General features: G+C 41.0%; 3 protein-coding genes, 4 long non-coding RNA genes and 2 other non-coding genes across 9 annotated transcripts; 2 read left to right on the forward strand and 7 right to left on the reverse strand.

Annotated features, from left to right (window-relative positions):
* Positions 1-5313: 5313 nt before the first annotated feature.
* LOC132144340 (uncharacterized) lies at positions 5314-19933 on the reverse strand. Its single transcript, XM_059555117.1, has 35 exons — positions 19901-19933; positions 19734-19755; positions 19604-19631; positions 19405-19489; positions 19176-19322; positions 18845-19053; positions 18516-18619; positions 18322-18434; positions 18094-18249; positions 17156-17364; positions 16929-17014; positions 16726-16853; positions 16307-16432; positions 15913-16106; positions 15354-15442; positions 15125-15258; positions 14893-15011; positions 13769-13886; positions 13401-13616; positions 12824-12994; positions 12600-12749; positions 12359-12408; positions 12131-12260; positions 11554-11636; positions 11329-11458; positions 10189-10379; positions 10018-10108; positions 9781-9913; positions 9045-9232; positions 8809-8964; positions 8451-8587; positions 7765-7913; positions 7588-7682; positions 6485-6722; positions 5314-5706 (listed from the first exon to the last, which is right to left on the reverse strand). The coding sequence occupies exons 1-35, from the start codon at positions 19931-19933 to the stop codon at positions 5618-5620; spliced, it is 4497 nt and encodes a 1498-aa protein (XP_059411100.1). The 3' UTR covers positions 5314-5617.
* A 368-nt stretch (positions 19934-20301) lies between these two features.
* On the reverse strand, positions 20302-26569 carry LOC132144341 (uncharacterized). Its single transcript, XM_059555118.1, has 21 exons — positions 26529-26569; positions 26364-26439; positions 26054-26212; positions 25754-25965; positions 25579-25667; positions 25377-25495; positions 25076-25249; positions 24021-24052; positions 23837-23934; positions 23726-23754; positions 23618-23639; positions 23460-23487; positions 23307-23379; positions 23059-23205; positions 22108-22304; positions 21808-21902; positions 21588-21700; positions 20802-20978; positions 20686-20717; positions 20505-20602; positions 20302-20366 (listed from the first exon to the last, which is right to left on the reverse strand). Exons 1-21 carry the CDS (start codon positions 26567-26569, stop codon positions 20302-20304), a joined length of 2076 nt encoding a protein of 691 aa, XP_059411101.1.
* A 756-nt stretch (positions 26570-27325) lies between these two features.
* On the reverse strand, positions 27326-27843 carry LOC132143229 (uncharacterized). Its single transcript, XR_009434228.1, has 3 exons — positions 27720-27843; positions 27505-27536; positions 27326-27423 (listed from the first exon to the last, which is right to left on the reverse strand). It is a non-coding gene; the product is annotated as an uncharacterized LOC132143229 (long non-coding RNA).
* A 7347-nt stretch (positions 27844-35190) lies between these two features.
* Positions 35191-35700, reverse strand: LOC132143230 (uncharacterized). The gene is made up of 3 exons (XR_009434229.1): positions 35585-35700; positions 35370-35401; positions 35191-35288 (listed from the first exon to the last, which is right to left on the reverse strand). It is a non-coding gene; the product is annotated as an uncharacterized LOC132143230 (long non-coding RNA).
* A 1971-nt stretch (positions 35701-37671) lies between these two features.
* Positions 37672-38034, reverse strand: LOC132143231 (uncharacterized). The gene is made up of 3 exons (XR_009434230.1): positions 38002-38034; positions 37823-37920; positions 37672-37715 (listed from the first exon to the last, which is right to left on the reverse strand). It is a non-coding gene; the product is annotated as an uncharacterized LOC132143231 (long non-coding RNA).
* A 188-nt stretch (positions 38035-38222) lies between these two features.
* LOC132144343 (uncharacterized) lies at positions 38223-40775 on the reverse strand. The gene is made up of 9 exons (XM_059555120.1): positions 40748-40775; positions 40611-40642; positions 40432-40522; positions 40098-40119; positions 39491-39566; positions 39181-39339; positions 38881-39092; positions 38706-38794; positions 38223-38622 (listed from the first exon to the last, which is right to left on the reverse strand). The coding sequence occupies exons 1-9, from the start codon at positions 40773-40775 to the stop codon at positions 38456-38458; spliced, it is 876 nt and encodes a 291-aa protein (XP_059411103.1). The 3' UTR covers positions 38223-38455.
* Positions 40776-42874: 2099 nt separating this feature from the next.
* On the reverse strand, positions 42875-43650 carry LOC132143232 (uncharacterized). The gene is made up of 4 exons (XR_009434231.1): positions 43420-43650; positions 43205-43236; positions 43026-43123; positions 42875-42918 (listed from the first exon to the last, which is right to left on the reverse strand). It is a non-coding gene; the product is annotated as an uncharacterized LOC132143232 (long non-coding RNA).
* Positions 43651-64380: 20730 nt separating this feature from the next.
* trnae-uuc (transfer RNA glutamic acid (anticodon UUC)) lies at positions 64381-64452 on the forward strand. The gene has a single exon. It is a non-coding gene; the product is annotated as a tRNA-Glu (tRNA).
* A 13-nt stretch (positions 64453-64465) lies between these two features.
* On the forward strand, positions 64466-64536 carry trnag-gcc (transfer RNA glycine (anticodon GCC)). Its single transcript has one exon. It is a non-coding gene; the product is annotated as a tRNA-Gly (tRNA).
* The last annotated feature ends 7166 nt before the right edge of the window (positions 64537-71702 follow it).

Here is a 71702-nt window from a genome sequence, read left to right on the forward strand (position 1 = left end):
CCCGGGGAGCAGTTGGGGGTTCAGTGTCTTGCTCAAGGGCTCCTCAGTCGTGTTATCACTGGCCCGAGATTCAAACCCACAACCCTAGGGTTAGGAGTCAAACTCTCTAACCACTAGGCCACAACTTTATATTGTTCAAATAGTCTAAATAAATACAAGACCATAACACGGGTCAAATAACTTTTTTATTATTTTTGAAAGTTTGTGTCCAAAGCACAGTGTATGTGAAATACACTAGTATTTTTTTACAGTAACGTTGAATTTAACTTGTAGTTTATTTTACAACAATATTTTGTAATTTCACTAAAGTACAGTATTTACCTAGCAAAAAAGTTGCCAATAAAATCCTGTAAATACCCCTAAATACAATATGATGTTGTAATAATTTAACAATGAAACTGCTTTAAAGAATAATTTTAACAGTAAACTATAAAATATGTATATAAATGCATTATCATGAGCTCTATCTTAATATATTTACAAATAAATAAAAATGAATAAAGTCAATGATGTTGCAAATAAGTATTTATTAAAACTGGCAGAAAGACATTGAAAGGCTTTTACTGGTAAAATAAAAATGTCAGTCTTTCAACAGTTAAAATCTTATCATAAAAATAACATAGCATCACAAATAACTACAAATACATGTTAAAAAAATAAGCCATACTCAGAGTAGAACATTAACTTTCTATAAAAATGAAGGTCAATCAACAGAATTTGTATATTTAAAAAAAAAATGTTTTAAAGAAAATTATTAAAATAAAATGCTGGAATCAACATTAAATCACAAATTCTGTTGTTTGAGCTTATGTTCTATTAAATTAAGAATATTCCTGCAAGAGACAGTTTAATAAATACATACTGAAAGTCCATCATCTTTCTAATATGAGCACACACATGAGGTTTGTCCCTCTTCTCTGAGACTTATCCACTTGTTTAGCTTCTATGTGTCCGTCTTGTATCCAGTGAGTGTTGTGATTCCAAGAAAACATCTGCACATAAAAACAAGCAAAAGCATCAGGATAATGTTATGTATCAAATGAAACTAGCTCAATAAAATAAATGTCAAAATGCCACTTACAATACAATCAGCATTTACCAGTACTTAAAAGGTTACTCCACCCCAAAACGAAAATCTTGCCATTAATCACTTACCTGCATGTCGTTCCAAACCTGTAAAAGCTTCGTTCGTCTTCAGAACACAATTTAAGATATTCTGGATGAAAACTGGGAGTTTATGTGTGCGGTTAAGCTTGTTTTGATGTTGAATGAAACGTTAATATAATCAGAATCAGTCTTGCGTTTCGATGCTTCCTCAGGCTTTTTTTTTCTGTTTTTTTTTCTTTTTTTTAAATCAGGCTAACTTGTCCAGTCGGGCATACAAAGATGTCTTTTACTTATTATAGTAAGGCGTCATGTCAATATGGGACAGTTGAACACATATAAACAAATGAAATTTCAAATATTTTGCTCTTTATTTCGACAGATAGTATTTACTATGACATTCGTTCGCATTGGGCTTCATGATAAAAGTTAGGTAAACACTACTTTAAATCCTCGCAATAAGAAAATGTAACTTCCAAAAATCGAAAATTTCATACTCTGAGTGTGGACTCATATAAACACTGAAGCAGTGTTAAAAATAACACTGAAGCAGAGTTGAAGTTAATGAGATAATTAAGCAGTTAATTGAGTTATGATTGACCATTATTGAAGACACCTGATGTTAACAAGCAGAATCACCAAACGAGAAAATCACAATTTGTGTGTCACCATTATAGTGTTCAGTGTTTGCTTTAGTTGGGATCTTGACACTTCAGTTATTAACTTCAGATTTTGTGTGGCTGTGGTAACTGAGTTATAACATACAGACCAGAGCAAAGACAATCTTGTGGACTTGATTGTGGTTTGGACTGATTGTCATGAAGGGACCTGAATGCCTGAGTTCAGGTTTCTTTACTGTGTACATAAATTAGGTGGATAAAAAAGTGATCCAGCATTTCTGGCATAATATGACATGTTTTTAAAAGTTAGTTCTACATAAAGAAAGAGTTCTTTAGTTTAGACACACAGACATCAAGAATCAGCGTGAGCATCACAACAACGGTGACCATCAAAAAAGCATGTTGTAGCCAATAAAAACTCATCCATGGCTCCCATCATGCATTGCGGCATGAATAAATTATGAGCTTTTTTAGTATATAGTTTTGTGATGTTCAGAGTAGATCCGTTTATCTGAATATGCTGTTTGTCACCCGATGATTTTTGCTCTTGGCTTGACACACAAATCTGAAAATTAAGAAGTTACAAGCCAAGATCCCAACTAAAGCAAACACTGATCACTATAATGGTGACACACAAATTGTGATTTTCTCGTTTGGTGATTCTGCTTGTTAACATCAGGTGTCTTCAATTATGCTCAATCTTAACTCAAATAACTTCTTAATTATCTCATTAACTTCAACTCTGCTTCAGTGTTACTTTTAACACTGCTTCAGTGTTTATATGAGTCCACAGACTCCACACTCAGAGTGTTAAATTAACACTGGGGATTTTGCTGTGTATAGAGGTGGGTAATCCAGGAGCCAAAGAGTAAAAGTCCTGCCATATTTTTGTTCCACCCATGAAGTCAGCTGCCGATTTCATCAGAGGAGGAAACAAGTCATTCCTTTCAAGTCACAAACGAGTCTTGAGTCAAATCCCAAGTCCTCAAAGAGTTAAAGTCAATGAGATAATTAAGTAACTAATTAAATCATGATTGTGCATTAATGATTAACACCTGCTGTAATTAAGAACTACAGAGAATCAGATGTTGATGTTTTATTGGTTAAAATGATGCCACCATCATGGAGATCAGTGTTTGGTTTAGTTGTGCACTTGACCCTTGACTTGTTGTGTCAGATCTCTCTGTGTATGTGATGTTGTGGACAAAAGAGATATGTGCTATATGAAGAACATATAGTCACAATGAACTGGTTTACTTATATCTCAAATAATGTTTAGGTTTTGTATAGTCACAGTGAAACCACAGCATACACAAAAAAGCATTGTACTAATATTTACAGGCAGTGAATTTTAAACATGTGTAACAAATATAGAAGTTTGAACTCCAGTACTTGCTTTTTAGACACACACAGATATCAAGAACCAGCATATGAATCTCTACAATGGTGACAATCAACAACATGCTTCATGTTGCAATACATGAAAGACTCCCATAATGCACTGCAGTATGAATAATTATTTTTTACCACTGTTGAGGATCATATAATAAATGGTCATGGCTGAATGCCTAATCCTAAACGGGTTTTTTTATTCATTAATATTGAAGCATTATGGTGGCATTTATGTAATGAGATTTCTCTCTTTTTTGTGAAAGTGACATACAGTTAAGTATGGTGACCCAAACCCATCCAAAGTGCACACACAGAGCAGTGAACAGACAGCAGTCCTCTCTAAACACTAAGCTACAAACTCTTTTATTGAAAATTATAATCAAGAAATTTAAATCGAGATCATACAGTCATCAAAATCATAACTTACCTGCTAGATCAAGATTTGTATCAGCATTGCACAAATGTTTGTTGTAAAAACAATAATGCAATTGCTTCAAAGCAAATTCATAGAAACTGCTTAAAGGCTCAAGAGCACGACTGAATCAAATACTCACCACAATTATGGTGGCACAGTTTTTTTTTTCTTTCAATTGATTTCATCCAAGGCTGTGCTTAAAGTCAGTTGTAGTTCTTGTGTTTCTCTTTTCTTTAGTGATGTTGGTTGTTAACAGCAGGTGTTAATCATTAATGCACATCTTAATTTAATTAGTCACTCAATTATCTCATTAACTTTAACTCTTTGAGGACTTGGGATTTGACTCAAGACTAGTTTGTGACTTGGAAGGAATGACTTGTGTCCTCCTCTGCTGCTGAGTTCATGGGTGGAGCCAAAATATGGCAGGACTTTTACTCTTTGGACCCTGGATTAACCACCTCTGGCTGTGTAACTATGCTATGATAGCAATTCCCAGTTTACTGCACAGAAGTTACCAAGGCCACTTGTCTAAATGTCAGGATAGGAGGCTATTGTGACATGATATCACTTATACATTATAAGTATATACTCAAATAAATATAAAAAGGATATATTTCTCAAGTATAATTAAGTGAATTTACCAGGAATTATGAATAAAGCCTCTAATCTTCAATCGTTCTCACGCTGCTCCAGTCGGCTGGGTTTCTGATTTGAATGATGCGCGCGCAATCCCATAATGCCACACTACAGTAAGTTAGTGTAAAAAGCAGGAACTACAGTGACAACACCTGCTTCTTGTAAAGGAATTACAGTTGATGTGGAAATATACTGTTAACAACTGTAAAACCTTATTTGACCCATAATGCATTGCGAATTACAGCTGCATCTTGTAAAATGTTTATACAGTAAAATTCTGTAAAAATTTGCTGTAGAAACTATAGCAATTTTTTACAGTGCAGAGATGAATTCATCAGGAACAATATTCAGAAATCTAAGTGAGTGTAAGCCGTCAGGACGCATGAGAGAGATCTGTCATTGTGTGTAAACCCAGAGAATCAGAATCAGAATGAGCTTTATTGCCACGTGTGTTCACACACACCAGGAATTTGTTTTCGTGACAGAAGCTCCGCAGTGCAACATAACAGCGACAGAACAAAAAACACAATAAGGAATAAAAAATACAAAAAAATACAAATAGGTAGGTAAGGAAGCTGTGAAAGAGAAGCTCTTCCACTTTTACACATCGGTCTGATTCTACAACATCTTTAAAACAGCAGCTCATCATCTCCATGATAGAAGAAGAAAAAATGCTTTATCAGAATATACTTGGTCTGCAATGACAAAACAGAAGTCTTTCAAATTATTAATTGATATACAACATTTTTATTATTTGTGATGTTTCTGTGTAAGATGTTCTTCATGGCAGGTAAATCAGTTCACTGTTAAAGCAGATTTAGAGCAAGATTTATATTTGTCTAATTGTGTAGTTCATTCTTGTACATGCTTTTATACATCAGCAATTCATTCAGGGATATTTCATATTATATTTTGATATATATTTTTAGGGGTATTTAGATTCAATTTCGGTTAAAGATGAACTAAATGAAATGAGAAAGGAACTGAATTTAGGTTATATTTTATTTCACTTAACTCATCACACTGAACTCTACTGAGGCCATAACGAATAGGAAAGAATGCACAGAGGAGGAAATACAGCTCATCTAGTCATAACAAGACAGAATGAGAATATTTTAATATAGAATTAAATATGAAACTGACAACCAGGATAACAAGCATGCATTTATTTATCTTACGCTTTAAATCAACACAGTTTTATATCACATTGGTTACAGTTTGGAGTCTCTCACGTGTGCAAACAGAACCCCTTGTATTTATTACTATTAATTACTGAGATGTTTGTGAGATTTAGCATTTCATTGTTGAATATTTAACGTCATAAGAACAAGTCAGATGTGACCACAGCCATCCTGAGTGATTCAGACAGAAAGAGCTCTTGAGAAGTGAAAGTGCAGAAAGTCTTGAAACACGAGACGAGCGAGAGACAGGAAGTGCAGAGATGATGATGTCAACAGTGCAGCAGCTGCAGCGTCGTCGTGGTAACAGCCAATAGGAGCAGCTGCAGACAGACATGTGACCAGACTCTGGATCCAGCAGCTGCAGAGACACACAGATGTGGAGATGTGAGTTTATTTGGATGATCCACTTTAGACATTCTACTAACTATAGGTAACACCGTAACTACATGTCTTCTTACTCTCAGAGTAGACTGTTAGGTTTAGGGCTAGTAGAATAAGTTAATAATCAGTGTGTTGTGGATCCATCAAAATAAAGTGTTAGCAGATATTAAGCAGACAGTCTACTAATACTCTACTAACTGCTAGTTGACATGTAGTTACAAAGTTACTTACTGTTAGTAACATGTCTAAAGTAAAGTATTGCCATAAATATCAATAAAATATAAATAAATATCAGTAAAAATAAATTGTTTTTTTTTTAGTAAGTAAACAATTTCAGGTAATTTCGCATTTTCATTTAGTTTAACTGTACAAAACTAACTAAAATGAATAAATTTAGAAGAACTTTGCTGATATGATAGTAAAATAACACAGATTTATAATGAACACTGATTTAACAGGACGTTTCTGAAAATATCTGTTTGAAGCAAGTGATGTAAGTTTAAATGTATTATCCAATGTATTCTTAATATTTGTTGTCAAAATAATGGCTCTATATTTTTGCTGTTTTGTGCTCTATGATTGTGATACTGTTTTAGTTTTTTTGCTGAAAGCGCACAGTTTTTCTACAGTTTTCTACTGTTCTACAGTCTACGGTTTCTACTGTCATTTTCTACAGAGAAAGGGACTTGGCTGGAGGGATCACTGTGACCCCGTGTCTCCTGTCCTGATGTGTCTGAAGCGGTGTGTGTCTGTACCTGTGGTGCCGGTCTGGGCTGACGGTGCTTTAGTGCTGCTGCTGGATGTAGTGCTGCTGCTGACGGTGGTCTGTGTGACGCTGGAGTTCCTGCCCCCCGTCAGATCGAGCTGCAGCGAGTCCAGATCCACCTGCAGCTGGAGCCTGATCCACTCCTGAATCTGTGCTGCGCTCTCATACCTCTTCAGATCGGCCACATTCACACCCAGCAGACTCTTGACCTCAGGCACCAGCAGCACCTGCACACACACACACACACACAGAGAGACAGACACACACACACACACACACACACACACACACACACACACACAGAGACAGACACACACACACACACACACACACACACACACACACAGAGACAGACACACACACACACACACACATAGACAGACACACACACACACACACACACACATAGACAGACACACACACACACACACACACACACACAGAGACAGACACACACACACACACACACAGAGACAGACACACACACACACACACACACACACAGAGACAGACACACACACACACACACACACACACACACACAGACACACACACACAGAGACACACACACACACACACAGAGACAGACACACACAGACACACACACACAGAGACACACACACACACAGAAACAGACACACACACACACACACACACACACACACACAGACACACACACACAGAGACACACACACACACACACACACACACAGAGACAGACACACACACACACACACACAGAGACAGACACACACACACACACACACACACACAGAGAGACAGACACACACACACACACACACACACAGAGACAGACACACACACACACACACACACACACACACACACACAGAGACAGACACACACACACACACACACACACACACACACACACACACACACAGAGACACACACACAAACACACAGAGACACACACACACACACAGACACACACACACAGAGACACACACACACACACAGAGACAGACACACGTACACACATATGACTCAGTGTTGTCTAAAGAACTGACCACTGATTGGCCGCAGAAGCAGACGGGAGTGTTTGAAGTGAATGATTGACAGGAGACTCACGTTAATGACGCTCTGCTTCAGACTCATGAATGTGAGCACGTCCATATTCACACTGGAGTTCACAAGAGTACGGATGAACGCCGCATCAGCACCGCCTGCACACACACACACACACACTCATTCAGCCTGACAGCAGCAGTGTGATGGGTGTGTGTGTGTGTGTGTGTGTGTGGTTACCGAGGTAGTTCTGCAGCAGCTGGTATGTCGTGATGCTGATGGGGTTTGCACTGCGTGTGTTTGATGCGTTGAATGCGCTCTGAGCGATACTGAACAGAATCGATGACTTCTCTGAGCTGCAGCTGGTCAAAGAGAGAGCAGACGCTCGCCTGCACACACACACACACAGATGATGACACAGGTATCACAAGGAGAGGGTGACTTATGAGGACATAACCCATGTCCCCATTTTTCAAAACGCTTATAAATTATACAGAATGAGTTTTTTTGAGAAAGTAAAAATGCACAAAGTTTCCTGTGAGGGTTAGGGTTAGGTGTAGGGTTGGTGTAGGGCCAGAGAATATACAGTTTGTACAGTATAAAAATGGGATGAACACACTTTACACAAAAACAAACGTGTGTGTGTGTGTGTGTGTGTGTATGTGTGTGTGTGTGTGTGTGTGTGTATGTGTGTGTGTGTGTATGTGTGTGTGTGTGTGTGTGTGTGTGTGTGTGTATGTGTGTGTGTGTGTGTGTGTGTGTGTGTGTGTGTGTGTGTGTGTGTGTGTGTGTGTGTATGTGTGTGTGTGTGTGTGTGTGTGTGTGTGTGTGTGTGTGTGTGTGTGTGTGTGTGTATGTGTGTGTGTGTGTATGTGTGTGTGTGTGTGTGTGTGTGTGTGTGTGTGTGTGTGTGAGAGTTTGCTCACTCCACGCTGGCGGCCGGGATGTTGTTCAGCACACTGGTGTTCAGTGCACACAGGTTCGTTCCTCCCAGAGCGTTCAGCTCGTTACTGCCGAGTGTGTTTCCATTCACACTCAGATACTTACTGACCAGCAGCTGGACCTGAGAGAGAGACACACACACACACACACACACACACATCAGCTGACTGAACAACACACTCCATGGTGCTTGGCTCTTCTGAAGGCCAGAGAATACTTCAGTTTTTATTAGTATACTAGCGGCTAGCCCATACACGTGAATAACATTATGAGTACTGTACACACACACACACACACACACACACACACACACACACACACACACACACACACACACAGTACCATTACTGAGTCCCAGTCCCCGTTGCGTTGGTTCATCAGAGACGAAAGCGTGTCGATCTTCGTCACGTTCCACTTTCTGACATCATCAGGTGTGGCCGTGCGGGAGGCGGAGCCTAAAACCTGCAGCACCTCGTCAGACAGTCCGCCCGGATACACCTGAGGGGCGGGACACACACGTCTCTATGGCAACACTGTGATTGACAGCAGGCACAGCAGTGTTCAGGTGACTGTTTTACCTGGTTGAGTTTGTCCAGGATGATCCTCTGGTAGCTCCTGTCGTAAACTCTGTCCGTCACAGCCTCCAGGTTGTCCTTCAGTGTTTGGACGCTCAAGCAGGCGTTAAACTGCATCACGTCGTACGCAAACGGAAACATATCGCTGTACACCTGAGCCTGCAGGATCTGTCCCACGGTGCATGCTGTTTCTACAGAAGACCAGAGAAAAACACACGAGAAGAAGAACGCTTTTACTTTCAACCGAGTAATCTATATGCTTAAATGTACTCGCACCTTAACTTTTCTGCTTTTATGATGCAAGATTAATAGAAACACAGCCCACTGAGAACTCTCTTGTAATTTACTTCAACCTTTTGGAACTTTATGAGTGATTATTAAGTGGTGTGTGTGTGTGTAAGGAACTGTTTCTAAAACACACACTGCTGTTTACAACTAAGCTCAGAACCGATGCAAGAGAGAATCACATGCTTTCTGAAAAAAGCAGATTCAGGAATAGATTTATCATGATACACCTACTGAAACATTGAAGTAATGCTGAAAATTCAGTTTGGATCACAGCAATCATTTACATTTTTGACAGATATTCACATAGAAACAGCTGTTTTACTGTTTTTGCTGTGTTTTGGATCAGTTAAATGCAGCCTTAGTGAGCTCTTTCAAAAGCATTAAAACATCTCCCCGACCCCAAAACATTGCTGTATCAGCAGTTCTGTGGTGTTTCTGCAGTGATTCTCACCAGCAGATCTCTTCATTTTGACTCGTGAAATTTTGTTGACCTCATTCATCATGTTGAGGATCTTCATCTCTGAAGCTTTATCATTCTTCCTCAGGTCACGAATGAAGGTCTTCAGAAACCTCTGCTTGATCACCTGACACACACACACACACACACAGAGAGAGAGAGTGTTATCACTGAAACACACACACACACACACACGTGTCCCCGTCGCTGGAGTGGTTCCTGTGGTCGCACCGGTGTGAATTTGCTCCAGATGTTGGTGGTGAGGTACAGTGGCAGGAGATCCAGGTTCTCCAGCGTGGTTCTGTTCCAGCTGTCTGAGGGTCTGAGAGGAAGATCTGGTGTCAGTCTGAGCTCGTATAACACACAGTAGATCAGTGTGTGTGTGTGTGTGTGTGTGTGTACCCGTAGCTGGTGTTTCCTCCCAGCAGGACGCTCTCCAGCGCAGAGATCTGCTCAGCTGATAGATCCACACACGGCTTGAGTTTCTCCAGCACATACGGGTCTGAGCTCTGGATGTACTCGCCGCTCAGAAAACAGCACATGTTCCCCAAAACATCCAGCTGATCCCGACTGATCCTGAAACCTGAGATCCCCTGAAACACAGACCAAACACCACAGCAGATGATTTATACACTTCAGCATAAATCAGAACTGTTTTATCTAATGAGAATTCTGAAATACACTCAAAAAGAAAAGAAACGGCAGAAAAGGCAGTCTCTTCACAACTATGTTCAAAATATCTGGGAGGATTTCCAGTCAGGATTTAGACCATATCATAGTACTGATCTAATTAGTTACAAATGACCTGCTCTTATCATCTGATCGTGGTTGTATCGCTCTGTCAGTGCTATATAGGGCCGATTCCAGGATTATCATTTTCATTCTATGTATTTTATATAGATAGATAGATGGATAGATAGATAGATTTAAATGAAAATGGCAACGTTGTTTTATAAAGTATATGCATTTATATGTGCTTCATTTTCACTGGAGAAAACCTGTGGTGTGATGATTTGTGTACAGTTCATGGAACTAATCACAAAATTTTAGGGGGCTGAGGAGTCATTTTAAGGGGGGCCTAGCGATGCCCATGGTGCTTTTGGATTTTAGCACTGGGTTCGACACTATCGACCACAGCAATCTTTTGGATAGACTAGAACATTTGTTGGCAGTAGAGGAAGTGTATTGGCATGGTTCAAATTGTACTTATCTGACAACCATCAATTCGTAGCAGTGCAGAGGTATCATATAGATCCCAAGTGCAGTATGGAGTACCTCAAGGCTCAGTACTAGTGAAAGTTGTGACATTTGCCAAGTATGGTAACCCCATACTGAGAACCGCATTTAACCCATCCAAGTGCAGACAGACAGACACCCGGAGCAGTGGGCAGCTATAGATCCAGCACCTACACTTTACATGTTACCCTTGGGAGAAATCCTCTAGAAACATGGTGTTAGCTTTCACTGTTATGCTTAGGGGTGCACGATATATATCACTGATGATGAATGCGCATCTTGTCAGTAAAGCGGTGTGTTCATTACCAGACAGTCCCTGGCATTGTTGAACAGCGTCTGCTTCTTTGAGGACAGTGTGCTGGACAGAACAGAGAAGTTGGCCGTGCCCAGAGATGAGAAATACGAGCGGCAAAGAGATCTGTCGACCATCGAGTAGCTGAAACACAGACAAACACACACATGATGATCTTCATGAACTCAGTGTGATTGAGTTTGACTGAGGATCTGAGGTGTCTGTGCTTTCTGACGTACTTGTAATAGATGAGCACTTCAGTGGGATACTGGGAGAAGGCAGTGAGATCGGCGCTCTTAATGTAGTGATACATGCAGGTCAGCTGAAACACACACACACACACACACACACCTGAATGATTCTCCTGCACATCTCAGCTCATCATCAAATCTGTCTCAATTACTGAATAAGATGTTAAACGCATTATATTCAAGATGCAAATCAGCCTAATGAATCTACTGAATTATATTTGACATGAATTTCTAGATCAACATGCTCAAACTTTGCATGATCAAACATGTTATCTGATAGTTTAGAGGGTTTTTTATCCAGTAAAAGCTCTTTTAGTATAATTGTACAAACATCCAGCTTCAGCTGCTGCTTCACGTGTCTTTCTGCTGTCAAATCCATCACTGTAAAATGATACTGGTCAATATTTTTCTTGTGTAAAAAATGTTGCTGGAGGGTTTGATGTAGACCAGGGCAGATTTATCAAAGGTTTCATGAGGTTCTGCAGAACATGAAGGAGCATCTGGATTGGAATGGCAATGGTTTGTAAAACATGAAAAGCCTTTGAATGATTGTGTGCTCGTTCACCTGTGACTCCTGCAGGACGAGCGTCTGATTGACTCGCCGTCTGCAGCCGCGGATCAGATTCATGACTTTACTAGAGCTGAAGCTCTGGATTCGTGAACAGGTGAAGCCCTGCAGCACCTGGAAAGACACGCTACACACACACACACACACACACACACACACGCATGTTAACATGGTCAAAACTAAAACACCCCTATCTAATCTGACTAATAAGAGCTCGTCACTTACTTATCCGGGTTGCTGAACTGCGCAGCGACGTTTTCAAAGATCAAAATGGCCTGAGAGGAGCAGAAATTAAATCGTGTCATTATTATTATTTACCATATGCATTTCATTGATCTCAACATACAAGTCATTAATCAAGTAGATAGACAGATAGATCAAATACAGTGATAGTAAAGCCTTTTTCTCTTATCTTTCTAACAGAAATCATGTTTTCACTGCATCAGGAGGCAGACGCCTGACACACCTGCTCCTGTTTCCATTTCTTCTGGTTGACCGTCTGCGCTGCCGCGGATGACTGTGACACATCCTGCAGGAAAACACGTGGGATTTCTGTGGCCAGGAGGTCAGGAACGTTTGTGATGACGGCGTCAGACGAGCTGTTGACCGTGATGATCTAAAGAGAGACAGAGAGATGTCAGGAGACGAGCTGAGCCGAACAAGAGATGTGTGAATGTGAGCGAGAGTCACCTGGCTGACGATGGTCTGCTGGACGATCACAGGTGCGCTGAGGACGTTGGTCACGAACAGTTCAGATTTCATTGCCTCAAGGAAGATATTTCCTGAGATTAGGTTAAAGATTGATGATTGAACACCGATGATCAGTGAACCCAAGTTCTGCAGGCTGGCTGCACTGTTTATCTGCCACAGACACACGGGTGTGTTAGTACATCTAGCATTATATAACAACAGACGAATAAGTGAATCAAACGATATAAATGAGTCAATTAATAACTGGTTTGTTCAACAATATTGATGCATTCAAGAATGAAATAAGTTACTGTCATTATATGCAAATGAATCATTGATTCAACTAATTTGTTCAACAACACGACAGTCTTTATGAATAAATCACTGATTCAACAACATTTTCAACAACACTAATACATTTCAGGAAAAAAAGGCTTTATGATTAAGCGAATCTTTAATTCAAACTATTTGATCAACAACACTGATTCACTCAGGAATGAAGCACCACTACTATGTGTTCCCGAGAGGCACATGTTGTGAGATTCGTTGTGCTTTGGGAGGTACTGGTGGTGTGTACCTGGTAAACTCCAGACGACAGCAGGGTTTGAATGATCCTCATGGCCTGATCGAGGTTCCAGCCCTGAACAAGTCTGAGCACAGAGAGTGCATTGAGCAGCACATTCCCTCCGGCGCCGCCGATCTGAGCTGTGCTCAAACCCGTGGACGACTGACCCAGAGCCGTGATGGTATCCACCGTCAGAACCGGCGCGTTACTGGCCAGAGCCGCCGACACCTGCGCACACACACACACACACACACACACACACACACACACACACACACACACACACACACACACACACACACACACACACACACACACACACGGGTTTAGCTCAGAGCTGATTTCAGCTGACATAAACACTCAGTCACTCCTGTATGTACTTCAGGTAGGATGTCGATGCAGTTCTGATGGACACTGGATGAGATGTTCTTCATCTGCTCCAGACTCAGCTGAAGGAAGGAGCTCGCAGGAGCCAAGCAGAGGAACTTCTGAGGAAGACTGTGAACACACAAACATGACCCAGCTTGGGTTGGTTTGTGGGTCTAAAATGATCTATAGTTTATATGGTCCAACAGACAAGTGGCTAAAACAGTTACACTTTATTTTGATAGTCCACTTTAATCAATCTACTAACAGTAAGTAACTTTGTAACTACATGTCAACTAGCAGTCATTAAAGTATTAGTCTGCTTAATATCTGCTAACACATTATTTTGATGGGTCCACAACATACAACACACTGACTATGAACTTATTCTACTAACCCTAAACCTAATCTACTAATCTCATCAGTCTACTCTGAGAGTTAGTAGACATGTAGTTACGGTGTTGTTGATAGTTAGTAGAATGTCTACCGTATTCTCCAGACTATAAATCACACTTTTTTTTCATAGTTTGTCTGGTCCTGCGACTTATAGTCAGGTGCGACTTATTTATCAAAATTAATTTGACATGAACCAAGAGAAAACATTACCGTCTCCAGCCGCGAGATGGCGCTCTACGCTGCTCAGTGCTGCTGTAGTCTACACTGAAGACATAGAGCGCCATCTCACGGCTGGAGACGGTAATGTTTTCTCTTGGTTCTTGGTTCTAAATAAATGCAACTTATAGTCCAGTGCGACTTATGTTGTTTTCCTCTTCATGACGTATTTTTGGACAGATGCGACTTATACTTAGGTGTGACTTATAGTCCGAAAAATACGGCAAAATGGACTATCTAAATAAAGCCTAACTGTTCAGAGAATGGCTCAGTAAATGATTAATGTACACTCATAAAAATAAAGGTTCTATATTGACGTCTCTGGTCCCATGAAGGACTTTTAACATCCAATGGAATCCTTCCATTGAACAAAAGATTCTGCATAACAGAAAAGTGTTGCCTGTGGGACTGCACTTCACACTAATTGTTCACTGAAAGGTTATTTGGGAAACCCAGATCGTTGTTCTAAATGAGAAATCCTCCATTTGGAACCTTCATTTTTAAGAGCGTTGATGGTGTCTCTCACTAGTAGGCACTGAAGGATGGATTCATCTCGAACAGCAGAGACACGTAGTATTCCAAGACTTCATCAGGAACGCTGGTCTCACCAAAGAGCTGCAGGTTCTCCAGGTTCACGAGGAACGGCTGAAAAAGATTTTTGAGTTTAAACATGATGACACAAGGGTGAGTAGATGATGATGGATACAAACAAAAGAAAATAGATCTTCCAGAGTTCTTCAAGGCTTGGGTAGGCACACCTGAATGGAGCCAAACTGGAGGAGGTCATCCAGTGTGACGAAGCTCAAGAAGACAGAGATGTAGTCTGCAAACCAGGCGGTGGAGTTGAGATCCGGGTTGGAGGTGTTATAGCATTTAGGAGTTGAACCTGAAGCTGAGAACACAAAGACAAACGCGGCTCACCGTTAGACAAGCCCTCATTATCAGTGGACATAAGAATCACTCACGCAGTCGATCAGAGGGACTCACAGGTGTTGAGGTAGACCAGGATGGTGTTGTAGATGTCACTCTGAGAAAACTCAGCTGAAGTGTAGTTGTATGTAGCCATCACTGAAACACTGAACAGAGGAACGCACAGAATCCATCATCGTTAGATGTCTTTTGAGGAAAATTGATTACACTGAGCAGCTCATGTTGAGGGCCAATATGAGCGAAATTTAAGAACAAGCTGACGAACAAAATCAGGCCAAAACTAAATTCAAGTTTGTTTCTGCAGTTTGAAGAACAAAGTCTTTACGCTACTGAACCACATAGAAGTAAAAGGTACAGTCACATTAACCAAAGCTCTGTGAAATCCATTCATTCTATTAGAAATCTGGGGGTTTATTGTGGGTCACTCAAAATGACTGAAAGCTGCTTGGTTGGAAAGGGACTTCTGGGTGAGCTGTGCATCATGCATTACCACACTACTGAGAATACACAATTGGCTTTTTATGTGCAAAATATTTCCAGCATTTCTCAAATGTGACTTGTAATTTAGGCCTGTATCTGTTGATTCACAATGTAATGTTGAAAACAAGCTACTCACAATTTCTTGAAGGAGAGACAGGAGGTGTTTAGCATGACGTCTGGAGCGATGAACTGTGAGGTGAGGAGAGGCAGGTACTGAACCAGTTGATGATCAAACCACTGATTGACCTCAGACTGGACGTCCAGCTTCAGAACCTGTGGCCAGACGCAGGACAACACCTGCCGGGCCAAACCCACGGGCAACAGCGGCTCCTGCGGGACACGCAGAGAGGGTTTCTTCATTTATGGATACCACGTCACAGTTAGGACGATGGATCTGTGCTGCTTTGGCCACTAGTATGTACAGAACTAAGTGAAGCGGCTAATATACGATTGTCAGAAGCAGATTTTATCAGATTTAAATCTAGATGGTCATTCCATTAGTTTGTAAGATGAGTGAAAGATGTTCTTACTGTCTGTAAGTACTGGGGTGTCTTTGGGTAATTTCTGAAAAGCTGGCAGATTTGGGTCACATCGTCCACAGCATTCGGCCGGTTGAGAAGACTGCTGACCTCCGCTGGAGACACTGACTCCATCAGCTGTGAGAAAACACACTCTTCAAACAACAGCAGGACTTACAATACGAAGAGTTAAAGGAGTGCACTTTGTGATCTGGTGCACGTTTGAAATGTTCTTCTCCAAAGCAACTGTTCTCAACCTGTTGACTCCCATTGCCCATAATAGCACTCAGAGGCTCCCCTTAAATCATCTTCCAGATCCCTGATTGAGATCCACTGATTTAAATAAATGACTAATCTTCAACTACTGACTCGTTCACAGACTCTATATTGCATCAGTAATTGGCAGATGGAGGCAGTCTGACGTCTCTGACCTCTGGTACACGGCCCGGCGGCATCAGAGACAGGAAGGTGGTCAGATCAGGGAACTGGAAACTCATGAAGGAGGAGGTCAGGAAAGCGTAGTAGCTCTGATTCACATAGCAGCGCAGAGGGGTGGGGCCTGTGGAGACAGAGGGGTGATGGGTGAGTGGATGGAGGGATGAATACATGAATGAATGGATGGATGGATGGATACCTGTGAGAGAGCCGAGGATCAGCTGGTAGATCTGATCTTGTGTCTCCGGCTGGAAGGTGGAGCTGGACGAGTTCAACAACTGCACCCTGGAAGAGAAAACATCAGTGAGCATGCAGACAGCTGTGTTTGTGTGTGTGTGTGTGTGTGTGTGTGTGTGTGTGTGTGAGAGAGAGAGAGAGAGAGAGAGAGAGAGAGAGAGAGAGAGAGAGAGAGAGAGAGAGACTTACCCCTGCTGGCTGATGGGACAGGGTCGCTGCTGGACGATGCTGAAGTAGGATGTCACGTGCTGGACGGTGATGTTGGCTATGAAGGACGGCAGTACGTTCAGGATCCAGATCTGCAGATCAGCATCTGGTAAGGTGGTCAGATTGGCCCTGTCAAACACCTGCTGCAGATACGCCTCCTGCACGGAGGACGGGAGAACCACGCCCTGCGTCTGACAGACACACACCACAGCCAATCAGAACTCCACAAATGGCCAATCCGAAAACAGACACATCTAAGACGGCAATTCAGAAACAGAGTATATATATATATATGTCTTTTTTAACATTCCCTTATTGTATAGTTGTATCTACATTTTATATTTTGATCTAGATTTTTAGGCTCTACTGTTAATGTTATCTGTGTGCACCGGGGGACTCGGTATGTACGGTATGTACGATTCTCTGTATGTATGTACTGTACATGTGGAAGAATAATAAACAATTGACAATAAAGCAGACTTAAACTTGAACTTGATTCTTTTTGAAATGATTAACTAGACACAATGAAATGATTGTTTCAGTCAATAATTAATCTATTCGGTAAAATTACAGATTTTACTTTGATTTATTGGTGAAAAAACATCCCATTTATGCACCACAAATTAATGATTATTTTGATAATTGATTAATCGACCAGGTGTCTCTGTGAATAATCTTTTGATTGGATAAAAAGGCAGATTTTATTTTCCATATTTAAAAAAATAAATAAATAAATAAATGTAATTAAAAAAAAGTTATTCCACATTCATACAACACAAATGGCTATTCAGAACTACTGTTTCTTTTTGATAATCAATTAATCAACCAATCAGAACACAGATACACCACATGCATCCAATCAGAGAGAACAGTTTCCATGTTGATGAATAGAATGTGTTAGGCATGTGTGTGTGTGTCACCTGTAGCGTAGCAGAGAGGGATGAGAAGAACGCAGTGATCTGAGCGTCCGGCACGTAGAGCAGTAGATTATTGACCGCAGCAGCGCTGGACAGGAATCCAGGAGAGCTGGACACCTCCACTAACTGCCTCAGGCTCAACAGACTCAGAGTGTCCAACTACACACACACAGAGAACACGTCAACACATGCATCTGTACACACTGTGTGTGTGTGTGTGTGTGTTCATACCACATTGAAGCTGGGGTTGAGTGTCTGCAGGTCAGTGACTGTGGTGAAAACAGAAAAACGTCCGAAGCTGCTGATCAGCCAATCAGAGCTGCTCTGAGAGACGTTCACACACCCTAAACACAGAGCAACACGTCACAACTGAGCGCTCACTACAGATCCCTGTGTGTGTGTGTGTGTGTGTGTTTGTGTTCAACCTGCAGTGCTGTTCTGAGAGAGGAAGACTTTGATGAAGTCAACATAGATGTTAGCTTGTGTATCAGTGGACATGACGTCAAAACTCTGACTGAAGCTCCTGACACTGTGAAAGAGACAAAACATATGAGTTGCATCAACATATGACGTGTGTGTGTTTGTGTGTGCGTGTGTGTGTGTAATTGTGAGAGAGTGAATGAGTGAGTGAGTGTGTGCGTGTGTGTGTGTGTGTGTGTGTGTGTGAGAGAGAGTGTGGGTGAGAGTGTGTGTGTGTGTGTGAGAGAGCATGGGTGAGAGTGTGTGTGTGTGAGTGTGTGTATGTGTAACTCACACACTCCTGTATGTGTCGCAGTTGAAGTCTCTGGTGGACAGACAGGACAGGAACGTCTCAGAGGCAAGGGGTAAAAATGGGCGGAGCCTGGAGTCAAACCAGCGCTGAACGAACGAATCATCTCTCAGATTGGTGGAGCTGAAGGAGCTCAGAGTGACTTCTCCAATCACATTCAAGAATGAGACTGCAGGGCGGGACTTATTCAGCCTCTGACAGAGACACACACAGTTCAGTGTTACTTTCTTTAACTTTGGTTTTAATAAAAAAAAATTATGTTGTTAATTTCTGTTGAATTAATGATGTTGATTTCTCTGAGTGTGTTGTTGTGTACCGTGTGTGTGAGCAGGTCGAGCGCTGGACCCAGCACAGGGTTGACCTTCTGCATGAAGAGCTTCCACGTCTCCTCGGACACACTCTCATTCCTGTTGAGACCGCATGACAACACCGTCGCCAGGTTCTGTGAGCTCAGATCTGTCAGCTGAACACACACACACAATAAACACATGCTTACAGAGACAGAGTGTGTATTCACGCATCTGTGTATGGTGTGTTTCACGTACCTGTGCACAAGCGTACTGTGTGATGCTGAATTCACAGAGCCGACTGCCATCATGAGACGAGCCGAGATACGCAGACACAACAGAGCTGGAACACACACACACACACACACATGAGTATGACAGAAACAGAAACAGCCAATCAGAGCACAAATAAAAAGGTGAACTTTGGTGAACAACTCATTGAAGTTGTTTGACACACCTGTTGGTGCTCCCACACACTGTCGTTTCTGAGAGAGAGAGAGAGAGAGAGAGAGAGAGAGAGTCAGCTCACATAGCACATGACTACAGACAGACAGAACCAAACTAATCAATCACAGATGATCACTAACCGTTCACTGGTGTGGCGCCGCACTGAAGGACACAGAAGAGACACACGTGAGCATCACATGAGCTTAAATCATCAGCATACTTTTAAAAAGAGTTCTGATTATGCAAACCATACAATTATAATAATATATTCAAGTGCAAAGAGAATGTAATATTTTCAGACACTTACCTGCAGGATTATTCCAGTTAAATAAAAATGCATTACAGTTTAAAATTCTATTGAATGCATTAGGTCAACTAAATACACTTTAATGTCATTTCTATTGTATAGCATGTATTTAAATATATTTGTAATTATGAATGTGCAACTAGTTAGATTAAAATCACGCAACAATTATAATCAAGTACTTAACATGTTAGTCAGCACATCAAAATAAGTGCACTTCTTTAAAGCATAACTGTATATTATTAAACCATAATGTTTTGAAATGCAAAACTTGCAGTTTGTTTACAAATTAAAAGTTTAAAAGCGTACTTAAGTGTGTCGAGAAATATATTCATGAAAGTGTCTCTCTTTAAGTACAGTTTTTTTAAGTTTTGAAGTAGACTACAACTGCACTAACAGTAAAGTTAAGCATTCGTCTTATTCCCCAGAGCATCTTCAACACTCACCTGTCTGCTGGAGCTCACACAACCTGAGACAGAGAGACACACTCATGAGTGTGTGTGTGTTTATAATGTCTGATACATACTAACACAGCAGGGAACCGAAATCAGGTGAACATGTGACTTAAACCAAACGTCTCATGATAGTGAAAGTGCTCTGGTCTCACCCTGCGGCACGTTCTGAAGAAGAGCTGATCTACTCCTCAGAATCACAGACTCCAGATCCACCGGCACACTGACCATCAGATGATCCAGACGGTGGAAGCTAGCGAACACACAGACAGATGCGTGAGCACGAGACCGTGAGGTTCAGCACACGAAACACATTCAGTATATGATGACACTCACATGATCTGATATGATGCACAGGAGATGTTCCTCTGTCAGAGAGAAACACATCCAGGTGTTAACAGTGCGACAGCAATGAGAAACAGATGCAGAAGTGCCCTGAGAAACTCTCTTACTGTCTTTGATGACTCCACCATGATGGGAAGCATGGAGACGATCCTCTCTGTCTGTGGAGATGCCATCAGGTGATCGAACACGGCATTGATGACCACACTTTTCTCTGGAAGACCAGGAACGTCGTCAAACATCAGCCCGACCAGCTGCTCTGGAGACAGATAGAGCAGGCTGCTCATCTGGAAACAGACAAGAAAAGGAGGAAATATCCAGTTAAAACTCTTACACGTTTAAAAAACAAGAGGAAGCTTGTTTTCCAGTAAAATACCATGAGAAGCCAAACTGTGGAAGATACTGTATCCTGAATCTTTAACTGAATTTCTTACTTTTGCTAAAGTTAGCACCCAAGGAAAATTCACCTCATTTTCTAAATACACATAATAGATCTTATTGTGAGCAATTCATCTGTACATACATTTCATTTATTAATATAAAATCTGAGAGACACACCCACATCAATGTATCAGTTTATGCTTCAAACGAGAAAAACACCTCAGTATCTTTCTCAGGTTTGCGTCTCAGGTAAAACTACCACGTTTTAGAGCAGTGGTTCCCAATCCTGGTCCTGGAGAACCCCAACACTGCACATTTGAGATGTCCCTCTATTCAAACACACCTGATTAGTGAAGACTCCAAGACCTCAAATGTGTGCGTCAGATTAGAGAGACACCAAAAGCATGCAGTATTGTGGGGGTTCTCCAGGACCAGGATTGGGAACCACTGTTTTAGAGTAAATCCTGATGAATGCAGTGACGGTTCGTGGTGTAAACGTGATTCAGTGACTGTACCGGGTTGAACTGTGGGTTGAGCGAGATCAGCTGATTCAGAGGAACGAGGGCAGAGAACTGGCCGAAGTTACTGATGAGCCACTGAGAGCTGTTGTTGGAGACACACGCCACACCTGAACACACACACACACACACACACACACACAGCAGTACAGTGTTACTGATGAGCTGATCTGACCCAGACAGATGAATGACACACAGAGGAGCGTCTGATCAGTACCTGCTCTCGAGAGGAACGGGACGATGAAGTGTGACACGACTGTTCGGCGCTGAACGTCATTCATATGGGAAAATCCTGCATCGAACGCTCCAACCCTTCATCACACACACACACACATACACACACACACACACACACACACACACACACACACACACACACACACACACACACGTCAATATGGCAAGACTCTAAACTGATTCACTGATACTCAGATCCATATTCACACACTGCTCACTCAGTGTGTTTGTCTGGTTTTAAATGTTTAATGAGTAAGTGAGGAGGATCTGGGCTGTTTACACTCTCTGGAAGCTCTGGCAGCTGAGGTTCTGGCTGCGCAGACACTGCAGGAACGTCCCGGACGCACTCGGCAGGAACGCTCGCAGGTGTTCATCGAGCCACAGCACAACAGCGCTCTCATCCGTCAGTCTGTCCAGACGCAGCTCCCACAGGACGTCCAGAGCCACCGAGGCAGAGCTGCTGCTCCACCACACCGACTACACACAGAAGATCATCAGCACCAGCTCAAGGACAGAAACACCGTTATACAACACGACTACTCCCAGTCTCTGCTAACGTTCATGATCCAGAATGGATTTAATGCAGGATTCGGTGATATTTGCGGTCACTTTGAGTCGCTCAAATCCTGTGTTCATAAAGCATTGAAGAAGCATTGTTTGTTATTATTATTTTAATGTTTAATACTGTAAAGCTGTTTGACAATCTGCATTTTAAAAAGCACTACATAAATAATTATGACTTGACTTGTTGTAGTGATTCTAAATCTCAGTTAGTTTTGGATAGACATTCTACTAACTATAAGCAACTTTGCAACTACATGTCAACTAATTCTCATTTATTAGTAACTACATGTCTCTCAGAGTAAAGTGTTAGGTTAGGTTTAGGGTAAGTAGAATAAGTTCATAGTCATTTGTTATGTCGTGGTCCCATCAAAATAAAGTGTTAGAATATATTAAGCAGACAGTCTAATACTTTAATGCAAAGCTACTTACTGTTAGTAGAATGTCTAAAGTGGACTTGAAATAAAGTGTTACCATATTTTATTTTATTTCAATTTTAGTTTTTAGTAACAAATACTGTAATAAATGTATTTCTCATTGTTAGTTAATGTTAGGTTATACGTGAACTACAGTTAACTAATCAGATCTTAGTGTAAAATTTTACCATGTTTGTGGTTTTATTTGTTCTGAATCAGAAGCTCTTACAGACAGGAGCGAGTCTGTCCTGTACCTGGTTGGAGAGCTGGAGGAGGGCGACGTCCAGCAGGTTTGAGACTCTGGTCAGGAAGAGTTTCCAGCTCTCAGCTGAGCTCATGTCATCCACAGACAGATGAGCGTTCAGTAGTGTGACCAGATAGTCCACGCTCACATTCAGCACCTGAACACACACGTGAACACACCACAACACGCCTGTTTACATCACCGTTTCACATCTGATTACAGAGCTGCATTCTGGGATATAGACTCATATATGATTACCTGGGCGCATGCATGTGCTGCAATACTGAAGCCACAAATCCGTCCTTCGTTCAAGCACTGCTGTGCTGCAGAACTGGACAGAGAGGACACAGTTAGTCAAAGCTGGGAAAAACAAAAAAGGACAATGAAGCAGTAATCAGAGCTCTATGCTACCTGTCCACTCCACTGCACACCCGAGTCTCTGAAACACACAAAGAGACACATTACTGCACTCTCACACATGATCATCAAATTATAGCAGCACTTTTGCTTTGGATAAAAGCGTCTGCTAAAAGTGTAAATGTTAATGTTAAACGGGAATCACTGAATACCGTTGAATGGAGTCACGGGACACTGCAGAAGAAAAGACAAATGCAGCGTCAAATGTACAGAACAGACGTAAAGAAAGTGTTTTTTAGGATTTGAAATAACAAACATACCTCATTCACGACTGGAAGAAGAGTGCAGTCTGTGAGAAAGTCAAAAACAGCATTAATAAGGAATGCGGGAGAAGGTAACGGCTGACAGAGAGACAGATGATACGCGCTGACCTGCAGGAGCCGTGCCGCTGAAGTTATAAAGGCTCTTCCAGATGACAGGCTCCAGGTCACCCGCTCCTGAGCTCAAGATCTGCTCCAGCCTCGTGAAGCTGATTCACAGCACAACAGAAGTGGTCATGAACATGGGGTCAGTAATGCAACTGAATCTTAAGCTTATTAATAAACTAACACTTACATTATCTGGTTGGTTTGACAGCTGAGTGGATTCTACAAAAGAAACCAGTAGAAGTTATTTATTTATTTCCATTCATTAGAAACAGATCTCTAAGCAGCAATAACAGGGTGAGCGCAGTAGAACATTTACATTTAGTCACTTAGCAGAAACTTTTATCCAAAGTGACTTACAAATGAGGACAATAGATGAAATCAAAATCAACAAAAGAGCAATGATAAACAAGTGCTATAACAAGTCTCAGTTAGCTTAACGCAGTACACGTAGCAAGTTTATATGTATTTTTTTATAGATAAAAAGAAAACAGAATAGAAAAAAAGAAAGAAAGCAATTGTTGGAGGCCTTTTTTGATCGTATTAATTGTATAATAAGTAAAAATAAAGTAAATAGATAGAATACAAAAGAATATAGAAGCTAGTGTTAGTTTTTTTTTTTTTAAGAAAACAAGCAGTACGTGAATAGAGTGCAAGTCTAAAAGGGACAATGTTTTTTTTATTATTGTTGTTTCTTTTGTTTTTGTTTTTGCACAGATTGGGCAGGTCATTCCACCAGGAAGAAACATTTAATTGTGCCTCTTTGGGATGAACAATAAAGTGACGTACACTTGGAAAATGCAAGCTTCTAGAGGCACATAAGTCTGAAGTAATGAATTTAGGTAAAGGGGTGCAGAACCAGTGGTGGTTTTGAAGGCAAACATTAATGCCTTGATAAACATGACTGAAAGCTTAATAGCACATGATAATACAATAGAATCAGTTACAGATGAACTGAAGAAATGTCAAAAATGAAATAAATAAAAAAAAAAAATAATAAAACTGAAATTTATATTACTCGTGTAATTTGATAGAGCATTGTGTTTCTACATCAGTGGAACAAAATATAAAATTAGTAACTTTGAACCGTTGTTTCCACTACTGAATTTGAGACACAGACCCCACATTTGACTAAATAAATATCAAAGATTAAGAAATTAGGAGGCCAAATTTCAACTCCCTAATATATACACAGTTCTAGAAATGGCCAAAGACCTCCAGCAATAACCCTTAAACACTTCTCACCCTTGTGGAGAAAATATACAGGAGCTCAAGAACATCTGGAAATCCTCGTTGCACAGGAGACACGAGCAGATGATCAAACACTGTATTGATGATGAAATTCTGTGGCACACCAGGCTGAGTATTAACAATTAGTCCAACCATCTGCTCTGGAGTGAGATTAGACAGGGTCTCGAGCTGAAGTCACAGAGAAAAGCAAATAACAATGAGTGGAAAATTTCTACGGATAAAACTGATGATGTTGGTATTGTACATGTATTTCTTTTCATCATCTCTGTTCTTTAAATAAGATGTGGAGACATACGGGATCAAAGAGTCTGTTGATGGAGAGCAGATCTGTGAGAGACACGAACTGAGAGAATGGGCCAAAGTTTTTCTGCAGCCACTCAACACTGTTGTTAGCAGTCGACACACAGCCCGCATCTGACACACACAACACACACAGTGAAATCACCTTCATGAACTCCAGAACCTTCATATGAAACATCTGTGAATCTCCACCTCACCTGTTGCGTTTCTTCTCAGGAAGGGCAGAATGAAGAAGTTCGCCATGTCTCTTCCTTGAGTCTCATTGACGAGTGGGACCTCTGAAAGTCTGAGAGATGATTGCAAATAATGTTGAACAAGCATCTTATCAGCTCATGACAGTCTTGAGCTATTGTTGGGGAAAACTTTTCTTACATGTGCTGGTAAGTTTGGCAGCTGAGGTTTTTGCTGCTGGTGCACAGCAGTAGGGATGGTGACGCAAATGGTAAAAACGGCTTCAGATATTGACCCAACAACATGCTGATGAAAGAGAGGTCTGTCCATTGGTCAGGACTGATGCGCTCCAGTCTCAACTCTCCAACCACATCCAGCACTTGGGACACGACATCACCTCTGATTGGCTGAGACTGATGATGTAATGAGGAGGAATTACTGTCAGATTCCCAGTCAGTCTAACAGTGCACACTAGAGGACAGATGTACAAGACTCATTTACCATATTTGCTGCTGCGCTGGAGAAGATGACGAGGGCTCCGTCCAGAACATCATTTGCTTTGGTGAAAAGCAGTTTCCAGATCTCCGTGGAGTAACTTCTGCTGCTGGAAAGTTGACACTTCAGGAGTCCAGCCAGGTTTCCAGCAGTGATGCCGGTGAGCTACAAACACAGATTTCAGCAGTGGACATCAACGTTCAGGAAATATTATGCTGATTCCAGAAACTGCTGCACATTTGGCGGGATGCAGATTCCTAGACGATCATCAACATCGGCTCATGTGAACTGAGTTTTCTGTTTATGGTCTTCTTACCGAAGAGCAAGCGTACTGCTGCAGGTCCACACTACAGGGGGCGCTCACGAGTGCAGCGGACAGGAGAGTCTCGTTACTGTGGAACACATCAGAATTTCATGAGCACTTCCTGTCCCACAGATCATGTCACAGTGTTAAAGTGGAGAAAAGAGTGTTTGCTCGTACCTGTTGACTCCTGAACAAACTCTGGTAGCTGTTAAATCCATCAGAAAACATTGATTAGTGTTACCGGATTTCATTTACATATCAGTACGACACCCGTAAATCACAATGTAATATCCAAAGAGGTTAAGAGAATGTAACAGATGTAGAAAATTGACCACCAAAACTTGTTCAGATTTGTGGAAAGATTCTATCTGTTTCTTGTTGGCTACATGGTTAGAGGAAGTCATTGGCATATTCCTAGGTCATATGTTCCCAGGTTTATATGGCAAAGTTAATAATTGAGTTTGGGGTAACATGGGAAGATATAGTGGATTTGGGTGAACATTAAAGCCTGGAAACATAGGAGGGAATGAAGATTCAGTTCATTGCAACATTCATCAAGGCTCATTTAGACACACTGATTAGTCTGATTTCAGAAACTAACATGTTCTACAAAAGCACTTACCATTCACAGGAGTGAACAGACACTAAAACAGATGAAAAAGAGAACAACGATAACATGTATAAATACATTTGTAAAAAGTTATGGTCAAAACAATGTGTGTTTTTATTTTAATGAAAAAATTTGAAACAATGAATCATAGTGAGGAGCTGTGTAGGACTGAACAAGATAGAGAAGGAACTGATGCTTAAAACAAACTCCTACTGTTGGAGGTTCAGGTAATGTTGGCGGTTCAGGAAGTGAACAGTCTGAAAGTAAGACAAACATTTATTGATTAATTCCATCTGAAGTACTTAGAAACATGCTGATCTTATAGAAGACTCAACAGCAAGAACTGAGGAAGATCAAGAATGACCTCTTGCTCCATTCTGCTTGAGTTCTCCAGTTGTTTGAAAGACCACAGTCTCTATCGCCGTCGGCAGGAAAGGTAACGCCTGAAACAGTCTCTGGAATCTGAGAAAGAACCACAGAATTACAGCAGATCTCAGTGCAAGAGATGCCAGAGAATCAATATCATGTACCAAATACACTTACATCAGTATGTAGGAGCTGCACGGAATAATGGTCTGCAGAAACACAAACAAGCATCAATGCTGTTGTCACGCATATGATTCATCAAACTCACTTATTTGACCATTGCAGATTTACTTTAAATATCATTTTAGACAAACCACATATAAAGACGAAACCAGGAGGCATCAGAGTAGTGTTTGATGGAGAGCCACTGAGAACAACTGTGTAAATTTTACCGTCTGTGAGATTGAGAGCAGGTTTTGAAGAACATCAGGAAGTCCTCGCTCCACAGGAGACACAAGCAGATGATCAAACACTGTATTGATGACGACTTTCTTCTCTGGGAGACCAGGTAGCTCTTCAACCAAAAGTCCAACGACCTGCTTTGGAGTGAGATTGTCCAGGGTCTGCAACTAAACACACACGGAAGAATAAGCGACTATCAGTGAAGGGTAAAGTGATGGTGGTGTTATTTTTATAAATTGTCTTTGATTAAATCACAGGTGCAGATGTGGAGACATACGGGATCAAAGAGTCTGTTGATGGAGAGCAGATCTGTGAGAGACACGAACTGAGAAAACGGGCCAAAGTTCTTCTGCAGCCACTCAACACTGTTGTTAGCAGTCGACACACAGCCCGCATCTGACACACACAACACACACAGTGAAATCACCTTCATGAACTCCAGAACCTTCATATGAAACATCTGTGAATCTCCACCTCACCTGTTGCGTTTCTTCTCAGGAAGGGCACAATGAAGAAGTTCGCCATGTCTCTTCCTTGAGTCTCATTGACGAGTGGGACCTCTGACAGTCTGAGAGATGATTGCAAATAATGTTGAACAAGCATCTAATCAGCTCATGACAGTCTTGAGCTATTGTTGGGGAAATCTTTTCTTACATGTGCTGGTAAGTTTGGCAGCTGAGGTTTTTGCTGCTGGTGCACAGCAGTAGGGATGGTGACGCAAATGGTAAAAACGGCTTCAGATATTGACCCAACAACATGCTGATAAAAGAGAGGTCTGTCCATTGGTCAGGACTGATGCGCTCCAGTCTCAACTCTCCAACCACATCCAGCACTTGGGACACGACATCACCTCTGATTGGCTGAGACTGATGATGTAATGAGGAGGAATTACTGTCAGATTCCCAGTCAGTCTAACAGTGCACACTAGAGGACAGATGTACAAGACTCATTTACCATATTTGCTGCTGCGCTGGAGAAGATGACGAGGGCTCCGTCCAGAACATCATTTGCTTTGGTGAAAAGCAGTTTCCAGATCTCCTTGGAGTAACTTCTGCTGCTGGAAAGTTGACACTTCAGGAGTCCAGCCAGGTTTCCAGCAGTGATGCCGGTGAACTACAAACACAGATTTCAGCAGTGGACATCAACGTTCAGGAAATATTGTGATGATTCCAGAAACTGCTGCACATTTGGAGGGATGCAGATTCCTAGACTATCATCAACATCGGCTCATGTGAACTGAGTTTTCTGTTTATGGTCTTCTTACCGAAGAGCAAGCGTACTGCTGCAGGTCCACACTACAGGGGGCGCTCACGGGTGCAGCGGACAGGAGAGTCTCGTTACTGTGGAACACATCAGAATTTCATGAGCACTTCCTGTCCCACAGATCATGTCACAGTGTTAAAGTGGAGAAAAGAGTGTTTGCTCGTACCTGTTGACTCCTGAACAAACTCTGGTAGCTGTTAAATCCATCAGAAAACATTGATTAGTGCTACCGGATTTCATTTACATCTCAGTACGACACCCGTAAATCACAATGTAATATCCAAAGAGGTTAAGAGAATGTAACAGATGTAGAAAATTGACCACCAAAACTTGTTCAGATTTGTAGACACATTCTTTCTGTTTCTTGTTGGCTACATGGGTAGAGGAAGTTATTGGCATATTCCCAGGTCATATGTTCCCCAGGTTTATATGGCAAAGTTTATGAATTAGTTTGGGGTAACAATGGAATATATAGCTAATTTGGGTGAACATTAAAGCCTGGAAACATAGGAGGGAATGAAGATTCACTTCATTGCAACATTCATCAAGGCTCATTTAGACACACTCGTAAGTTTGATTTCAGAAACTAACATGTTCTACAAAAGCACTTACCATTCGCAGGAGTGACCAGACACTGAAACAGATGAAAGAGAGAGAACAACGACAACATGTATAAAAACATTTGTAAAACATTATGGTCAAAACAATGTGTGTTTTTAGTTTAATGAAAAAGTTTTAAACATTGAATCATAGTGAGGAGCTGTGTAGGACTGAACAAGATAGAGAAGGAACTGATGCTTAAAACAAACTCTTACTGTTGGAGGTTCAGGTAGTGAACAGTCTGAAAGTAGGACACACAATTTATTAATTAATTCCATCTGAAGAAATTAGAAACATGCTGATCTTATAAGAGGACTCAACAGCAAGAAATGAGGAAGATCAAGAAAGACCTCTTGCTCCATTTTGCTTGAGTTCTCCAGTTGTTTGGAAAACCACAGTCTCTATCTCCGTCGGCAGGAAAGGTAACGCCTGAAACAGTCTCTGGAATCTGAGAAAGAACCACAGAATTACAGCAGCTCTCAGTGCAAGAGATGCCAGAGAATCAATATCATGTACCAAATACACTTACATCAGTATGTAGGAGCTGCACGGAATAATGGTCTGCAGAAACACAAACAAGCATCAATGCTGTTGTCACGCATATGATTCATCAAACTCACTTATTTGACCATTGCAGATTTACTTTAAATATTATTTAAGACAAACCACATATAAAGAAGAAACCAGGAGGCATCAGAGTAGTGTTTGATGGAGAGCCACTGAGAACAACTGTGTAAATTTTACCATCTGTGAGATTGAGAGCAGGTTTTGAAGAACCTCAGGAAGTCCTCTTTCTACAGGAGACACAAGCAGATGATCAAACACTGTATTGATGACGACTTCCTTCTCTGGGAGACCAGGTAGCTCTTCAACCAACAGTCCAGCTATCTGCTTTGGAGTGAGATTGTCCAGGGTCTGCAACTAAACACACACAGAAGAATAGGCGAATATAAGTGAAGGGTAAAGTGATGGTGGTGTTATTTTTATAAATCGTCTTTGATGAAATCACAGGTGCAGATGTGGAGACATACGGGATCAAAGAGTCTGTTGATGGAGAGCAGATCTGTGAGAGACACGAATTGAGAGAACGGGCCAAAGTTTTTCTGCAGCCACTCAACACTGTTGTTAGCAGTCGACACACAGCCCGCATCTGACACACACAACACACACAGTGAAATCACCTTCATGAACTCCAGAACCTTCATATGAAACATCTGTGAATCTCCATCTCACCTGTTGCGTTTTTTCTCAGGAAGGGCAGAATGAAGAAGTTCACCATTTCTCTTCCTTGAGTCTCATTGACGAGTGGGACCTCTGAAAGACTGAGAGATGATTGCAAATAATGTTGAACAAGCATCTAATCAGCTCATGACAGTCTTGAGCTATTGTTGGGGAAATCTTTTCTTACATGTGCTGGTAAGTTTGGCAGCTGAGGTTTTTGCTGCTGGTGCACAGCAGTAGGGATGGTGACGCAAATGGTAAAAATGGCTTCAGATATTGACCCAACAACATGCTGATGAAAGAGAGATCTGTCCATTGGTCAGGACTGATGCGCTCCAGTCTCAACTCTCCAACCACATCCAGCACTTGGGACACGACATCACCTCTGATTGGCTGAGACTGATGATGTAATGAGGAGGAATTACTGTCAGATTCCCAGTCAGTCTAAGAGTGAACACTAGAGGACAGATGTACAAGACTCATTTACCATATTTGCTGCTGCGCTGGAGAAGATGACGAGGGCTCCGTCCAGAAGATCATTTGCTTTGGTGAAAAGCAGTTTCCAGATCTCCTTGGAGTAACTTCTGCTGCTGGAAAGTTGACACTTCAGGAGTCCAGCCAGGTTTCCAGCAGTGATGCCGGTGAGCTACAAACACAGATTTCAGCAGTGGACATCAACGTTCAGGAAATATTATGCTGATTCCAGAAACTGCTGCACATTTGGAGGGATGCAGATTCCTAGACGATCATCAACATCGGCTCATGTGAACTGAGTTTTCTGTTCATGGTCTTCTTACCGAAGAGCAAGCGTACTGCTGCAGGTCCACACTACAGGGGGCGCTCACGAGTGCAGCGGATAGGAGAGTCTCGTTACTGTGGAACACATCAGAATTTCATGAGCACTTCCTGTCCCACAGATCATGTCACAGTGTTAAAGTGGAGAAAAGAGTGTTTGCTCATACCTGTTGACTCCTGAACAAACTCTGGTAGCTGTTAAATCCATCAGAAAACATTGATTAGTGCTACCGGATTTCATTTACATCTCAGTATGACACCCGTAAATCACAATGCAGTAGTCAAAGAGGTTAAGAGAATGTAACAGATGTAGAAAATTGACCTCCAAAACTTGTTCAGATTTGTGGAAAGATTCTATCTGTTTCTTGTTGGCTACATGGTTAGAAGAAGTCATTGGCATATTCCTAGGTCATATGTTCCCAGGTTTATATGGCAAAGTTTATAATTGAGTTTGGGGTAACATCGGAAGATATAGTGAATTTGGGTGAACATTAAAGCCTGGAAACATAGGAGGGAATGAAGATTCAGTTCATTGCAACATTCATCAAGGCTCATTTAGACACATTGATTAGTCTGATTTCAGAAACTAACATGTTCTACAAAAGCACTTACCATTCACAGGAGTGAACAGACACTAAAACAGATGAAAAAGAGAGAACAACGACAACATGTATAAATACATTTGTAAAAAGTTATGGTCAAAACAATGTGTGTTTTTATTTTAATGAAAAAATTTTAAACAGTGAATCATAGTGAGGAGCTGTGTGGGACTGAACAAGATAGAGAAGGAACTGATGCTTAAAACAAACTCTTACTGTTGGATGTTCAGGTACTGTTGGCGGTTCAGGAAGTGAACAGTCTGAAAGTAAAACAAACATTTATTGATTAATTCCATCTGAAGTAATTAGAAACATGCTGATCTTATAAGAGGACTCAACAGCAAGAACTGAGGAAGATCAAGAATGACCTCTTGCTCCATTCTGCTTGAGTTCTCCAGTTGTTTGGAAGACCACAGTCTCTATCGCCGTCGGCAGGAAAGGTAACGCCTGAAACAGTCTCTGGAATCTGAGAAAGAACCACAGAATTACAGCAGCTCTCAGTGCAAGAGATGCCAGAGAATCAATATCATGTACCAAATACACTTACATCAGTATGTAGGAGCTGCACGGAATAATGGTCTGCAGAAACACAAACAAGCATCAATGCTGTTGTCAGGCATATGATTCATCAAACTCACTTATTTGACCATTGCAGATTTACTTTAAATATCATTTTAGACAAACCACATATAAAGACGAAACCAGGAGGCATCAGAGTAGTGTTTGATGGAGAGCCACTGAGAACAACTGTGTAAATTTTACCATCTGTGAGATTGAGAGCAGGTTTTGAAGAACATCAGGAAGTCCTCGCTCCACAGGAGACACAAGCAGATGATCAAACACTGTATTGATGACGACTTTCTTCTCTGGGAGACCAGGTAGCTCTTCAACCAACAGTCCAACGACCTGCTTTGGAGTGAGATTGTCCAGGGTCTCCAACTAAACACACACGGAAGAATAAGCGACTATCAGTGAAGGGTAAAGTGATGGTGGTGTTATTTTTATAAATCGTCTTTGATTAAATCACAGGTGCAGATATGGAGACATACGGGATCAAAGAGTCTGTTGATGGAGAGCAGATCTGTGAGAGACACGAATTGAGAGAACGGGCCAAAGTTTTTCTGCAGCCATTCAACACTGTTGTTAGCAGTCGACACACAGCCCGCATCTGACACACACAACACACACAGTGAAATCACCTTCATGAACTCCAGAACCTTCATATGAAACATCTGTGAATCTCCATTTCACCTGTTGCGTTTTTTCTCAGGAAGGGCAGAATGAAGAAGTTCACCATGTCTCTTCCTTGAGTCTCATTGACGAGTGGGACCTCTGAAAGTCTGAGAGATGATTGCAAATAATGTTGAACAAGCATCTAATCAGCTCATGACAGTCTTGAGCCATTGTTGGGGAAATCTTTTCTTACATGTGCTGGTAAGTTTGGCAGCTGAGGTTTTTGCTGCTGGTACACAGCAGTAGGGATGGTGACGCAAATGGTACAAACGGCTTCAGATATTGACCCAACAACATGCTGATAAAAGAGAGGTCTGTCCATTGGTCAGGACTGACGCGCTCCAGTCTCAACTCTCCAACCACATCCAGCACTTGGGACACGACATCACCTCTGATTGGCTGAGACTGATAATGTAATGAGGAGGAATTACTGTCAGATTCCCAGTCAGTCTAACAGTGCACACTAGAGAACAGATGCACAAGACTCATTTACCATATTTGCTGCTGCGCTGGAGAAGATGACGAGGGCTCCGTCCAGAACATCATTTGCTTTGGTGAAAAGCAGTTTCCAGATCTCCTTGGAGTAACTTCTGCTGCTGGAAAGTTGACACTTCAGGAGTCCAGCCAGGTTTCCAGCAGTGATGCCGGTGAGCTACAAACACAGATTTCAGCAGTGGACATCAACGTTCAGGAAATATTATGCTGATTCCAGAAACTGCTGCACATTTGGAGGGATGCAGATTCCTAGACGATCATCAACATCGGCTCATGTGAACTGAGTTTTCTGTTTATGGTCTTCTTACCGAAGAGCAAGCGTACTGCTGCAGGTCCACACTACAGGGGGCGCTCACGAGTGCAGCGGACAGGAGAGTCTCGTTACTGTGGAACACATCAGAATTTCATGAGCACTTCCTGCCCCACAGATCATGTCACAATTTTAAAGTGGAGAAAAGAGTGTTTGCTCGTACCTGTTGACTCCTGAACAAACTCTGGTAGCTGTTAAATCCATCAGAAAACATTGATTAGTGCTACCGGATTTTATTTACATCTCAGTACGACACCCGTAAATCACAATGCAGTAGTCAAAGAGGTTAAGAGAATGTAACAGATGTAGAAAATTGACCACCAAAACTTGTTCAGATTTGTGGAAAGATTCTATCTGTTTCTTGTTGGCTACATGGTTAGAAGAAGTCATTGGCATATTCCTAGGTCATATGTTCCCAGGTTTATATGGCAAAGTTTATAATTGAGTTTGGGGTAACATGGGAAGATATAGTGAATTTGGGTGAACATTAAAGCCTGGAAACATAGGAGGGAATGAAGATTCAGTTCATTGCAACATTCATCAAGGCTCATTTAGACACATTGATTAGTCTGATTTCAGAAACTAACATGTTCTACAAAAGCACTTACCATTCACAGGAGTGAACAGGCACTAAAACAGATGAAAAAGAGAGAACAACGATAACATGTATAAATACATTTGTAAAAAGTTATGGTCAAAACAATGTGTGTTTTTATTTTAATGAAAAAATTTTAAACAGTGAATCATGGTGAGGAGCTGTGTAGGACTGAACAAGATAGAGAAGGAACTGATGCTTAAAACAAACTCTTACTGTTGGAGGTTCAGGAAGTGAACAGTCTGAAAGTAAGACAAACATTTCTTAATTAATTCCATCTGAAGTAATTAGAAACATGCTGATCTTATAAGAGGACTCAACAGCAAGAAATGAGGAAGATCAAGAAAGACCTCTTGCTCCATTTTGCTTGAGTTCTCCAGTTGTTTGGAAGACCACAGTCTCTATCGCCGTCGGCAGGAAAGGTAACGCCTGAAACAGTCTCTGGAATCTGAGAAAGAACCACAGAATTACAGCAGATCTCAGTGAAAGAGATGCCAGAGAATCAATATCATGTACCAAATACACTTACATCAGTATGTAGGAGCTGCACGGAATAATGGTCTGCAGAAACACAAACAAGCATCAATGCTGTTGTCAGGCATATGATTCATCAAACTCACTTATTTGACCATTGCAGATTTACTTTAAATATCATTTAAGACAAACCACATGTAAAGAAGAAACCAGGAGGCATCAGAGTAGTGTTTGATGGAGAGCCACTGAGAACAACTGTGTAAATTTTACCATCTGTGAGATTGAGAGCAGGTTTTGAAGAACATCAGGAAGTCCTCGCTCCACAGGAGACACAAGCAGATGATCAAACACTGTATTGATGACGACTTCCTTCTCTGGGAGACCAGGTAGCTCTTCAACCAACAGTCCAGCTACCTGCTTTGGAGTGAGATTGTCCAGGGTCTGCAACTAAACACACACAGAAGAATAGGCGAATATAAGTGAAGGGTAAAGTGATGGTGGTGTTATTTTTATAAATCGTCTTTGATGAAATCACAGGTGCAGATGTGGAGACATACCGGATCAAAGAGTCTGTTGATGGAGAGCAGATCTGTGAGAGACACGAACTGAGAGAACGGGCCAAAGTTTTTCTGCAGCCATTCAACACTGTTGTTAGCAGTCGACACACAGCCCGCATCTGACACACACAACACACACAGTGAAATCACCTTCATGAACTCCAGAACCTTCATATGAAACATCTGTGAATCTCCACCTCACCTGTTGCGTTTCTTCTCAGGAAGGGCAGAATGAAGAAGTTCACCATGTCTCTTCCTTGAGTCTCATTGACGAGTGGGACCTCTGAAAGTCTGAGAGATGATTGCAAATAATGTTGAACAAGCATCTAATCAGCTCATGACAGTCTTGAGCTATTGTTGGGGAAATCTTTTCTTACATGTGCTGGTAAGTTTGGCAGCTGAGGTTTTTGCTGCTGGTACACAGCAGTAGGGATGGTGACGCAAATGGTACAAACGGCTTCAGATATTGACCCAACAACATGCTGATAAAAGAGAGGTCTGTCCATTGGTCAGGACTGATGCGCTCCAGTCTCAACTCTCCAACCACATCCAGCACTTGGGACACGACATCACCTCTGATTGGCTGAGACTGATAATGTAATGAGGAGGAATTACAGTCAGATTCCCAGTCAGTCTAACAGTGCACACTAGAGAACAGATGCACAAGACTCATTTACCATATTTGCTGCTGCGCTGGAGATGATGACGAGGGCTCCGTCCAGAACATCATTTGCTTTGGTGAAAAGCAGTTTCCAGATCTCCTTGGAGTAACTTCTGCTGCTGGAAAGTTGACACTTCAGGAGTCCAGCCAGGTTTCCAGCAGTGATGCCGGTGAGCTACAAACACAGATTTCAGCAGTGGACATCAACGTTCAGGAAATATTATGCTGATTCCAGAAACTGCTGCACATTTGGAGGGATGCAGATTCCTAGACGATCATCAACATCGGCTCATGTGAACTGAGTTTTCTGTTCATGGTCTTCTTACCGAAGAGCAAGCGTACTGCTGCAGGTCCACACTACAGGGGGCGCTCACGAGTGCAGCGGACAGGAGAGTCTCGTTACTGTGGAACGCATCAGAATTTCATGAGCACTTCCTGCCCCACAGATCATGTCACAGTTTTAAAGTGGAGAAAAGAGTGTTTGCTCGTACCTGTTGACTCCTGAACAAACTCTGGTAGCTGTTAAATCCATCAGAAAACATTGATTAGTGCTACCGGATTTTATTTACATCTCAGTACGACACCCGTAAATCACAATGCAGTAGTCAAAGAGGTTAAGAGAATGTAACAGATGTAGAAAATTGACCACCAAAACTTGTTCAGATTTGTGGAAAGATTCTATCTGTTTCTTGTTGGCTACATGGTTAGAAGAAGTCATTGGCATATTCCTAGGTCATATGTTCCCAGGTTTATATGGCAAAGTTTATAATTGAGTTTGGGGTAACATGGGAAGATATAGTGAATTTGGGTGAACATTAAAGCCTGGAAACATAGGAGGGAATGAAGATTCAGTTCATTGCAACATTCATCAAGGCTCATTTAGACACACTGATTAGTCTGATTTCAGAAACTAACATGTTCTACAAAAGCACTTACCATTCACAGGAGTGAACAGACACTAAAACAGATGAAAAAGAGAGAACAACGATAACATGTATAAATACATTTGTAAAAAGTTATGGTCAAAACAATGTGTGTTTTTATTTTAATGAAAACATTTTAAACAGTGAATCATAGTGAGGAGCTGTGTAGGACTGAACAAGATAGAGAAGGAACTGATGCTTAAAACAAACTCTTACTGTTGGAGGTTCAGGTACTGTTGGCGGTTCAGGAAGTGAACAGTCTGAAAGTAAGACAAACATTTATTGATTAATTCCATCTGAAGTAATTAGAAACATGCTGATCTTATAGAAGACTCAACAGCAAGAACTGAGGAAGATCAAGAATGACCTCTTGCTCCATTCTGCTTGAGTTCTCCAGTTGTTTGGAAGACCACAGTCTCTATCTCCGTCGGCAGGTAAGGTAACGCCTGAAAAAGCCTCTGGAATCTGAGAAAGAACCACAGAATTACAGCAGCTCTCAGTGCAAGAGATGCCAGAAAATCAATATCATGTACCAAATACACTTACATCAGTATGTAGGAGCTGCACGGAATAATGGTCTGCAGAAACACAAACAAGCATCAATGCTGTTGTCACGCATATGATTCATCAAACTCACTTATTTGACCATTGCAGATTTACTTTAAATATCATTTTAGACAAACCACATATAAAGACGAAACCAGGAGGCATCAGAGTAGTGTTTGATGGAGAGCCACTGAGAACAACTGTGTAAATTTTACCGTCTGTGAGATTGAGAGCAGGTTTTGAAGAACATCAGGAAGTCCACGCTCCACAGGAGACACAAGCAGATGATCAAACACTGTATTGATGACGACTTTCTTCTCTGGGAGACCAGGTAGCTCTTCAACCAACAGTCCAACGACCTGCTTTGGAGTGAGATTGTCCAGGGTCTCCAACTAAACACACACGGAAGAATAAGCGACTATCAGTGAAGGGTAAAGTGATGGTGGTGTTATTTTTATAAATCGTCTTTGATTAAATCACAGGTGCAGATGTGGAGACATACGGGATCAAAGAGTCTGTTGATGGAGAGCAGATCTGTGAGAGACACGAACTGAGAAAACGGGCCAAAGTTCTTCTGCAGCCACTCAACACTGTTGTTAACAGTCGACACACAGCCCGCATCTTACACACACAACACACACAGTGAAATCACCTTCATGAACTCCAGAACCTTCATATGAAACATCTGTGAATCTCTACCTCACCTGTTGCGTTTCTTCTCAGGGAGGGCAGAATGAAGAAGTTCGCCATGTCTCTTCCTTGAGTCTCATTGACGAGTGGGACCTCTGACAGACTGAGAGATGATTGCAAATAATGTTGAACAAGCATCTTATCAGCTCATGACAGTCTTGAGCTATTGTTGGGGAAAACTTTTCTTACATGTGCTGGTAAGTTTGGCAGCTGAGGTTTTTGCTGCTGGTGCACAGCAGTAGGGATGGTGACGCAAATGGTAAAAACGGCTTCAGATATTGACCCAACAACATGCTGATGAAAGAGAAGTCTGTCCATTGGTCAGGACTGATGCGCTCCAGTCTCAGCTCTCCAACCACATCCAGCAATTGGGACACGACATCACCTCTGATTGGCTGAGACTGATGATGTAATGAGGAGGAATTACTGTCAGATTCCCAGTCAGTCTAACAGTGCACACTAGAGGACAGATGTACAAGACTCATTTACCATATTTGCTGCTGCGCTGGAGAAGATGACGAGGGCTCCGTCCAGAACATCATTTGCTTTGATGAAAAACAGTTTCCAGATCTCCTTGGAGTAACTTCTGCTGCTGGAAAGTTGACACTTCAGGAGTCCAGCCAGGTTTCCAGCAGTGAAGCCGGTGAACTACAAACACAGATTTCAGCAGTGGACATCAACGTTCAGGAAATATTGTGCTGATTCCAGAAACTGCTGCACATTTGGAGGGATGCAGATTCCTAGACGATCATCAACATTGGCTCATGTGAACTGAGTTTTCTGTTTATGGTCTTCTTACCGAAGAGCAAGCGTACTGCTGCAGGTCCACACTACAGGGGGCGCTCACGAGTGCAGCGGATAGGAGTGTCTCGTTACTGTGGAACACATCAGAATTTCATGAGCACTTCCTGTCCCACAGATCATTTCACAGTGTTAAAGTGGAGAAAAGAGCGTTTGCTCATACCTGTTGACTCCTGAACAAACTCTGGTAGCTGTTAAATCCATCAGAAAACATTGATTAGTGCTACCGGATTTCATTTACATCTCAGTACGACACCCGTAAATCACAATGTAATATCCAAAGAGGTTAAGAGAATGTAACAGATGTAGAAAATTGACCAACAAAACTTGTTCAGATTTGTGGACACATTCTTTCTGTTTCTTGTTGGCTACATGGATAGAGTTATTGGCATATTCCCAGGTCATATGTTCCCCAGGTTTATATGGCAAAGTTTATAAATTAGTTTGGGGTAACATGGGAATATATAGTTAATTTGGGTGAACATTAAAGCCTGGAAACATAGGAGGGAATGAAGATTCACTTCATTGCAACATTCATCAAGGCTCATTTAGACACACTGATAAGTTTGATTTCAGAAACTAACATGTTCTACAAAAGCACTTACCATTCGCAGGAGTGACCAGACACTGAAACAGATGAAAGAGAGAGAACAACGACAACATGTATAAAAACATTTGTAAAACGTTATGGTCAAGACAATGTGTGTTTTTGGTTTAATGAAAAAGTTTTAAACATCGAAAAGTGAGGAGCTGTGTAGGACTGAACAAGATAGAGAAGGAACTGATGCTTAAAAGAAACTCTTACTGTTGGAGGTTCAGGTAGTGAACAGTCTGAAAGTAAGACAAACATTTCTTAATTAATTCCATCTGAAGTAATTAGAAACGTGCTGATCTTATAAGAGGACTCAACAGCAAGAAATGAGGAAGATCAAGAAAGACCTCTTGCTCCATTTTGCTTGAGTTCTCCAGTTGTTTGGAAGACCACAGTCTCTATCGCCGTCGGCAGGAAAGGTAACGCCTGAAACAGTCTCTGGAATCTGAGAAAGAACCACAGAATTACAGCAGATCTCAGTGCAAGAGATGCCAGAGAATCAATATCATGTACCAAATACACTTACATCAGTATGTAGGAGCTGCACGGAATAATGGTCTGCAGAAACACAAACAAGCATCAATGCTGTTGTCACGCATATGATTCGTCAAACTCACTTATTTGACCATTGCAGATTTACTTTAAATATCATTTAATACAAACCACATGTGAAGAAGAAACCAGGAGGCATCAAAGTAGTGTTTGATGGAGAGCCACTGAGAACAACTTTGTAAATTTTACCATCTGTGAGATTGAGAGCAGGTTTTGAAGAACATCAGGAAGTCCTCGCTCCACAGGAGACACAAGCAGATGATCAAACACTGTATTGATGACGACTTCCTTCTCTGGGAGACCAGGTAGCTCTTCAACCAACAGTCCAGCTACCTGCTTTGGAGTGAGATTGTCCAGGGTCTGCAACTAAACACACACAGAAGAATAGGCGAATATAAGTGAAGGGTAAAGTGATGGTGGTGTTATTTTTATAAATCGTCTTTGATGAAATCACAGGTGCAGATGTGGAGACATACGGGATCAAAGAGTCTGTTGATGGAGAGCAGATCTGTGAGAGACACGAACTGAGAGAACGGGCCAAAGTTTTTCTGCAGCCACTCAACACTGTTGTTAGCAGTCGACACACAGCCCGCATCTGACACACACAACACACACAGTGAAATCACCTTCATGAACTCCAGAACCTTCATATGAAACATCTGTGAATCTCCACCTCACCTGTTGCGTTTCTTCTCAGGAAGGGCAGAATGAAGAAGTTCACCATGTCTCTTCCTTGAGTCTCATTGACGAGTGGGACCTCTGAAAGTCTGAGAGATGATTGCAAATAATGTTGAACAAGCTTCTAATCAGCTCATGACAGTCTTGAGCTATTGTTGGGGAATTCTTTTCTTACATGTGCTGGTAAGTTTGGCAGCTGAGGTTTTTGCTGCTGGTGCACAGCAGTAGGGATGGTGACGCAAATGGTACAAACGGCTTCAGATATTGACCCAACAACATGCTGATAAAAGAGAGGTCTGTCCATTGGTCAGGACTGATGCGCTCCAGTCTCAACTCTCCAACCACATCCAGCACTTGGGACACGACATCACCTCTGATTGGCTGAGACTGATGATGTAATGAGGAGGAATTACAGTCAGATTCCCAGTCAGTCTAACAGTGCACACTAGAGAACAGATGCACAAGACTCATTTACCATATTTGCTGCTGCGCTGGAGATGATGACGAGGGCTCCGTCCAGAACATCATTTGCTTTGATGAAAAGCAGTTTCCAGATCTCCTTGGAGTAACTTCTGCTGCTGGAAAGTTGACACTTCAGGAGTCCAGCCAGGTTTCCAGCAGTGATGCCGGTGAGCTACAAACACAGATTTCAGCAGTGGACATCAACGTTCAGGAAATATTATGCTGATTCCAGAAACTGCTGCACATTTGGAGGGATGCAGAGTTTTCTGTTCATGGTCTTCTTACCGAAGAGCAAGCGTACTGTTGCAGGTCCACACTACAGGGGGCGCTCACGAGTGCAGCGGACAGGAGAGTCTCGTTACTGTGGAACACATCAGAATTTCATGAGCACTTCCTGCCCCACAGATCATGTCACAGTTTTAAAGTGGAGAAAAGAGTGTTTGCTCGTACCTGTTGACTCCTGAACAAACTCTGGTAGCTGTTAAATCCATCAGAAAACATTGATTAGTGCTACCGGATTTTATTTACATCTCAGTACGACACCCGTAAATCACAATGCAGTAGTCAAAGAGGTTAAGAGAATGTAACAGATGTAGAAAATTGACCACCAAAACTTGTTCAGATTTGTGGAAAGATTCTATCTGTTTCTTGTTGGCTACATGGTTAGAAGAAGTCATTGGCATATTCCTAGGTCATATGTTCCCAGGTTTATATGGCAAAGTTTATAATTGAGTTTGGGGTAACATGGGAAGATATAGTGAATTTGGGTGAACATTAAAGCCTGGAAACATAGGAGGGAATGAAGATTCAGTTCATTGCAACATTCATCAAGGCTCATTTAGACACACTGATTAGTCTGATTTCAGAAACTAACATGTTCTACAAAAGCACTTACCATTCACAGGAGTGAACAGACACTAAAACAGATGAAAAAGAGAGAACAACGATAACATGTATAAATACATTTGTAAAAAGTTATGGTCAAAACAATGTGTGTTTTTATTTTAATGAAAAAATTTTAAACAGTGAATCATAGTGAGGAGCTGTGTAGGACTGAACAAGATAGAGAAGGAACTGATGCTTAAAACAAACTCTTACTGTTGGAGGTTCAGGTACTGTTGGCGGTTCAGGAAGTGAACAGTCTGAAAGTAAGACAAACATTTATTGATTAATTCCATCTGAAGTAATTAGAAACATGCTGATCTTATAGAAGACTCAACAGCAAGAACTGAGGAAGATCAAGAATGACCTCTTGCTCCATTCTGCTTGAGTTCTCCAGTTGTTTGGAAGACCACAGTCTCTATCTCCGTCGGCAGGTAAGGTAACGCCTGAAAAAGCCTCTGGAATCTGAGAAAGAACCACAGAATTACAGCAGCTCTCAGTGCAAGAGATGCCAGAGAATCAATATCATGTACCAAATACACTTACATCAGTATGTAGGAGCTGCACGGAATAATGGTCTGCAGAAACACAAACAAGCATTAATGCTGTTGTCAGGCATATGATTCATCAAACTTACTTATTTGACCATTGCAGATTTACTTTAAATATCATTTTAGACAAACCACATATAAAGACGAAACCAGGAGGCATCAGAGTAGTGTTTGATGGAGAGCCACTGAGAACAACTGTGTAAATTTTACCGTCTGTGAGATTGAGAGCAGGTTTTGAAGAACATCAGGAAGTCCTCGCTCCACAGGAGACACAAGCAGATGATCAAACACTGTATTGATGACGACTTCCTTCTCTGGGAGACCAGGTAGCTCTTCAACCAACAGTCCAACGACCTGCTTTGGAGTGAGATTGTCCAGGGTCTCCAACTAAACACACACGGAAGAATAAGCGACTATCAGTGAAGGGTAAAGTGATGGTGGTGTTATTTTTATAAATCGTCTTTGATTAAATCACAGGTGCAGATGTGGAGACATACGGGATCAAAGAGTCTGTTGATGGAGAGCAGATCTGTGAGAGACACGAACTGAGAGAACGGGCCAAAGTTCTTCTGCAGCCACTCAACACTGTTGTTAACAGTCGACACACAGCCCGCATCTGACACACACAACACACACAGTGAAATCACCTTCATGAACTCCAGAACCTTCATATGAAACATCTGTGAATCTCCACCTCACCTGTTGCATTTCTTCTCAGGAAGGGCAGAATGAAGAAGTTCGCCATGTCTCTTCCTTGAGTCTCATTGACGAGTGGGACTTCTGACAGACTGAGAGATGATTGCAAATAATGTTGAACAAGCATCTTATCAGCTCATGACAGTCTTGAGCTATTGTTGGGGAAATCTTGTCTTACATGTGCTGGTAAGTTTGGCAGCTGAGGTTTTTGCTGCTGGTGCACAGCAGTAGGGATGGTGACGCAAATGGTAAAAACGGCTTCAGATATTGACCCAACAACATGCTGATAAAAGAGAGGTCTGTCCATTGGTCAGGACTGATGCGCTCCAGTCTCAACTCTCCAACCACATCCAGCACTTGGGACACGACATCACCTCTGATTGGCTGAGACTGATGATGTAATGAGGAGGAATTACTGTCAGATTCCCAGTCAGTCTAAGAGTGAACACTAGAGGACAGATGTACAAGACTCATTTACCATATTTGCTGCTGCGCTGGAGAAGATGACGAGGGCTCCGTCCAGAACATCATTTGCTTTGGTGAAAAGCAGTTTCCAGATCTCCTTGGAGTAACTTCTGCTGCTGGAAAGTTGACACTTCAGGAGTCCAGCCAGGTTTCCAGCAGTGAAGCCGGTGAGCTACAAACACAGATTTCAGCAGTGGACATCAACGTTCAGGAAATATTATGCTGATTCCAGAAACTGCTGCACATTTGGAGGGATGCAGATTCCTAGACGATCATCAACATTGGCTCATGTGAACTGAGTTTTCTGTTTATGGTCTTCTTACCGAAGAGCAAGCGTACTGCTGCAGGTCCACACTACAGGGGGCGCTCACGAGTGCAGCGGATAGGAGTGTCTCGTTACTGTGGAACACATCAGAATTTCATGAGCACTTCCTGTCCCACAGATCATTTCACAGTGTTAAAGTGGAGAAAAGAGCGTTTGCTCGTACCTGTTGACTCCTGAACAAACTCTGGTAGCTGTTAAATCCATCAGAAAACATTGATTAGTGCTACCGGATTTCATTTACATCTCAGTACGACACCCGTAAATCACAATGTAATATCCAAAGAGGTTAAGAGAATGTAACAGATGTAGAAAATTGACCAACAAAACTTGTTCAGATTTGTGGACACATTCTTTCTGTTTCTTGTTGGCTACATGGATAGAGTTATTGGCATATTCCCAGGTCATATGTTCCCTAGGTTTATATGGCAAAGTTTATAAATTAGTTTGGGGTAACATGGGAATATATAGTTAATTTGGGTGAACATTAAAGCCTGGAAACATAGGAGGGAATGAAGATTCACTTCTCTGCAACATTCATCAAGGCTCATTTAGACACACTGATAAGTTTGATTTCAGAAACTAACATGTTCTACAAAAGCACTTACCATTCGCAGGAGTGACCAGACACTGAAACAGATGAAAGAGAGAGAACAACGACAACATGTATAAATACATTTGTAAAAAGTTATGGTCAAAACAATGTGTGTTTTTATTTTAATGAAAAAATTTGAAACAATGAATCATAGTGAGGAGCTGTGTAGGACTGAACAAGATAGAGAAGGAACTGATGCTTAAAACAAACTCTTACTGTTGGAGGTTCAGGTAGTGAACAGTCTGAAAGTAAGACAAACATTTCTTAATTAATTCCATCTGAAGTAATTAGAAACGTGCTGATCTTATAAGAGGACTCAACAGCAAGAAATGAGGAAGATCAAGAAAGACCTCTTGCTCCATTTTGCTTGAGTTCTCCAGTTGTTTGGAAGACCACAGTCTCTATCGCCGTCGGCAGGAAAGGTAACGCCTGAAACAGTCTCTGGAATCTGAGAAAGAACCACAGAATTACAGCAGATCTCAGTGCAAGAGATGCCAGAGAATCAATATCATGTACCAAATACACTTACATCAGTATGTAGGAGCTGCACGGAATAATGGTCTGCAGAAACACAAACAAGCATCAATGCTGTTGTCAGGCATATGATTCATCAAACTCACTTATTTGACCATTGCAGATTTACTTTAAATATCATTTAAGACAAACCACATGTAAAGAAGAAACCAGGAGGCATCAGAGTAGTGTTTGATGGAGAGCCACTGAGAACAACTTTGTACATTTTACCATCTGTGAGATTGAGAGCAGGTTTTGAAGAACATCAGGAAGTCCTCGCTCCACAGGAGACACAAGCAGATGATCAAACACTGTATTGATGACTACTTCCTTCTCTGGGAGACCAGGTAGCTCTTCAACCAACAGTCCAGCTACCTGCTTTGGAGTGAGATTGTCCAGGGTCTCCAACTAAACACACACAGAAGAATAGCCGAATATAAGTGAAGGGTAAAGTGATGGTGGTGTTATTTTTATAAATCGTCTTTGATGAAATCACAGGTGTAGATGTGGAGACATACCGGATCAAAGAGTCGGTTGATGGAGAGCAGATCTGTGAGAGACACGAATTGAGAGAACGGGCCAAAGTTTTTCTGCAGCCACTCAACACTGTTGTTAGCAGTCGACACACAGCCCGCATCTGACACACACAACACACACAGTGAAATCACCTTCATGAACTCCAGAACCTTCATATGAAACATCTGTGAATCTCCACCTCACCTGTTGCGTTTCTTCTCAGGAAGGGCAGAATGAAGAAGTTCACCATGTCTCTTCCTTGAGTCTCATTGACGAGTGGGACCTCTGAAAGACTGAGAGATGATTGCAAATAATGTTGAACAAGCATCTTATCAGCTCATGACAGTCTTGAGCTATTGTTGGGGAAATCTTTTCTTACATGTGCTGGTAAGTTTGGCAGCTGAGGTTTTTGCTGCTGGTGCACAGCAGTAGGGATGGTGACGCAAATGGTACAAATGGCTTCAGATATTGACCCAACAACATGCTGATAAAAGAGAGGTATGTCCATTGGTCAGGACTGATGCGCTCCAGTCTCAACTCTCCAACCACATCCAGCACTTGGGACACGACATCACCTCTGATTGGCTGAGACTGATGATGTAATGAGGAGGAATTACTGTCAGATTCCCAGTCAGTCTAACAGTGCACACTAGAGTACAGATGCACAAGACTCATTTACCATATTTGCTGCTGCGCTGGAGAAGATGACGAGGGCTCCGTCCAGAACATCATTTGCTTTGGTGAAAAGCAGTTTCCAGATCTCCTTGGAGTAACTTCTGCTGCTGGAAAGTTGACACTTCAGGAGTCCAGCCAGGTTTCCAGCAGTGATGCCGGTGAGCTACAAACACAGATTTCAGCAGTGGACATCAACGTTCAGGATATATTGTGCTGATTCCAGAAACTGCTGCACATTTGGAGGGATGCAGATTCCTAGACGATCATCAACATCGGCTCATGTGAACTGAGTTTTCTGTTCATGGTCTTCTTACCGAAGAGCAAGCGTACTGCTGCAGGTCCAAACTACAGGGGGCGCTCACGAGTGCAGCGGACAGGAGAGTCTCGTTACTGTGGGGCAGATAAAGTCTTCCCATTATTTTGATTTACTTTGAATTGTATTTTTACTCAGTAAAAATTCTTTAATGAACAGTACCTGCTGATTTCATTACAGATTGAGGTTTCTGTAAAAGTAAATTAAAATGAAAATAAGAAAAACTGACAGCACATTTTTAATTGACATACATTATTTTTTCTTCATGTACATTACAGCTTAAACAATATTTAACTTACCATTGATTGTTGTTGAAATACACTGTAAAGTACATGACCACAAATAAATAATAGATTATGAAGTACTTTTCTTTTATGTTTATGAAAATATCAACCCATGAAGATAAATCTTGTATTTCTTACCGTAACAGGTGGAGGAAAACAGCCTGTTAAAGACACAATAGTAAAATCTCAGCGTTATAGCACAGACAAATGTGTCAATCAAAACTGTAGCTTAGAGACTAAATTTGCAGACTATGATATTTAGTTAGTCTTCCATAATTTTAATTTGTTTTGTTTGTGTGCATGTATCTGTACCAGGTGGTGCCATTTGTTCCAGCTGACTTATGTAGTACTTGATGGGTTCCATCATGTGTGGAGGAACCACAGAATCCTGCAGCCTCTGAACTCTGAAAGAGGGAGAAATCATGTGGAAAATTGGGCCTCGACTGAAGCAGTGCAGAAACAGTCAAATAAAAATGTAATATAAAAAAATATTTTACTTACATCTGCTGGTATGATGAGCACTCCAAACCCATCTGAAATAAAAGCAAAATGAGGGGGAAAAAATCACCTTACTCCACATTATATATGCTGCAATCTGTCCACAGACAGACAGTCTTTGGCATAGATGCTCTTACCTGGCCAGCAAGCATGATGAGATATCTAAGCATCTCAAGCAGTCGACGGTCTTCAGGAGACACCAGGATATGATCAAAAACTATGTTTATGATAACACTTTTCTCTGGCAGACCTGCAAAATCCTCAACTATGAGTTCAGCTGTCTGTCTGGGGGAGAGAACCACCAGTGCATCTATCTGAAATACACAAAGAAACATTTCATTTAATAGACAAACAGAAATACATTTATCAATCACATTAAACAGAGAATAAAACTGAATCTTGTTCTTGTCAGTGGGAATGTGGGTAACTCACAGCGTTGAAGTCTTGGTTTAGCTGGTACATTTCCCTCAATGTGGCAAACTTTGAAAATCCACCAAGATTCAGAGTAATCCAGATGCTGCTGTTCTCTGCAGGGCAGGCACCTGAAAACATGTTGAGTAAATTTATTTATAGATGAATGGCTGGATACATTGGGCAGAAAAACAGATAGATGGATAGATGTACCTGAAAAATTTTGTCGGCTCAGGAAGGGTCTGATGAAATACTGATAAACATCCTGCACAGCTTCTTCTGACACCAGTAGCATGTTGTCACTGAGTTCTGAAACACTGAAAGGACAGCATGTAGGTCAGGTGAGTGTGGAGGTCAGTTGAGAACAGAGTTCATCGGGTGGGATTAGCACTTATGCGTTCAGTGGACGTACAGTATCTGGAAGGTCTGGCAGCTGAACTCTTTGTGACTGAGGCACGTGAGATATTCTGGAGTCAGTGTGGAGAGAAGAGGCTTTAATTTGATCTGGAACCATAATCTTACAAATGACTCATCCTGCAGGTTGCTCATCATGAAGGTGTCATGAACCATTTGGTCCAGAATGTCACTGAAGGGAGAACTCTGGGAACTGAAGTTCTAGGAAAGAAAAAAACATGCAAATAGGAATTATATAAAATACTGGATTTTACACAGTTTATGTAAGATCCGGAAGTTCTTACGGTCATGGAGAGCTGCTGCAGAAGAGCGTTGAGGTTCATGGAAAGATACAGGAGGAGACTCGAGAGTGTCTCCTCGTTGAGCGTGAGGTTTGAGCGTGCTGCACAGTGCAGGACAGTTGCCACATGTTCCACCAGGTCCGTAAGCTAGTAAGACATACTGTGTGAGATATGATGGGAAATCCTAATGCCATGCCAGAAAAGTATTCATTGGAATAATGTATATGTATGTTTCCAGCATGCATATAGCTTACCCCACATGTTCTATTATCAATAAAGACACTACAGATGTCCTGACTTTCATTCTGGGCTCCAGCTCCCATGCCCGTCTCAATGTAGCTAAAGAAAACAAGTTCCCATTACTTTATCAGAGGAAGTTTCTGGATAACTATGACAGTACTAGCGTAGTAAACTCACAACTGGTTATGGAAGACAGCCGTGAGGTTGGGATGGATTTCTATCTGGTCGGGAGGAAGGAATCGTCGAAGTACAGGAGAAACAACATGCGTGAACCAGTCGTTAACATTCATGGGGTCAAAATTGACCGGCTGTTGGCTTGAATTCTGCTTGAATGGCGCGGCGAGCTCAGCGAGCGTCAGGTTGATCATGGCCTGTACCAAAGTGGTGCTCCGCATGCTGCTAATGTTTTGCTTAAGGAAGAGAGCAGACATAGACAGCAGAATTAAGGAGATGGGGTTTGGGTTTGTAATGCCTTACCAAATGTGTGTTTGTGCTGTTACCTGCTTCGTCAAGGACACAAACTGTCTAACAAAACTCCCGACAGGACTAAATGCCGTCATGAATCCATTCAGCGCCTGAAGCCACACATCAGACCAGGTTAATCATTCAATATCACAGTCTATTAAACATCTACTTATTTAGTCATCTACATCAGGGCTGGGCAACACTGGCCCTCAAGATATACCTTCCTGTGGAGTTCAGCTTCACCAATAATCAAACAAAACCCAGATAGCAACATTGTGTCGGCCCAGATCCGGCCCACATCTGGCACCCATGGAAAGATGATCTGGCCCACATGTAGCATGGAATGAAGGCACTTGGGCGGACCGCTCCTGTTTGCCAGAACTGAGCCACAAGCATGCCATAGCAATGCCATATGTCAGCCAAGAGTAAAGAAATTAACCAGAACTGGACCTTATCTGAGCCACAAAATCTGTGTGTATTAAATATGAAGTAATTTCAGCCTTAATAAGCCTGTTAACAAGCAGAATCACTGAAGGAAGGAAGAGAACAGAAAAACAGAAGAGCAGAAACACAAGAACTACAACTGACTTCAGCCACAACCTTAGATGAAATCAACTGAAGATAAAAGAAGACATGAAATCTCTCAAGATCTCAGCATAGGAGGATTAAACAACTCCACAAACAGCTTTACCAGCTTCTCTTATTACTAACCAGATTGACTTTATTTATGTTAGACATCTACAAAAGTTTTTTTATTGAGAATTAACAGAGGTTTAACTCTAATGTGTTTCACCATAACAGTGATTAGTGTTTCCATTAGTTGTGCTCTTAATTGGGCTCTTATTATATAGTTTGTCTTTTTTGGCCACTGTGACAGTGTGTTTGTTAAACACATTTGAAGCTTCAAAGAAAGCTAGAGTGACATGATATCAAGTGTCGGTTGTTATCTGTTGATGTTTTTTTAATCATCATGAAGTACACTGGTTCATTGATGTTTTTTTTTTAATCAAACAATTATGTTGTTCCAGCAATACATTCATATTACAAACCCTGTGTTTCTGCCGCATGAGATCCAGCAGTATTATAACAATCAGTTAAGATCTTTTAACAAACAAGAGCTCAAAAATGCTGACACACACAGATATAAACAATCAACACATGAATCTCAATAATGGCTACAATCAAAAATATTTAGATAAACTGATCAATTCAGAACTTCACTGAAAAGCTACTGTCACAACAAAAACAACAGCAAAATATAAGCAAATATTTAGAATTAAAAAAAATAATAGGACAATTCAGCTGCATAATTTATTCATGTTGCAATGCATGCTGGGAGTTTTGTACTATGCTAATACCCAGCATGCATTGCAGAAAGGTACATTTGATTGTCACCATTGTTGAGATTCATGTGCTGATTGTTGATGTCTGTGTGTGGCATCATATATTGAATTCTTTAGAATCGTTTGTGATGTGAATATCTTAATGAAACAATTGTTAGATTTAAAAAAAAATTAGCAAATCAGCCTGTTTCATGAGGATTATAAAATCATCAACAGATAACCACCATCAACTGACCTCAATTCTCTTTAGCTTTCTTTGATGCCGCAAATGCGTTTAACAAACACACCATCACAGCAGCTAAAAAAGACTAAAGATAAAATAAGAGTTAAGAGTGCAACTAATGGAAACGCTAATCACTGTTATGGTGACACAAATTAGAGTTAAACCTTTCTTAATTCTCAATAAAACTTTTGTAGATCTCCAACAGAAATAAAGTCAGTCTGGTTAGTAATAAGTGAAGCTGTTAATGCAGTTTGTGGAGTTGTTTAATCCTCCTCTGGTGAGATCTCCAGAGATTTAATGTCTTCTTTTATCTTCAATTGATTTCATCTAAGGTTGTGGCTGAAGTCAGTTGTAGTTCTTGTGTTTCTGCTTATCTCTTTCTCTGTTCTTTTCTTTACTTCAGTGATTCTGCTTGTTAACAGGCTTATTAAGGCTGAAATTCATATTTAATATATACACAGATTTTGTGGCTCAGATAAGGTCCAGTTCTGGTTAATTTCTTTACTCTTGGCTGACATGTGGCATTGCTATGGCCTGCTTGTGGCTCAAATCTGGCAAACAGGAGCGGTCCGCCCAAGTGCCATCATTCCACGCTGCATGTGGGCCAGATCATCTTTCCACGGGTGCCAGATGTGGGCCGGATCTGGGCCGACACAATGTTGCTATGTGGGAACCATCTATAACTTTCTAGTTATCTTGAAGACCTTGGCTAGCTTATTCCAGTAGGTTTGATCAACCCCTTACTTGTCACCCCCCATTTTCAGCATGGAGACATAAATCACATACCCAAAAGGTTGCTGCTTATGTGTCTTCTTACCAGATACATAATAATAGATACATAATTAACATATGTTCACAGAGCTGATACTTCAAAGTTTACTGTTGAGGAAACAGAATTACTCAGAATGTTATGATAATGAAGATATACAAGCTCAAACATGAAAAAAACAAAACAAAAAAAAAACATATTTTTAAATTTATAAAAAAAAAAATGTTGATGTCAGATATAATTTTAGAAACTTAATGAAGCTAAAGCCACGAGTCTACTAAGGCTTCTTTTTGATATTTCAGAATATAATCTCACAAACTGTGAATTTTATGAAACATTTTCTAAGTCCATGTCAAGTGTATTTTTAGGGAAGGCTCATAAAAGGCTAATAAAATTGATTTATGACCCCGTAAGGTCTTCTTTGTGCTATTATCTCATGTTTGGACCAACAAAACTGCCCCATTCATGATTCTATTGTTGTCACTCGATGAGCCTTTCACACCTCCGCCAGGTATGACACAAAATCCTCATTATTCTTTTATCATTATTCTTTTGTTTTTATTCTGTCACTCGATGAGCCTTTCACACCTCCGCCAGGTATGACACAAAATCCTCATTATTCTTTTATCATTATTCTTTTGTTTTTATTCTGCCATTATTAGCCTTTATTCTGGCATTACAATTACAAGCCCCATCCCTTCAATCCCAGGATACATTTACCCCACTATTATCATAAATACAACAAAACATTTTCTTACGACCTTACGTGAATTATTATGACAAAATGTATTATGAAGAAGAACTGCACCTGCTATGTAGCTGCATTAAAGCTAACGTTTGCATCAAGCTACATAAGACGGTTTATGAAATTATTAGTACACTTTTACTCAAAACTCACTTGAATCCCTGATCGAGTGTTTGTAATAACTTCCTTTTGCGATCTCATGTGGAGTTTGGTCGTTTACTGTTGTAAAAATATGCTATTAATAGCCTTTTTCATCGCTGCACAAGTTGGCATGTCAGATGTACATTTTCAATATTTTTTATAAAAATGCACTAAATCGCAAGAAAATCTCATACCAACCATTTACTATCGTAATCGTGTGTTTATTATTTGGATATTTCATGGGTACAGAGGTTTCTCTGTGTTGTTGTGGTCAGATATCAACACGGAATGATGGACAAGACACGGACTAATCAGGTCTCTGTCAGCGACAGTGCACACACAGAACAGCGTACACACAGAGACAGTGCTGGGAGCGGATCATTATCATCAGATCGCGTAAATCAGTGGAAAATTTATAGAATTTTTGATTCTGTCTGAAGAAATATGAAGTAAACATCAGTAAATATATCCATATATCTCTGTATATATGCAACTTTTGATTATAAACCCTTATTGACGCTTTTCACTGAATCTATGTGAACACAAATAAACCGCTGCAGACGTGACTGAATATGAATGCTTGGTGACTTTCAATTCTAAAAAGGACTCACACATATTTATTATTTTGCACTCCTGACATAAATTACTAAATTACTGTCACTGCAACTATGTTTTATCGAAACAGTGGTCAAATATCGAAGCTGGAATCTTTAAACTTTCAACTGATGCACAGCTTCTCCAGATCAAGTAAGAGAGTGATGTTTAACGTGCTGTGAAATTGAAACAACAATAATCTGGGGCTGCTGATGATCCTTGACCGCAAAGGAGTTAAGGTTGGACCTAAAATCTACAGGAAAGTGGTTCTTGAGATCAAAAGTTGCCCAGCCATGATTTACATCCATGATACTGTGACTGGCATGATTCTTGCCTTTCCAAGAGGGTCCTGATGTGAGGCAGATGGAACGTTGCTCATATAATATGCTGTGCCATTGTTTGAAGGCCATGGATCCTCTGAGGGCAACAGCGAGGAAAGCAAACTCTTAAACACCAGGCTGAGGGAGCTGTCTGTCAAGCCCACCTCCTCCGGATGAAGGAGAAGCTCTGCCATCTGTTCTGGACTCAAGAGGTGCAAAACCTCCAGCTGAAAAGACAAGGAAGAACTTCAGAACATCTCCAGGACATCAGCACAGAGCTGAGGATGCCATCGAATGACCACCCGGATAACATCAGATACACTGTAAAACCTGACAAGTTAACTTAACTCAAATCGTTTGAGTGAACCGATTGCCTTGACTTTAAAACCCGACAATTAATCTTAACTCAAACGGTTTGAGTAAACAGATATCCTTAAGTTATGTTAACTCAAACCGTTTGAGGAAACCGATTACCTTAAACCGTTTAAGTTGAAAAAACTAACAGTTATGAGTACTCTGAACTTAATTCAGTTGAGTTCACTGAAAGAAGATGTACATTGCAATTAAGATTAACAAAGTGCTGATTGAGAATTAGTGATGAACAGCTGCTGTTAACAAACAGAATCACTGAAGAAAAGAGAAACACAAGAACTACTACAACTGACTTCAGACACAGCCTTAGATGAAATCAACTGAAATAAAATACATGAAATCTCTCAAGATCTGATTAAACAACCCCACAAACAGCATCACCAGCTCCACTTATTAATAACCAGACTGACTTTATTTCTGTCAGACGTCTACAGAAGATCTTATTGAGAATGAACTAAGGTTTAGATGTTGATTTATTGTTTCATTTGAAGTAACCATGTTAGAGATCAGTGTTTGCTTTAGTTGTGCTCTTGACCCGTGACTTCTGTCTTAGTCTTTTCTCTGGCTGTTATAAACGTGTGTTTCTAAAACACATTTGTTGTAATTCAGAAGCCCAGAAGAAATGCCATCAGGTGTTAACCTGTACCTAGACGTAGGTTGTTATACTTTTGACTCAAACAGTTTGAGTTAAGTTAACTTGTCGGGTTTTACAGTGTACAAGAGTGAGTGTTCCTACCCCACTGAAAAGCATGTTGATGGATGTGAAGTCTCGCACTTGAGCTATGACCGAGAATGAGCCGAAGTTCTTCATGAGCCAGTCCTCAGTGCTGTCCTCTGGATCTACACAACCTACAACAACAAAAACATAGAATCAGACTACTCAAACCTGCACAAAACCCCTCACAGAACACAAAACACCAGTGCAAGAGGTGAAGTGTTACCTAAGGATGTGTTTCTCGAGAGAAACGGATACATGAAGAAAGAGTAGATCCACTTCTGTCGCACTGGATCCAACCCGGAGAAATGCTGACTCAACTCCTTTACACTATACACACAACAAAGCGCACACAATCAAACACACACATACACAATGAAGTCCCCATTCACATTCTGCTCTTAGTGTAATACATGCACATGTAAGTGTTGTCATACACAGTCTGATAGGCGCTGCAGCTGAAGTTTCTATTGCTGAGGCATGTAAGGAAGTTTCTGGAGATGGACGACAGCAGTGGAGTGAGTTTGATGTCCAGCCATGCTCTGATCACGTGATCCTCGTTCATACTGATGCCTCCCGACAGATCCACGACTGGCACACCAGCCACACTGGAGCGCTGCAAGACAGACATCATCACTATGGAGCCGCAGCAGTGGAGGCTCATGGGATATGTGTGTGTGTGTGCTGAGGTACCATGAAGGAGTAGACATCCAGAGCAGCGCTGATGAGTCCCTTCAGGTGAAGGATGTGGTCTGCATCAGGCTCCGATGGGACGCCTGCACATGTCAGGAAGCTCTGCGTGGGACCGTCCAACTGAGACGCCAATAAAAACAGCGCAGTTTGAGAATGAGAGTTTATGGCATTCAATGTGGGTTCGAGTCCCATTTAAGGGAAGTCTGTTTACTCTGCGACCATACTTTGCAATGCCTCTGGGCATCTATATCAGACACTAAATCATTTCAGCCTGAATGGAGAAATCCTGAAATCTCAAATACTGCTCGCCACAGTAATGTTTAACTTATTAACATACCTAACAATTTAACCCTTATGCGTTGTTGGGGACGTTTTCGTCCACTAGGGGGTAAAGTTGAGTCTTATTTTGGCCACAACTTTCTCTGTGTTTGAGCTAATGGAATGATTCTTGGTGACAAATCTTATTTTGACCCATATTTTAGAAAAAACTCAACGGTACACTGTGGGCAAATTCAATACCCTTTCGGTATGTTCGTGGATGAAAACATCCACTAAATTAAACTGCTGTAAAAATGTATCAGATAAATATTTTTTTCTATTTTTTTGCATAAATCTATTAATCAACCTCAGTCCTGATCAAACTACCAAATGTTTAAAAAAAATTCCAAGATTTTAACTCTTTAATTACCAAGTTCATAAATGATGTCACTGATTTGGGAAAAAAACACACACAAAATTACAAATTTTCAATATAAAAAGTGATTGTGGACTGGATATTTTTTTACCTTTTATCACAGTCTTGGGCATGTCAAAGATTAGTAACAAGATTGGCTTTGATGCATTGTTAGTTTTTGTGCAGCATTAGATTTACATTTTTTCTCCCTAATTTGTTGTTGGTGGCTGTTTTTGCCCCATTGAATCCCATTATAACGACATTTTTTGATTGCAAAGCCATGACACCATATAATCATGCATTCTTGATTGTTTGTGGTTTTCCCTTTTGGGACGAAGTAAAATTTGTTAATTTTACAGTTGATCACTAGGTGAGACCATTAACCCTTTAGATAGGCCTGTGCAAAAAAAGGCTTAGTTTCTGGCTTGTATATGGAGTTATATGGAGTATAACAGCAAATTATAGTGTTTGTGTGTGTGTGAGATTCTTGATTGTTGGTGGTTTTCCCTGTTGGGAAGAGGTAACATTTGTCATTTTTACAGTTGATCACTAGGTGGGACCATTAACCCTTTAGATAGGCCTGTGCAAAAAAAGCTTAGTTTCTGACTTGTGTATGAAGCTATATGGAGTATAACAGCATATTATATTGTGTGTGTATGTGTGTGTGTGTGAGAAAGAGAGAGAGAGAGTGTGTGTGAGAGACCTTCCCTTATGAAAATTAACCATGGTTTTACTACAAATAAAACCAAAAAACCATGGTTACTATAGTTAAACCATGGTAACCACAAATTAACCATGGTTTTGCTAAATTAACCATAGTTTAACCATGGTATTTGTAGTAAATCTGTGGTTATACAAATGGTAGTCAACACGCCAAAAAACCATGGGTTACTACAGTTTTACTATAATAAAACCATGGCTATTTTTCGTAAGGGTTTGCGTACTTACCTTGATGTATTTCAGAAAATCACAATGTTCACCTCAGCTCTCAGAACTACATGGAGTAAACAAAAGTGTATTTATGCACCTGCTGCCTTTTAATGGTGGTGAAAGTATTCGGTTGTAAAGTGATGACGTAAGAAGCGCTGTTTCCAGGTCCAGGCCTCAACTCGCTTCACTTGAGAATATGACCTCGGCAGCCGTTTATGAGCCCTGTTTATTCATATTGATAATTTAAGTTAAACGCTTTCAAACTTACGATATACACTACAGTCTCTCTCACAAACTCTCTCTCTCTCTTTCTCACACACACACACAATATAATATGCTGTTATACTCCATATAGCTTCATATACAAGTCAGAAACTAAGCTTTTTTGCACAGGCCTATCTAAAGGGTTAATGGTCCCACCTAGTGATCAACTGTAAAAATAACAAATGTTACCTCTTCCCAACAGGGAAAACCACAAACAATCAAGAATGCATGATTATATGGTGTCATGGCTTTGCAATCAAAAAATGTCGTTATAATGGAAGTCAATGGGGCAAAAACAGCCACCAACAACAAATTAGGGAGAAAAAATTTAAATCTAATGCTGCACAAAAACTAAAAATGCTTCAAAGCCAATGTTGCTACTAATCTTTGACATGCCCAAGTTATAAAAAGTAAAAAAAAAAAATCCAGCCACAATTACTTTTATATTGAAAATAAGTAATTTTGTCTGTTCCCCCCCCCCCCCCAAATCAGTGACATCATTTATGAACTTGGCAATTAAAGAGTTAAAATCTTGGATTTTTAAAAAAAACATTTTGTAGTTTTGATCAGGACTGAAGTTGATTAACAGATTTATGCAAAAAAAAAATGAAAAAAGAAAATGAATTTTTTTTAAAGCAGTTTAATTGAGTGGATGTTTTCATCCAGAACAGACCGAAAGGTTAGTGAATTTGAACAATCCACAAGGGTTAACATATTTCAATTTATCAACAAATACTCAAACAGCATTAAAAAAGCTTATATTTCAGGCTGGAGTTTGAGTTCCTTGCCACAGTCACCTCTGGCTTTTAAAAGATAATTAATATTTACATGTTATTGATTTAACTGCACTGACACTATTAGATGAGAACAGAACTGAATTGATCTGAATAATGACACCATTTGCTTTTTATAAAGCTGCTTTTATATATATATAGTGCTATATAAATACATGTGATGACTTGATTTAGGATTTTGCCTCTATCCTACTGTTCGGCGTTCAACAGGAGACGGGGTTACAATATTTACAAGCTTGTTTGCTAATGTAATGTTGAATGCTTACAGATGTCATTAAAATTCAGTTCGCATATTAGCTGATGCTCATTTTTACATGGGCAAATGTTGTGAAAATATAGCTTATAGGCACTTCACAAACTATTCATATTAGTATATTCATTAATTCATAATCACAGTCTGCAAAGATCATAAATTTGGTATTTGTTTGTTATGTTGACTTCTACTATTTTCACATCTTAACAAATAATTTATTAATCATCTGTTCATGTTAAACATTTGTGTAAAGGGTGGTTAGTTAAGTTAAGCTAAATGCTTGCTAAAGACATTACACACATTGCAATTTGGGTGCAAAACATTTTTTTTATCACCTCAACACTTATTTTAGTAGTCAATAGTCATAAATCAACAGGAGGGGGACAAACAAAAATACATTTTCTAAAAAAAATACTTGAATAATTTAAAAACAGGGCAATATGAACAGATTTAATCGTGTTTTCTTATAGTAATCAAATTGACTATTATCATTTAATATCACTATCATGATGAGTGCGTGTTTAGCTCTGCTGTTCCAAACAGACAAAACTCTCCAACAAAAAAACATCTAAAAATATCTTATGTGTGTGTGTGCACTCACATCAGTGCATTGTTCTGCTGTAAGCCCAGCACTCGTTCCACAGGTTTTACTGTAAATCATGAAATGAGATGAGATTAATGTTGGCAGAGGGAGGAGATGGAGTTGAATGGAAAGTGATCAATAGGTCATGATGAATGAAAGTCAGAAATGTTAAGTCATTTCACAACAACAAAATAAAACACGAGAAAGACTGCATTCTGGTTGGGTCCTTTTGTCTCAGAAGTTTCTATCGGTTACATAATGGAAAGATTTGAAGTGTTTCACCCACCTCTGCACCACTGAACACGTGCCTGAAAACAGAGAGAGACAGAGTCATGTCTTACATCTGTCACATTGTACACAGCTGGACATTATGGCAAAATAAACTCTGATAGAGAGATCAAGCCTGCATTTAATCAGTGTATAACACAGCTACTACCAAATGGATATTAATCAGAGTCTGGACGATTTAATTCTGTGGGAAGGACAGTCAGACATGAAACTATAGTTGCACGGCTATGGAGAAAACGTTTGAACGAGAACTTATAATCTAAATTATTAACAAGTATTTAAAAGACACCACTGACCAATCAATAAGAGTGTCTAAATAAAATAACCAACCTGTGCATTTCACAAACACTCATAACATGGACATTATGCACCTGTTTGTTGATTAGTGTGCTTTTTTATTTATTTATTAATGAGTTTAAATATAAGCGATAATTGTGGACTCACCAAAACCCATGGCTCCCACATACAGGAGCAGGAAAATGAGAGGCGTTCTCATGAGGACTGATCTGCTTTCCTAAGACGATCCTGTGAAATTCAGCTCTTAGAGAAACAGACACAACGCCAGATCAGTGGAAGGCTTATTTCTCAGATGATTGTTACATTTAATGACTGAAAACAGGAGCTTCATTCAAAGTTTTAATACTTTTATATTTTGAAGTTTAGTAAACATATATATCAATATTTCAGTAAGTTTCTTCTTCTCATCAAGGCTACATTTCTTTGTTTTTAAAAATCACAGTAAAAAAATATATATTCAATAATAAATATAGTCAATAAACTACTGTCAACATTGATAATAATCAGAAATGTTTCTTGAGCAGTAAATCATCATATTAGAATGATTTCTGAAGATCATGTGACACTGAAGACTGGAGGAATGATGCTTATAATATAATATAATATAATATAATATAATATAATATAATATAATATAATATAATATAATATAATATAATATAATATAATATAATATAATATAATATAATATAATATGTGTGGGCAGTGTGGCATAATGTGTTGGATTCCAGACACAGAAGAGCAGCAGATTCTCACACACATCTCTGTTATATCACACTGAACACAACAGAGCACAGCGGGTTAAACCGGTCGAGTGAGGAGATTAGTGCAGCTATTCACGCTGAAAAGGGTTAACATCACACTCCTGAGTCACACTCACTCACTCTTTAAGACAAATGAACAATCAAACCCAGAAATAATGGCATTCTGCCTCTTGTGTTTATGACTGACTTATGAATGATGAAGTGCAAATAAGGGTCTGTGTGTATCAGGAAGAAAGGAATCATCATGAAGACGATATGAAACTTATATACCTTGATATACTTATATTATTTGTACCTATAGGTACAAATTAAAAATGTCAAAGTCTGCATTTCTTTTCAAAAGTGTTTTTTATTTTCTTTTTTTAAGCCATTCCTACAACTATATCAGTCTCAAAATTTAACTAGTGGAAACATTATTTTATGTAAAACTTCAGTTTAACTTTATTTTGATGGTGTCTTAAGCACATTCTGTTGACTGTAAGTAATATTTCTCTCACATATGTCCTAGCTCTCATTAGAGTGTTAGTATTAGTACACTGATAGGGTAGGAATAAGTTGACGTACTTGCAAAGATACTTATAGTCTGTAAAAAGTCTGCTGGGAGATCATCACAATAAACATTTAGCAGATATTATTTAGACAGCCTACTTATACTCTAATGCTTAAAAGGGGAAATCAAAATGTTACCACTTCATCAGATTCTGGAAATAAAATATTTTTAATGAACTATGATTGAACTATGATCAGCTAACCAGATGATCTGTGACCCGGGACCACAAAACCAGCGAGAATGGTCAATTATATCTGAAGCTGAATAAATCATCTCTCCATTGATGTGTGGTTTGTTCGGAGGACAATATCTGTCTCAGATACAACTATTTGAAAATCTGGAATCTGAGGGAGCAAAAAAATCTAAATATTGAGAAAATCATCTTTAAAGTTGTTCAAATGAAGATCTTAGCAATGCTTATTACTAATCAAACATTAAGTTCTGATATATTTACAGTAGGAAATTTACTAAATATCTTTATTCAACATGATCTTTACTTAATTTCCTAATGATTTTTGGCATTAAAAAAACTATAATTTTGACCCATTCAATGTATTGTTGCTACAAACCCCAGTGTATTGTGCTCCAGGGTCACATATGTGGATAAATCTTATCCATATATTCTGGTATATAAACTATGTGATGAAATTGAAAGTGACATATGAACACAAAATGATTTTCAGCAATTTACTTTGACAACATGAAACAATGTCTAGAAATCACTTTAAACTTGGAAATGATCATTAGATGAGTGTAATTCTGTCAATGTACACACTCTCCTCCACATACCCACCTAGAAATGTTTAATGTTCTAGGAATGTTTTCAGGTAGTTTTATTTTAGTTCCCAGAATGTTCTGCTAAAAGTTATGATAACATTCTCTAAAAACATTCTAAAAATGTCTATTGATAACATTGTTACAACATTGTTCTCTAACATTCTAATAAAGCTTCCCATCACACTAGATGTGGATTGACATTGCTCAGAAGTCAAATGATGGTTGAAAGTGAAACCCAACCTCTGTTTGGTGTCAAACTCTAGCATAAATACTCCAAAAACAGTATTACCAACTTCACTTATTATAAACAAGATTTATTTCTGTCATAAATGTAAAAAAGTTCTTATTGAGATTAACAGAGGTGTTGATGGTTTATTGAAAATAATAGTTTAGTTTGATGTCACCATTATGGTGATCAGTGCTAAAGCAGTATGATTCTTTTAAGTGTTACTGTTCATTTAGCTGCTGTAATTATATTTGTTACAGCAAAAACAGTGAGAGACAAATGTCATCAGGTGGTGTTGGTTACTTACTAATATTAGTACTTTCCTCATGTAGTAATCTGATCAGCTTGTTTTATCTGGAGTTGAATCTATGCTATTAATTCAACATTAATGACTATAGCAGATGCAATGCATAAGATCAAACAAATTTATATCATATTTTGTCTGTTCTTTTTAAATTACATTGTTAATGAACCAGAGAAAGCTTAGCCACACAGAGACCTCAAGAATTACTGTATGGATCTCAACAATGGTGACATGCTTCATACCGCAGTGCATTCTGGGTGCCATGGATGAGTTTTGTGTGATGTACCCAGAATACATTGCAGCATGTCACCATTGTTGAGATTCATACACTGAATCCTGATGTTTGTGTGACAAAAAAGTGAATTTTTTTCAAATCATTGACATAATCTGCTTTAAATTCAGCTTTGTCTCAGGCTGTTTAGCCATTAAGTTGCTTTAATAAATTATATGTAACTAACACCATACATTAACCAAACATTAGATTTGGTGAAAAAGAGTAAACAGACCACATATGTGACGATGTGTTACTCATCAGCAAGCAACCAGCACCATCAAACCACATGTTTTCTTGCTGTTTTTGCCACAATACAGATTACAGCAGTTAAAGAACAACACTGATAAGTCAAGTGTCAAATTGCACAACTAAAGCCAACACTTACCACCATTATGGTGACATCAGACCAAACTATTACTTTAAACAAGGCAAGGCAAGGCATCTGCTTAAATCTTAATAAGAATGTTAGGGGATAATGTTCTAATAATGTTATTAATAAACATTTTTGGAATGTTTTTAGAGAATGTTATCCTATCTTTTGAGAGAACGTTCTGGGAACAAAAATAAAACGACCCGCTAAAAACATTGTTAGAACAATCATGGTAATGTTCTGAGAACATTTTTAGAACACAAAAATTCTAGCTGGGTACTTATTTCATCTTAAAGCATCTGTTTTCTCTAAACTACTGTAATAAGATGACAGTTTCAAAAGTGCTCATGATCCAAATATCATTTCCATTTGCTTCATATACATGAGACGCCAGTGCTTATTACCACGATTTGACATGTGAAAGATTACAAACACTTCAGAGATGCTCGGTCACGTCTCAATGCTCCAGATACAAGATCTAAATCAAGATCGGCTCGTGATGGAAAGTCTGCTAATGTTTTCCTTCATATTTGCAAGGCTAAACCCACACATGATTTTCACCCAAAATCAGTGAAAATCATAAAAAATAATCAAATCGTATTAAATGTTGGTTCTTCAGTCAGTCAGTGTCAGTCACTGTTATATCAATAACAGGTAAAACATGAGCCTCAGTTCAGCTAACCTCAGAACACTGTACATGAAGAGAAATCACTGAGCTTACCTGTCAGGTGTGTTTATCATGAACAGAAGAAATCTGTGCTATATACAGTCTTACACCGGACTCCACCCACAGCACACAGACCATGCTAACCAGCGTCTGAAGCTCAAAACACTGAGCCAGAAGTCACCATGAGGTTAATTAAAGCCTCACAACACTTGGATTAAATTATATAACTCCATAATAAAACCAGTTCTTTTATATGGATGTGAAATTTGGGGACCAGTACTACATTTTAAAAATACTTCAATAGAAAAACTACAATTAGAAATCATCAAAAACATGTTATAAATTAATAATCATAAAGGGAACTGAGGAAAACTAGAACACCGAAACAGAACATAAATGTGACAACCATGACAAACCAACACAAGAAAAACAACTACAACATAAGACCAATCAACATTTCACCTTACACTGTAAAACCGACAAGCCACGGCGGCACATATACTAAAATTAGATCGATACAGAGAAGATTAGCAAATCCGTGAAGCGCTCCATCTTCCCATATGGTTTAGCGGTTAGGATTCCTGGTTTTCACCCAGGTGGCCCGGGTTCGTCTCCCGGTATGGGAATGCATGCTTCAGAGCATTGGTGGTTCAATGGTAGAATTCTCGCCTGCCACGTGGGAGACCCGGGTCCAATTCCCGGCCAATGCAGCAGCAGTTCTTAGGGAAGTCGTGGCCTAATGGTTAGAGAGTCGGACTCCCAATTGAAAGGTTGTGAGTTTGAGTCCTGGGCCGGCAGGAATTGTGGGTGGGGGGAGTACATGTACAGTTCTCTCTCCACCCTCAATACCACGACTTAGGTGCCCTTGAGCAAGGCATCCAACCCCCAACTGCTCCCCGGGCGCTGCAGCATAAATGGCTGCCCACTGCTCTGGGTGTGTGCTCACAGTGTGTGTGTGTGTTCACTGCTCTGTGTGTGTGCATTTCGGATGGGTTAAATTCAGAGCACAAATTCTGAGTATGGGTCACCATACTTGGCTGAATGCCACTTCACTTACTTCACTTCACTTAACTTAACTCAAACCGTTTGAGTAAACAGATTGCCTTGATTTAAACCATGTAAGTTTTTAAACTTTGCATTCAAGTAATTAAATGATTAACTGAGTGCTGATTGTGAATTAGTGATGAACAGCTGCTGTTAACAAACAGAATCACTGAAGAAAAGAGAAACACAAGAACTACTACAACTGACTTCAGACACAGCCTTAGATGAAATCAACTGAAATAAAATACATGAAATCTCTCAAGATCTGATTAAACAACCCCACAAACAGCATCACCAGCTCCACTTATTAATAACCAGACTGACTTTATTTCTGTCAGACGTCTACAGAAGATCTTATTGAGAATGAACTAAGGTTTAGATGTTGATTTATTGTTTCATTTGAAGTAACCATGTTAGAGATCAGTGTTTGCTTTAGTTGGGCTCTTGACTCTTGATTTCTGTCGTGTGCGTGCGTGAGAGTGAGAGTGAGTGAGTGAGTGAGTGAGTGAGTGAGTGAATTAACAAGGAAACAATAATTAACAACAGAACAAGTAACACCTCTGAAATAAAAAAAAGAAACCAGAATTGGAAATGAGAAACAGCGAGGCTGAAAATGTGATAGGACGTCCTGAAATGAGAAAGTATTTCACTAAATCATGCAAATTATTTATTAACCACTCGTAGTCCGGTTTAACCTGCTACAGAAAGCCGTGTGTAAATGAAGCCGATGCTCTCAGCTTCACTCAGAAGTCTGCTGTAGACTCTATCACTGTCTGCACTAATGGAGATATTTATCTTCTTAAACAGAGCATCAATCAAACGAGTGATCGAGAAAGAAAGTCAGTCTATTGTCAGAGTGTTTCCTGCCTCAGGACAGACACAAAGATGCAGCTGATTTGAACATAACACAGCAATCTGAACAATGCAATGCTGACGCTGCCGTGTTGATTCAACTCATTGTAAGGATCCTCTCCTTTGTTATTATTATTTTTTTAATAACCTATTGTATATAGTGAGTATATTAATCACCACCAACTATGCACTCATATGATTTTTATGCTTTTAATTCACATATGTATTGAAATTTAAGGTTAACCTGTTCAAGAAAATGTCTTGTTTCCCAGACAAAGTCTGCCATTGAAACTATGAGTCATTATCTGATCTCCAATTAATATATCATACTGTTTCCTGATTGGTGTGGGTCAACAATGTTCTTGCACACACCATTAACACTTTCTCAGGTTTACCACAGTGAAATATGATTTTAGGAATTAGGCCTGCATTTCACCTCATGTTTTCATGTAAATCATGGTTGATAAATAATCTTGTGAGAGTTTTTGAGGATATTACTTTAGGGACTGCAGAATTAAGAAAAAGAATAAGATGCTGCAGACGCTCAGGAGAAATCACACAGATGATGAAAAAACAGAAGGAGAAAAGGAGTGACTGTAACAGGGATGAAGATCCAGAAATAAACACCTGTACTAAGATCATGGAGCTGATGATCAAGATGTGAAGATACTTGACATTTGTCGTCTAATTGAACCTGATTAATAACGGCTGAAAACAGTCATCATGAATGTTCAGGCCAGATCAGCCAGCGGTGAAGAAAGCACACTGTGAGGAGTCGTCTTTGACCTGAGCTGAGCTCACACACGGAGAACGAGGAGGACTCGTGTGGACTGAAACACCTGGGAACCACTCATTTAAAGTGATGTCAAATCACTTCCTTTCCTTTCTTTCTATACTGAATTATAACTGTACATTAATCCACCTACGAAGAAGCCCCAACTTCAAATGGATGATTTGACCAACTTGAGCGGCCCAACACACTTTGTTACTGAATAATCCATGTACGTGCATGTATATATGTGTGTGTGTATATAGTTTTTTTTTATTTTTTTTATCACAGTGTTAGTGTAGCCAGGACTTGTGACAGAAGTGTATTCTGATAGGAGCATGAACATGGCGCTCTCTTCTGATTCTACAGAAACACTGCAGCAGGAAGAGCTGAAGCAGACTGAGCAGCATTTCTGCAGAATCATGCGTTATACCTTTTTTATTATTATATATTATATATATTGTGCCTTGCGAAAGTATTCATACCCCTTTATTTTCATTCACGTTTTATGTTGCTGCCTTATGTTAAACTGTTTTAAATAATATTTTTCCACATCAACCTGCACTCCACACTGATCACCCACCATAATAGCCAACACAGAATTGTAAATTTCGTAAATTTATTAAAAAAATAAATAATTATAATTGTTGTGAGATGTGTCTCCCATGTGTTTAGTTTAGGACAGCTCAGAGTGTGTGTGAATGAGAGTGAGTGAGTGCGCGTGCCTGTGGCGCGCCCTTTCCCCGCCCGCTCTGTGTTATGATCGCTGCTAAGCAACGGTGTGTGTGTGAGACGGTGATCGGTGCGGGTAGTTGATTTGACAATGGCCATTCAGCTGAAATTCTGCCTCACGGGGGCCGCAGGTGCCATCGTCCACAGAAACCCTCGTTCATCCAAATGGGACTACCGCCGCCTGCTGGAGGAACTCGAAACTGCTTATGGCCCTTCGTCAGATCATGCAGCGGCTGTAGCAGTAGAGCTGAGGCAAAGAGTGCGTAAACCTGGGGAGGCGCTTCATGTGTTCAGAGATGACATTTATGGAAAAATAGCTATAGCTTATGGTGATTGGTCAGAGGCTGAGCAAGACGCTATAGCTGTTGAAGTTTTCACAAACGGTCTGGGTGATACAGAGCTAGTTCAAAGACTGTTAGAAAAACGTCCAGCTACACTAGCCAAAGCTTACAAAATAGCCCACCGTCATGACACCACCAAGAGAGCTGCTTCCTATGTCACCAGCATCATGCAGCCAGGGGCCCGTAACTTCACTGAACGCAGGCCCCGGGCCGCTGTAGTCAGAGAAAGAGACAAAAATGAGGCTGTGACTACCACTACCTGTGCAGTTAGCCCATCACCCAATCACCTTGTCCCACGCACATCTGCAAAAACACTAAAGCAGCACAAGAACTTTAAAAAGGGTGACATTCGCTGTTATAACTGTAACGGTTGGGGTCACAAACATAGCCAGTGCTCGTCCCCTCAAAGAAATACAAAGACTTTCCTGTCCAGCGCCACCAAGGAAATACCCCTGACCACGGTGTTCCACCTTAAAGGCCAGAATCGTGAAATGAACATTCACATGTGCATATCCGAGCTGGAGGTATGTGCAGTCCTGGACAGTGGAGCGCGGAGGAGCGTGCTGCCTCTTCACCAATACAACGCCATTCACCAAGACGTGAGACCACCGCTTCAGTCATCCATCGTAGAGACTTTGTTCGGAGTGGGACCAGGAGATGTACCGGTGCTTGGTGAGGCCAAGGTACCGGTCAGTATCAACAACCGTCAAGTTGAAGTGGACTTTCTTGTAGCGGACATAGAGGGCAACGAGGTGCTGCTTGGCCATCCTTTCCTCACCCAGGCGGAGGCCCGCCTTGATTTCGGTAGGCATCGCATAATTCTGTTTGGAGAGGAAGTGCCTTACTTTCACCCAGATACTGTTCCAAAGTCACACGCTGTGAGAGTAGCCAGAACTGTTGTGCTTGAAGCGGGACAAGAGTACTTAGTCAAGGGCAACGCGCACTTTTGCGGAGAAGTTAAGGGAGACATGATGCTTAGCCCCACAAAGGGTTTTGTTGAAAAACACAAAATACTCATTGCCAGAGCCCTAGTCCACACACAGCACACCAACCTTGTTCCGTTACGCCTCTTTAACCCTGGTAACAAGGCGGTGACTATTAAAGAGGGTGCCATTGCAGGCCTCCTCCAGCCAGCTGAAGCTCTGCCCTCGCCCAGTGTCCCCACAGCGGCAGATTTCTCAGCCAGTTCCCCTGCAGTTCCAGAGCACCTCAAGGAGCTCTATGCCCAAAGTTCCACTGACTTTAATGATAATGAAAAACTTGAACTATCTAACCAGTGGTGTACCTATGAAAGTGTCTTTTCAAGGGGACCTGGTGACCTGGGTCGGACAAGTCTTGTTCAGCATGACATCATAACCCATTCGGGACCTCCAGTGAAGCAGCCTCCTCGTCGTATGGCTGGGGAAAAACAGCGAAGCGCAGAACAGCAGATCAGTGAGGGCCTTCAGAGCGGTATCGCCACACGCAGCCATAGCAGTTGGGCCTCACCGATCGTGATGGTGCGTAAAAAGGATGGAACTTATCGCCTATGTATAGACTACAGGGCACTAAACAGCCACACCATCACCGACGCGTACCCACTGCCCAGCATCCAAGACACGCTGGACACTCTCGCCACCGCTAAATGGTTCAGCACTTTGGATCTTGCTTCAGGTTACTGGCAAGTTGAGCTAACACCAAGAGCCCGTCGTGCATCTGCCTTTTGCACCCGTAATGGACTATTCGAATGGAACGTTATGCCGTTCGGGTTATGTAACGCCCCGGCGACGTTCCAACGCCTTATGGATCGCGTCCTTGCCGGCATGCAGTGGGAGACCTGCCTTATCTACCTGGACGACATCATTGTGCTGGCTATGGATGTGCCCGAGATGCTGCAGCGGCTGAGCCAAGTGTTCCAGAGACTTAAACAGGCAAATCTCAAACTGAAACCAGCCAAATGCTGCCTGTTCCGCCACCAAGTTGTCTATCTAGGTCATATTGTGTCCGAACACGGTGTGGCCACTGACCCCAATAAAGTCAACAAAGTCCAAGCTTGGCCCACTCCCACATCAGTACAAGAGGTCAGATTCATTGGCCTCGCCTCCTATTATCGCAGGTTTGTGAAAGACTTTGCCTCCGTTGCCGAGTCGTTACATAATCTGACAAAGAAAAATGCACACTTCCAGTGGCACGCTGAACACCAAGCCGCCTTCGACATGCTCAAGCACCACCTCATCACAGCCCCTGTTTTAGGCTATCCACTGGACCATGGTGAAATGATCCTGGACACTGATGCCAGCGACACAGGTATCAGCGCTGTTCTGTCGCAAATGCAGGGGGGCACAGAACGGGTGTTGGCGTATGGCAGCCGCAAACTAGCCAAAGCTGAACAGAACTATTGCACTACGAGGCGGGAGCTGCTAGCCATTGTCGATTTCACATCCCATTTTCGTCAATACCTACTTGGGAGGCCTTTCAAGGTACAAACCGACCACAGCAGCTTGCGTTGGCTCACGCGAATGAAAGAGCCGGAAGGTCAGTTAGCCCGGTGGCTTGAGAAGCTAGTGGAGTACGAGTTCGAAATCATCCATCGCCCAGGTCGCTTACACACTAATGCTGACAGTCTCTCCCGCAGGCCCTGCCGCCAGCCGTGCCCTTGTAATCTGCAGGACCCTTCCTTGCAGCTGAGAACCACAAGTCACCAAGCGATTCAGTGTGATTTGGACTCAGACACCAGCCCCCTATTGCTGAGTCCGGTGGGGGTAAGCCCTGTCAATGTTACCAACCCAAACATTTTAAAACAAACAGAGAATATTTATGTGACAAACATAAGTGAAACCATACTGTTTCCTGGCTGGACTATTGAGGAGTTGCGGCAGGCTCAAGCTGCCGACGCAGACATTGCACCAATCAGATCTTGGTTAGAAGCCAGCAGTGAGCGGCCCCCATGGGTCACAGTCTCCCCATGCAGCCCAGCCACTAAAACGTACTGGAGTCAATGGAGAAGACTGTACTTCAGAGATGGAGTACTGGTTCGCCGCTTTTACTGTTTAGACGACACACAGTTCTATCTTCAAATTGTTCTCCCCCGCAAAATGCAACCTGATGTTATGCGGCAAATGCATAAGGGCCAGTAGGAGGACATTTTGGTATTGAAAGGACTGTAGCCAGACTTCAAACCAGATTCTACTGGTACCACATGCGAGAGGATGTGGCACTCTGGTGCCGGACTTGTACAAACTGCGCATGCAGAGCCAGACCCCACAAGACTCCACAAGCACCCATGGGAACTGTCAGAGTTGGAGCCCCCATGGAGCGCATTGCACTGGACATTATGGGCCCACTAAATGAGACAGACCGTAAAAACAGCTATATACTCGTAATACAGGAGTATTTCACAAAATGGACTGAAGCGTTCCCAATCCCTGACGAAAAGGCTGTGACAGTGGCAAACGTAGTAGCAACTAAATGGGTATGTCGCTTTGGAATGCCTCACTGTCTGCACAGCGACCAAGGGCGCAACTTTGAATCAGAGGTATTCCAAGAAATGTGCCGTTTGTTTGGCATCGACAAAACCCACACTACACCATTCAGACCGCAGTCCGACGGCCAAGTCGAACATTTTAACGCCACCCTCCAAAAGATCCTGGCCTCCACTGCAGAACACTGTCACTGGGATTGGGACCTGATGATCCCATATGCAGTGATGGCCTACAGAGCAACCAAGCACAGCGCTACTGGTTTCACCCCCAACTTCATGATGTTCGGCCGTGAAATAAGCGAGCCAGTGGACCTTGTGGCTGGTTTGCCTCCGGACTCAGACCATGCTCCTTCCGCCCCTGAGTATGTGCAACAAATGCGTGAGCGGTTGGAACTGGCTCACAACATCACTCGAGAAGCCCTCGGTGAGTCAGTCACGCGTGCAAAAAGACAATATGACAAAAATGCTTGCCATACACAGTATAAAGTCGTCGATGCGGTGTGGTATCTCATCAAAAGAACCCGGCATATCAAAAACAAAGTCAAAAAGTTCCTCCCCTCCTACGAAGGACCTTACTTTGTTATGGGACATTTAGACGATCTAGTCTATCGGATCCAAAAGGGCCCCAGAGCTAAGGTCAAAGTTGTCCACCATGATCAACTCAAATGCTACCGCAGC

The sequence above is a fragment of the Carassius carassius genome, chromosome 7 (genome assembly GCF_963082965.1).
Source record: "Carassius carassius chromosome 7, fCarCar2.1, whole genome shotgun sequence".
NCBI lineage: Eukaryota > Metazoa > Chordata > Actinopteri > Cypriniformes > Cyprinidae > Carassius > Carassius carassius.

What these genes read in the sequence shown, in the direction of transcription:
- LOC132144340 (XM_059555117.1), bottom strand. Translation starts at nt 19,933, where the DNA reads ATGCATTTTTATTTAACTGGAATAATCCTGCAG. An exon ending in CCTGGTCTACCTCAACACCT is followed by an intron (nt 15,259 to 15,353) that starts GTGAGTCCCTCT and finishes TTGTGTTCTCAG; the next exon opens with CTTCAGGTTCAACTCCTAAA. An exon ending in TCGTCCTGCAGGAGTCACAG is followed by an intron (nt 11,637 to 12,130) that starts GTGAACGAGCAC and finishes TGTGTGTTTCAG; the next exon opens with CTGACCTGCATGTATCACTA.
- LOC132144341 (XM_059555118.1), bottom strand. Translation starts at nt 26,569, where the DNA reads ATGGATTTAACAGCTACCAGAGTTTGTTCAGGAGTCAACAG. An exon ending in GTGTGCAGTGGAGTGGACAG is followed by an intron (nt 23,380 to 23,459) that starts GTAGCATAGAGC and finishes CTCTCTGTCCAG; the next exon opens with TTCTGCAGCACAGCAGTGCT. An exon ending in TGTGCATCATATCAGATCAT is followed by an intron (nt 20,603 to 20,685) that starts GTGAGTGTCATC and finishes TGTGTTCGCTAG; the next exon opens with CTTCCACCGTCTGGATCATC.
- LOC132144343 (XM_059555120.1), bottom strand. Translation starts at nt 40,775, where the DNA reads ATGCCTCCTGGTTTCTTCTTCACATGTG. An exon ending in TCTGGTCACTCCTGCGAATG is followed by an intron (nt 39,567 to 40,097) that starts GTAAGTGCTTTT and finishes TGTGTTCCACAG; the next exon opens with TAACGAGACACTCCTATCCG. An exon ending in CCTGAGAAGAAACGCAACAG is followed by an intron (nt 38,623 to 38,705) that starts GTGAGGTAGAGA and finishes TGTGTGTGTAAG; the next exon opens with ATGCGGGCTGTGTGTCGACT.